The following is a 72,089-nucleotide window of genomic DNA, read 5'->3' on the forward strand; positions in this document are numbered from 1 at the left end:
GATCATAGCAGTGGCTTTTTCAGCCTCGCCAACAGGTTTATCTGTGGCTTCTTCAATAGCAGGACGCAAGTTCTTTGCAGTGAGGTGGAGCTTCACATCTTAAACCCACTTGAGGTAGTTCCTTCCAGAAACTTCCAAAGCGGTGAAGTCGAGTTTGTTCAAATTCGACATGTTCCTATCACAAAATGGATGAACAAGATGTGGTTAGTGTAATGGAGAAAAATCAATCCATTCACATAGGAGTAGAACATACAGGTTCTAATAGACATGTATTGGTTTAATTTTGCATGAAAAACTTCGGGTTTTCATGGGTGATATATTTAAGTGAAAACTTCGGGTTTTCTAACAAGGCATGTGTATAAGAAACTTCGGGTTTCAAAGTAATTATGAACTTCAGGTTCATATATTCCTGCAGGTAAACACAAATATATATGCAAACAAATATGCAAAGAATATATGCAGAAATATTGTATAATGATAAGTGAATTAATTTATTTTTGGTCTTCGGGGCCAAATTAAAGTGTGGGTGAAAATATAAAAACCCATATTATTTTAAAAAAAAATTAAATAATAAAATCTCGGGGCCTAAAAATATAGGCCAAGAACCCTCGGGTGGGATTACAGGCCCACGGGTTGAGAAGAGGGGAATGGGCTGCTGTGTGCAGCCCTAAAATTTTTTTTTTTCGTTTTTTTTTTTTTTTTTTTTTTTTTTTTTTTTTTTTTTATTCAATTATATTATATGCATGTATAATTTTAATGAATCACATATTTACGTTGATGCATATGCAAATAATAGTTTCAATGCATGTACATATGTAGGATTCAATTCATGACAAATATCAAATTCACATAATTGTAGCAATTTTGATTATGAAGCATACACAATTTATGTAGAATCTAAAATACGTTAAACGTAAAGTTGGGTCATGCATCATGGTGAATGTTCATGCTATCAGGGCTTGCAAAATATCGAGTTAAAAGCCGTTGTTTAGAAAGAACCTGATTGCGTGATGATATAGATGAACTGGTTTGATGCAGAAAAATTATTTCTTCAATTTCGGCTTTCATCTTCAAGCTTGTATCACGTTCAACATAAGAAGAAAAATAAATTGAATCAATAACAATATATGAATTCAATAAAATCAAGATTTAATCAATTAAAAATAATTGAAACGTAATACTCCCCTGATTGTAGACGAATAAATTCTCTTTAAATTCTTCTAAGCACAGCGTGAAGAGCGTGCTGATAACGTGTTGTGGTCTATTTTATCTGACAGAGGGACTAGGGCCGGCGGCAGAGAGAGAGAGAGGAGAGAGATGTGTGTTTGTAGAATTGTAGGGGAATGTGTGTGTTGTTATCCCTCCTACATTGTGCCTTTATTTATAGTAGTAAAGAGAGAGAAGATATTCCTTCTTCTCCAAGTAATACAAGTTGTAATAGGAAAGGATAACTAGAATCAAATCTTATCTAGGATTTACACAATCATACTTAAACTAGGAATGTTTACAACAGTCATAGACAAATTTAGTCTTTATAGCTTGTAATGTTGTTTGTACACATATTATGAATGAAAAATTGTAATTTATCGTTTAAATTTTCAAATTTATTTTCATCTAATATTTTTTGGAGCATTTATATGGAAAAAGGATCATCGCCGGATCCTTTTCTTGAGAATCCTAGGGATCCCGTGATCATAACTATTCATCGTATATTGTGCGGTCATAAATTATTTCAAAATTTAAAATTTAAAATTAAATATAAATAGTACTTAACGAAAACTGATTGCACAATTTATATTGGGACCACCCAGTATTAAAATCCTGGATCCGTCACTGTGTGTAGCCCTCATTAACGACGCCGTTCTACGCTTTTTTTTTTTATTCCAGGACCAAAACAACATAGTTTTGGGCTGAGTATTTAAAAATAAAATGCAAAAGAAGTAGCAAAGCATAAAACACAGAAGCAGTGAAGTAGCACAACAGATTTCTCGCGACAGTTCAGAGGACTAGAAGGGCGAAATCTTCACTCTCAGTGGCGACTTCAGGCGATCAAAGGGGCGGCCGCCCCTCCTTGTCCCCATGTAGCTTCGCCCATGTCCCCTACATCCGTCATAGATAATGACAATGAGACATGGTCATGGTCTACATATTAAGACAGGTTGAAGGAGTCAATTTTTAAAGTTGAGGTTACAGCCTAAAACCAATTAACTATAAAGGAGTCAGCCCAAATCCTTATGAGCTCTTACAAAGTTTTTTAACTTTGTGATGCGGGACTACACATCCTCACCCTTTCAAGGAGTTTGAATCCTTGTTTCCTTTTTATCTGCGTCAAAAACACAACAATAGCAGCCGGTCTTTTGGGCATTCCTAACTTGTAGAAAGCGTGGAAGCAACAGAAATGTGTGCTTGAAAGTGTAACACCCTAGAAAAGTTCCGGGTTTTGGGGTTCTAATCTACTTACAATGGCAACCAAACAAACAACGACTAAATCATTGGACATTTATTAACATAACCGAAAGTCATACATAATTGAGTGTATCGGTCTAATGAAAAAACGTAAAACTTAATCCAAACCAAACAACTAAACTGAAAACTAGTAAACTTCAACCAACACAAGTTGAGGCCCACTGTGACTTGTCCAATGCCTCCCCCTTGCCTACTTCCCTTGGAGTTGATTCCGAACTGGTATCGCCCTTTAAAAAATTCCAAATAAATACATAGCGTTTTAAAAATTGAACATCCGTTAGGTTACTGGCGACTCTCACTAGCATTAGGTAATGGCATTTACAAATATACTTAAAAGGGTGCGTTGGAGTTTTCACTAACACGTCATCCTCGAAGCACTGGAGAAACAAACACGAAAATTAGTTTTTAATTTTTGGATTTAATTCATCGAGCAACAAAATGACACACTGGAACTAATTGCCCGGGAAAGATTTTGCCGTGGGAGAGAGGCAAACATTCACTGGTGCAACAGAAGGCGGCTCTGTGTACATACATTCTCGATGGTAAAGACAAATTGGATTCCCAGCTCAGATTTTATACAAATTATGGGTAGCCTCAACAACAATTGTCAATTGGTAATATGGTAAATAATGGATTGTCACTTATTAGTTATTACACAGAGTTGATCCTCACGATCCCCGGCCTCCTCGTTGCCTCTTTTCTTCTAGCGCAGTTGCTTCGTTTAACATGTCAGCAGCGTCCTTGTGCATGTCTAGCTTGGCTAGAGCAACTGATTGCATGTAGAAGGCCGTGGGCCAGTCTGGATAAACACATTGCGCTTGCATTGCATCTCGTAGGGCAGCATCTGGTTGCTCATTTAACAGGTAGCATAAACTGCGTCGCGCAAAAACGGTTGGCGACACCATAGTTCCAACATCTATGAACTGCGCCCAAAAAACACAAAAGGAAAGACTTCAGTGAGCATCACTACTCAAGGCCATAGTTCAAGATTATAACTCACTGAGCCCATCCTAAATTTGAAACAAAACAAAAATGCCTCAAACAGCTATGGTAATCAGCGAGTACGAAAGACTGCAGCAGCAGTAATTTGATTCAAAACGGTTATATCAGAAAAGCAAACATGATAAGACTAACAGTTGGGGCCAGAAACTTTTCCACTCTTATGACATAATTTACAGGTGTAAAGGTTCCGAGGAAAAATTTTTGTCAACTTATTGGCGTAATTCCAGCCCACAAGATTAAAAATAAAAATACACACGCATGTGCAAACAACAAAGTTATACCTGGGAGTAACAGTCAATGGCAGCTTTAAAATCTTTGTCCCGGAATGCATAATCCCCTCGCTTCCTTGCCTCCAACATGTCTCTCATCTGTTGAGTCCACTCTTGGAAAGATAACTGAAGCCATCCAAATTCAAAAAAGATCTCTTAGCATAAATTGATTGAACAAGGATATGCATGATGCCCTAGTACCACTTAACTACCTCATTGGTTCCTTCATCATCTCTGTAGTGCGTCATAACCAAGATCTGATGGATTGCTGTGAGGTCCATCCGAGAGCAGGCGTCACCCATAGCAGATAGGGGACGTTGTGGGGTTGAAGGGGCTTCCTCATGCTTTGGAATCCCAAGCATCACATAAGATGGAACCTGCAATCCAAAACCTTGGTAATTAGATTCTTCTTGTGAAGTAGTCCTCCTTTATCATCTTACAAGCACGACTGAGTACAGATCATATATGATCCCTTATTAGATCATCAGATCAACAAAGTTTTGGCCATGTAAGGATATGAGGATGCACCACAGGGGAATGCCTGAAGTTAAAAAGGCATCGGCTATGGCAAGGATGCCGCTACAATCCATATATGCCCTGTGCACGCATCATTTTCCAGTCCATGGGTCTCCACTACTTCAAAAATAGTGTAAAGTGATTCCTTTTGGACTCAGCCACACTAAGCCATCAATAAACAGCTTGTGCCAGGGACATACTAAGTCACAAGTACAAAACCACGAACAAAGCACTAAGAAAAGAATAACAGCTTTGTTCATGGACTCGACAATTTAATAATCCAATACGGGAAAGCCTCTTACATCAGGTTTGGTCTGCAGTGGAGAAAGTGTTGCAACAAGGTCCTTCGTATTAGGCCGCTCTCTAGGTTCATATTGGAGACATTGAGAAGCAAGATTAACAACTACTGTTGCTTCCTCTGTAGAAAATTTCCCCTCCAAATGTGAATCCATTAACAGAATGATATTTTTCCCTCGTATCATATCAAGAGCCTGTTTGCATGAATTTAAATCATTTAAATACTAGAGTATGTTCTAAAAAAGGCCAGCATTAAACATGTCATCCTACACCTTAAGTAGAACTGACGTATAAATTACGAAACAAATATACATACTTATCAATGTTTTCCATCAATATAAACACTGTGAAGTATGATTATCTTACATGATGGTTAACTCTAGATAATAACAGAAACTGGTAAACAAGTCAAACGGCACGACGGAGGACACACCCAGCATATTGAAGTACTGTTAAACTTCATAATTTGGACATCATGTTGATAGTGAAGAAAACACTTCTCATGTAATGAAACAAAAAATAAATTGAAATTTATAATTATGCAAATTTAGGAAAACCATCGAACCAGTTTTGCAATGAGATAAAATGAAGGTAGTGTTGCGTTATGACTAACATCAAGTATCAAGATGGGCAAATGATATGGAGAAGGAATCACGTTATATAAAGAGGGACTTTGTTTGCTGATTATTTGTTTCCTATAAGATATGGAAGTTACAAAGACAACTGATGCTCAAATCCAACATGCAGGAGAGACACAAAGATATTTCTGCATATCATATCCCAACAATCAAGTTTAATATAAAAGCGACAACTACAAGTTGACACACTCCAAGATGACTATAGTACTAAAGGCTCTAGTTTGCATAAGCAATAAAGGTGTAGGACAGACTAACTGTAAAATGTGCATCCGACATATTATATAGCACCCCACTTACATGACTTGGAGGGATGTGCTTCCCACTTAGCAGATCTAGAAGGACAGTGCCAAAGCTATAAACAACACTTTCTGGAGTGACTCTTCCTACATTGTAAATAAACAACCAGTAAAGTCAGCACATCTCAAGCAGGAAAAGTCCTTCAGATATAGTAACAAGAAAAATAATCAAACAGATGGGTAGTATTTAGACTAGAGAAGTTATTACCATTTCTTAAATATTCAGGCGGCGTGTAAGCGAGATTTGTGCTGTAACTCTTCCCATCCCTACTATTTCTCATCAAGCCAAAACATGAAAGGCGAGGATCACCATCCTACAAGTCCATCCAAATACTACATTATCACCCTAAATAGTAATGGACACGGACATGATTGAAAATACATATATTTTTAACTAAGATGATCAGATCTGAAAAAGGAATACCTCATCAAAGAGAACCCTATAAGCATTCAAATCGTGGTATAACGGACGGCCCTCAGTACTACAATAATCTAAAGCTTCAGCAATATAAAGAGCCACTCTTAAACGCATGGCCCACTCAATGGTTTGATTCTCCCCTGTATGAAAAGCAGAGACCAAAAATTAATCTTCGACAAATTCAGCCACTAGTTCTCAATTTGGAGGAACAAAACTCAAACGTTGAATTGATTGCTTATGCAAACCTTAAGAAACTAGCAGTACGAAGACAAGCACAGTACAGCCACTTTAGATAGAAAACTATACTAAAAAGTAAAAACCACACCTTGCCACGACTTCTCCAAATGAAGGGCAATGTTAAACATCATAGCATTAGCAATACTACCAGGTAAGATTAATGGCCTAACTGTTTCATGTCATAGAAAACTAATGTGAATGACATCTTGCATTTCATTGATTGTTTAAAAACTATATATTTAGAGGTACTTCACAAAAGGGTCATTCAGAAATCTTAGAAGCTAAGCTAAAAAGTAGCATTCTTGATGCAACAGCTAAAGCCAAAAGACGAAAAAGCAAAAAAAAATGATAGATTTTGGTTGACATACAGTGGAACAAATGCTTAGCTAAAGTATCAGTAGGCATGTACTCGGCAACTAGCAGCCTCTCATCCCCATCACAGCAATACCCAATCAAATTCGCAAGCCGCCGATGCCGCAGCTTCCCAACACCCCAAGCTTCCTCCTGCAGAACCAAAACCCACAAATAATTTCACAGGTTGAATTCAAAAAACGATTGAAAACCCCCCAAAAATACCAAAAACTCAAAAACCCAATGAAGCAAAAGCACAAAAAATAAAAAATAAAAAATAAAAAAAAGCTCACCGCAAACTGCTTGGGATCAGGCCACGCCATCTTGGTGAACTTCTTGACGGCGATCCAACGGCGGTTCTGCAGCCGACCCTTGTAAACAAGATTTGGGGCCTTCTCGCCGCTCTCAGAGACTATGTAGTCAGAGCTGAAGTTGTTGGTGGCGGCTTTGAGGTCGGCGAAGGAGAATTCGGAGAAGGGTGGGGCTCCGCCGGTTTCCGGGTCGGATCCTGAGGTGGGATTCGGGTGGTGGGTCGGGTTCCTGCTGTTGTGAGCTAGTTGCTGGGTTTGAATTTTCTCTGGTGGTTGTTTCTCTGAAACTTTGGATTCACAGCAACCCATGACTTGGTTTTCTGTGGGGGTTTGAATTTCAGTGAGATTTTGAGCTTCTCGGAGTTGGAAAGATGGAAGCCTTTTAGAGGAAAACCATGAGCTGGCTCCTTGCTGCCTCTGCTTTGGAGTGCCTAGTGGGTTGAGAGGGGAGAGAGAGAGAAAGAGTTTCCTGGCGGTTTAATGTTAGAGGTTATGGTAATTAAAACATTTTCTAGTTGCTACAGTTTAATTAGTTACTACTCTTCCATTATTTTCACTAATCACTTTTGGTTTTTTTTTTTTTTCATTTTTTTGAAATTAGGATAATTGGTGGTAAATCATAGTTATTCATCCCTTTTGAGTCTAAAAAGGCTATGAAGAGTTCCGTTTTACCCGTGATCACAGTTAAGTAGACTCACCAGCTCAAAGCATCAAATCTATGAACTCCCACTTTTTTTTTTGTTTATTGGTAATTTGATTTTTTAAATTTTCCCTAAAAAGATATAGCTTTATTGGATTTCCTTGTGCGAAGAAAATGATATGGACGCAACACGCACCCTTCTACGTCAATGTAAACATTCTAACAACATTAATCTTGTTTTTATGAAGTTTTGATGAGATATTATGCAAGTTTTTAGTAATAGTTTTACGTTTTCCCATCCGTAATTGTCACTAATCTCCTTTGGTAATATGTTTTTTTCAAATCTCCAAAAACAGAAAGTTTTTTTTTTTTTTGTCAAAAAAAACAGAAAGTTTTATTAGATTTTCTCTTTCAACAAAACATAGGAGGGCAACACCTTTCCGCATCAATATTTATGATTCGGGAAAGGGATTCACCTAATCATCTTCATCAAACAATCTGGGTTTTTGAAAATTGATCCAACGGGTAATCTTATTATAACTTTTAGAGTTAGCCCGTGTTTTTAGCCGTTTGATCAATTTCAAGAGCCCGAATTGTTTGATGAGGAGGATTAGGTGGAATGGATCCGGAGATGATCCCTTTCCTATGATTCGAATACTGATCCTTTATGAAATAAGTTTCAAATTTCTAATTATCACTTTCAGTAGTATATTTTTTTTTTTTGAATTTTCAAAAAGAAATGCAATTTGAGCATCTTTTTACTTTCATTTTTTCCGTATTAATACTAAAATTTTGATTAAACAAGGTTTGATTATGAAGTTTTATTGGGATCTATTGCAATTTTCTTATAATCTTACTTATCAATTTTACAATAACCTATATCATTCAAAATGAGAAACCGTATTAGGATTGCAAGATTACATTAATCTTTGTAATTTGTGTTAATATTTTATGTAATTTATTTATAATTTTCCTTAAACCCCATAAGATTTGCCCCTCTTAAATTAGATTTATAATTTGATGCCATCATTTAAACTATCCCCAACTGGGGTAGTTTATAATCATATATTACTACAAAGGAAAAACAGAAGAAAACATGTTTAAACAAATACCAAATTTCCTGGAATAGTTGACCACAAAATAAATAATAGAGACAGTTAAGGGCAAATTGCAGAATCAAGCAAAAACTCCTCTTATTTTGTTTTCTCAAATTATAAAAGTGTTTAGAACAAACAGAGAATCTCATGGCCTGTTAATTTTGCAACATAATTGACCTACAAATTGATTTATATAAGAAAAGGCAACTGATTTTTTGCAGTACTTCAGTTGTCCTCTATTGCTTTTTCTTCTTTTGCTTTTCCTTATAGTACTTCATCATTATTGATAGATGTATACCACAACTTGTTCGGTTGTTAACAGGGATTTCATTTATAAAAATAAAATAAAATAAAAAATGACTAATTGTGGAATCCACAACACATCAATTTCAATGATTCAAACCGTCTATTTTTTGAGTCTCCATTCATAGGTCATTTTTACAAAAATGTCAATTCAATTCGAAACCATTTACTCATTTAATTATCAAAATGAAATTTCAATATTTCATAGAATATTGTATTCGTCAATTTTTTTGAACTCAATTATATAACTCAAACATTTTCGATTTAGCTAATAATTTACAAGAATGATCTATGAAGTGCAACTTAAAAAATAAATAATTTGAATATTTAACGTTCGATATGAATGAACTCCACAATTAATCTTCATTTTTTTAAATATTGGTACCCCTTTGAATAAAGGGCATATATATATTTGACCAAACAAGGGGAATATATATAGATGTGTATTAAGTGTAATATCCAATTGAAATCATATATTCTTTCACATAAAGCTCCAATATTGCTTTGTGGAGACAAATCATGATATGCCACTTTATGTGTTTAACAGTTTGATTCAATGTAGGCATCATTCGGCTATAATTGTTTTGTTTAGTAGTGGCATTCTATATTTGTATATTCTGTTAGTCAGAGCAGTGTGATCGCGTTTTGTATTGATGTTCGAATCTCTTTCTCTAAGAGTATTTTTAACAAAGATATGTAAATTTAAGATGTAAAAGTGACATTTACATTGCAATTTTCATCGAGTCAGTTAACTACAATGAGAAAAATGTCAATTTTGATTATTTTTCACATTATTTTTCACATTACCAATTAATTTTATATAGGATAGAACCTCCAATTAGAAGTAATGGCAATGAGCCAATTAGTTTTATTAGAAGTAATTGATTCCTATGGACCAAAAGCCTTCTCCCAATAACTAACAAAATCTATAGTTTGAAAAAAAAAAAAAAAAAAAAAAAAAAAAAAAACTTTAACGAAAAATCACATTTTTACACTAAAAAGTCAATCATGATATTATTCATTTTACCCTTTATTTTGTCTTTATCGTTAAAACTCAAAATTTTCAAACCATTTTTATTAGTTTTCCTAGAAAAAAAATGATCTTCCTTGAAGCTAGCTTATTGTTCTTTTGAGGGGTTTCCTCGGGGTTTCCTCGGCTCATGTTGTAGTTGTTTGCAGTTCCCTTTGAACTGCTAGTTTTTTCATTCTTCTGTTCTCTCTCTCTCTCTCAATAAAATTTGAATTTACCAAAAAAAAAGAAAAAATTGAAATCATTGGGTGAAACTCAATACTACCAGCAAAGTTTTGTACCAAAAATCATCTCTATCTTCAGATCCTACACAGTTGCCAAAGGAGAAAAGAACAAACAAGTAAAAAGAGATTTTCAACACACCTGGTGAAATTGAGAGAGGACTGGTTGGGAGTGGTAGTTGTTGGTTCCTCCATTGCTTTTGCTTCCACTAGCAAAAAGAGAATAAGTTTAGGCAATCGAAGAGCTATTAAAAATTGCTAATTAATCATGTTAATCACAAGCTTTTATTGTCATTTTCTAGTTGTACGAGGGAGTGTTGGGAAAACCCATTTTATTTATATGGTAATTTGGGATGCATGTGGTCTAATTTTTTAACGTCGGACGATTGTCGTGCTTATGTTTGACTTAAGAAATTTTATTACAAAATAAACTCAAAAGGTCAATGTTAACGGAGTTCTTAACAGTAGTTTTGTAGTTTGTACCGCTTTTGGCAATTATTGTCTCTCCTAGTGAGTGATGTGGCATCGCCTATCAACGATGACTTGATGTGGTTTTGCTTCGCTTGGTGACGATGACTTTTGTGTGCCTCGTATAATTCTTTTGCAGCTATCACTTTTTGTATTGGTGGCGGTCTTGTGTTTGTTGTTTGTGATAGCCGTGTAGGGGATTACTGATTACGTTTATTTAAGCAAATTATTTCCAAATCAATGTATTGGTCACTGGAGAAAACACATGTATGTGGCACCGTTGTAATGATTCTCTTTGGTTAATAAAAATCTCTATCGTTTCTTGTCTTAGAAAAAAAAGACAATGTTAAAGTCAATTATGACGCATATAGATTGATTCTGAGTTCTGACACGTGGTCATAATAGACTTATTACAAAACAAATGCAAAATGACAATGATAGATCATGCGCGTGTAGACTTATTTACCATTAATGCATGTCGTCAAGAACAATCTACATGCACATGAAAATTCCTCATGCATCAACAACCAAAATTAATTAACGGAAAAATGTCAAGGGCAAACCCAAGATGGCTGCCTGTGTTGTGAGGATCATAGAATAGTCCATACGACTTTTGGGACAATGTCAAGTCGTATTGGATGGAAACGGATCATAAGCCTTGTTAATGCAGTCCCATTCAAAGATTAGCAAGAACCTGTTTAATTAAGTGAGATTTTGCATTACATCTTGGGATTTTCCATCAATCTTAATCTTTAATTAATGTAATCACTTCCAAATAATCTCAGTTTTCTGCGAAATTACGCTAGTGTGGCTGCTGGGGAAGCATACGTCAAGAAAAATGGCCCAATCACATCCAAAAATGTCCAAAACCAAAACCCACTTTTGCTTTACAAAGTTGCATTTCACACTTGGTAATCACTGATTACACATAGCATCAACATCCAATCGCGCTCGACGAACACCGGCCGAATGCAAAAAAATAATTAACCCGGTTCGTTTTCTTATTAAATGTTGCTGTCACTTTGAATTTTGCCAAAGGTTGTATGTACAATAATTGATATAAACGAAATGCTGTAAAAGAAAGAGGAGAAATGAAAATGCATTATTTATACAAATTTATCTAAATTATTTTCTGGGCACATACAGGACTTGCGTCGCTCAAAGCAGCCCATACGGAGATTACTACTGTTACATCCTACATTGCTCGGGGAAGTGGATCATGTAAGCCTTATATGTATATTCTCATTTCTACCTAAGCCTTTTGGGAGCTCTTGTGTGAGTTCCTAGAAACAAAACCGTGACATGGTAGGGACCTAAAGCAGACAATATCGTAGTACGACGGAGTCGAGCCCGGAATATGGTGAGGGTCCGGGCCAAGATGTGACAACTACTACGCCGAAGCTCATCGCCATCACAAAACCAAAAAGGAAATCTGCGCACTTGAATTATTTTGGCCCCCAGTTGTGCAAAATTCGCACTTTTGATTTGCGGAAGCAGCTCCAGCCCTTGTTTCCATGTCGCTCCTACGCTGCAAATTGCAAACTTTATGTCAAGAAATGAGCCCAACCTCCGCGGAAAGTAGACTTGGCTGATTCATAGGCAGAGGGAATCACTCATAACGCGATTGATGGCACAAGCAACCATCACTTCAGCGAATACTTCGGCCAGAACCGGCGTTAGAATCATTTCTGCTGTTGGGCAGTGGACCAAGCTGATTTATAATCGGCGATAACTTACCTCGGGCTTGCCCTTCGTCTTAGCTTGTGTAAGTTGTGAATCAACTGTGCTGGCTGTCTCATTAAATTAAAACTGTATAGTCAACCCAGATAAATATCTTGCACCGTCGATGTAAAGCCACAGGCCCACAAGTATGGCTTACTGAGCTATTACAGGCGAAGAGTGGAGGAAAAGCTTTCTCCAAGGAATGCAATTTTCTCAAAGATCTTGAGCTTCCAAATCCTTCACCTAGATGGCTGAAAAGGGATGGTCATAACTCCATTTAACCGCAGAGCCCTACGAAGCTCTCTCATCCGCTCTAGCAAGCCTTTCTTCTTCATTACGTTGCAAAAGCTCCTCATACACTTTTGTAGAGCAATCAGTGAACCTTTCCATCGCCTCAAAAATGCGTTGCAGACTAGCCTGTAAAGTAATATTTCTAGTGTCACTCTGATATACAATCTGTCCAGCAACCGAGAGACCGTCACCGTCCCCTGACGCTAGCATAATTTTCTTGTCTAATGCCTGAATTTCCTTCTGTATTTTTTGGTCTTTTCTATCCAAGTTCTTAACTTGTTTCTCTAGATCCTTCTGTGCCACCATCCTCTGGCGCATTTCAAGCTTATCTTGTTCCCAAGTTTGAAGCACACTCATGGTGAAAATACGCATCGACTCAACCACCTCCCTTTCTGATACATTCTCCAAAGCCTGTGACCACTGGTTACATATTACGAAAATTGGGGGTGCACCTATCCTACCAGGTGAAAAGGGAACTATTCCGTCCGCTGTTTCTTCTGGTTCATACAGAAGACATTTTAAAAGCCACTTGTTCAAAGCTCGCACATATCCCTTCTGCGCACTAATCCAAGTAGAGAATCTGAAAGTCCAATTAATAAGCTCATGTTCAAGCTGCAATGTGGCAGCAAGATGAGCATCATTAAGCATTTTTCCAGATCTGATAGGACCTAAACCTCTGGCTTCTCTAATCACTTGGCACTGGCTACTATGACATTCGAGCATACATTTCCACATCCTGGTTAACCTGAAGTGTGAGAAAATAAAAGAATTAGACATGTGACATGAATATTATCCATAAAGTATACAATTTCCAACAAAGCAATCTTTGCGTAAATAGCCAATCTTTCCTATTGCCAAAATGAGATTCATGGATTACTGGAGGCTTATTAAGAACCTTATATAGGCAGGTATTGTTCAAGACACCAGGAGATAGTATGAGACTTAAAGAGCTATTTCATAATTTTGAGGTCACAAGGGTTTTCGGAAGCCATACATGCGGTTCTCGCTCAGGGCAAAAGGGGTAGAGGAAGACCTAGGAAGGCTAACGGAAGACTTAGCACAAAACCAAGCACAGTGGCATTCTAGGATTCATACAGCTGACCCCACTCAGTGGGATTAGGCTTTGTTGTTGTTCTTCTTCTTCTTCTTCTTCTTCTTGTAACATGCAGTTCTCAATGTGGATAAAACCATCAAATTACAAAAATCATAAAGAAACTCTGATTAAGATTTTTCACTCTTCTAATGTTTGCTTCTGCATCTCTTTCTAGCTTGAATTCTTCTATTCTCAAACCAAGCCTAATTCTTAAAATTCCATTCTTCGTCTTGAATAAGTCTTAGCACAAAAATAAAATACAAGTACCAATGGACCTGACCAATTCCCTTAATCTATTACAGTTCTAACCCTTTTCCCCACCCCCTCACCACTTGTGCCACACGGAGCTAATTATTCAATGGATAAATTAATTTGTCAAATATCAAGGACTAGCAATTAGAAGGTCCAGAAAATATATTCAGATATGACAAAACCTATAACATCATGATATAGGTAAGATTAACTATGACTTCACCCCTCATTAAGGAACGTGAAACATACAAAGTGCCACAGAAATTGGAAGATGGACATACCCCTGAATCAATTCATTTAGTTGCGGCCATAATTCTTCATCCCTGATCTTATTTATAGTCACAGATAACTTGTCTACCACTTGAATTGCAATTTTGATTTTTGTGGACAGACTCCTTATTAAAGTTCGAGTTTTATCAACTTTATGAGCTTCTGCGCCCCTTTCATCTAAATGCTTCAACTTACGAACCTTCCTGTCATGGATCACCCGCATCTTTTCCTCAGTCTGAAAAATTATAAGCATGAAAACTCGTTATAGGGTCACAACTTACATGGACAGAAATTTGAAGAAATGTTGAGTTTGCCTTGTGGTTTAAATCATAAGCAAGGGAAGAGTATATCAGCAAAAGACCTATTCAAACTCAATTAGGGGTTAATGCTTGAATACAAAAGAGAACTTTGCCATAATTTATTCAGATATTGTTAGACGGAGAGTAGCCTAGTTTTGGTGGGCAAATCATGATCTATGTTTGAGAGAACACCAAAATACCAACAAAGAGGCCCTTCAGTCCTTCAGAGGGCCAATATGCTCTGGTCGGACCTAAAAGAAAATTGTTCCTCATATAGAGATGTAAAAATTAAGAAACTCAATTTGAAATTCACATTTAAGCAAACAAAAGACGAGACTTAATTATGAATAAGGAAAACAAAAGAAATTGTAAACCGACAATGCTTTCGAACAACAAAGGGTCATGAGTCAATTGTCTGGTGAAGCATAATTAGAAAAGTTTGAATTGTTCAAGAAACCCTGATGGCTCATACTCATTAAGTTCAAAAGTATATAAGATGACCATATAAACATGTAACCAGTAATGGGAAAGGAGGAAACAACATACCTTTACTTCATTGTAGAGTTTCTTCTCCCAAAGATATAGCTTGTGTAAGGTGGAAGAGAGATTTTTGGACCTCAACATCAATTCTTCATCGAACCCCAATTGCGCAGGAGCAGCCACTCCAGCTGAGGTCGATGGCTCGGCGCTAGTAGAAGGTTGCGAAGAGACCAAAGACATCATCTTGGAAGAAACTGATCACAAAGACCCACACAACAAAAGTCAAATATCTGCTGATACAGTTCAAATTCAACATAAATTAAAAATAAAGCCCCGATCTGTAAACTTTCCACTTTAGGGAACTAAAACTACTACACATCAAAAGCATAATAGTTAAAACTTCCCGGATAGATCAAAATTCAAGCAAGCAAATTTTTAAAAATCAATCTATTAAAAGGTGTATAATCCCATACCCACCATGTTTTCGATTATGCGGAAGCTTTCCCACCTCGAGCATCTTGGCAATTTCGTTCCCCGACTCCGAAGCTCTCTGAAACTGGACCTCAATCTCTCGAGCAACTTCAAAAGCATCTCGAGACCCCGGTCGAGCTTTAGCTGCATCTCCGCCATTGCCACGGTCCTCGCGCCTCTCCTCCTCATCCACAATCTTCTTCTCCACAACATTTACTTCATACTCTACCCCAACGCCATCGGTCCCAACGCTCGGCCGAGCTTGATAAAGGGAGGAGGGCTGCGTTTCAGCTGCCTCATCGTCCAGAATAGCCTTGGAATGCCTCCCGCCATCCACCACATGCTTGTGGTCCCTCTGCACCTCCTTCACTACCTCCTGCTGGTACTCCTCGTCTTCCAATTCCGGAATTCCCTCTTCGTCTCTCACCTCCTTTAAGTCCCGACTCGGAGTGTAAACAGAGTAGGACTTTTCGTAAGCCTCGAATGGGTTTAAGAAATCCCAAGCTGAAGCTCTCGGCGGTGAAGGCGGCGGCGGAGGAGCCGGCTTGGACGAACTCGAAGCTGAGGCCTGTGGCGACGGTGCTCCGTAACGGACCGGCGGAGAAGAATTACCGTAATTGGTATACCCACCACCCCCGCCACCATAATTATACCCACCACCCCCGCCGTTGTAATTGTTAAACCCACCGCCGTAATCGGAATAAGGATTAGAGACAGCATCTGGATAAAAATTTGAGTTTTGGTATCCATAATACGGATTAGAAGAAGAAGATTCACCCAATTGATACACTTTTTCGGGGCTCACGGGTTTCTGCCGATGCACCACAGAAGGCGTCGCTTTGTTCTTCATGTAATTCATGCGCATAAACCCATCTGGGTACGAATTGAAACCCTCCTGGACGCCGCCCTCCATATAATCAATATGACCGCCGTGGTGAGTATCGTGCAGCGGCGACGAGTGGTCGGAGTGGTGGAGCGAGCCGGAATCGTCGTCGGAATCGGAGTGAAACTGGAGATGGGACCCAGAATTTGAATTCGAGTGAGAGTGGCGCGGCGACGAAGATTTAGTCTGGCCTTTTCGGGCCGGCGGGAGGTTGAGGTGGGGGGAGGGCGGCGATCCGGATGAATTGCCCACTTCCTGTTCGATGAATAGATGGAGAGAGCGGCCGATTCCTCTGAGGGAGTGTATATAAGCGATGTGGGCCTCGGCGAAGGCGTAGCGCTGGTGAATCGCCTCGTCGAGGAAGCCGCAGCGCTCCCGGCATAAGGCGACGGCCGGAAGATCGTCGAGCTTGGAGCTCGTGCAGCCCATCGGCCGGAAAAAGAAGGCAACTTTATCAGTCCCCGGGGGAAAATAGGTACTGGGTCAAGGCGAGATCAGCTGAAACATGACGGTGGGATAGGGATTGGATTGGATTCCGGTAGCTGTTGCGTTAGTGTCTGTTTCACGGGAAAATTTCGAGCTTAGGGTTTGTGGGGCCGAAGATAAGAGAAAAGGAAAAGGAGAAAGGAGAGGGGGAGAAGGGAATCTTTGCCAGCGCGGAGTTTGTCGTCGGCTTGCACCAGAGAGACACAGAAAGCAGAGAGGGAGAGAGAGAGTGAATGAACAGTGTATTTGTGTTCATGAGAGAGGAGAGAGAGAATGTATTGGTGGCATTGAGCGTCGGTGTATTAATAATTTATAAAAATATTTATCTTATTTAATTGGGTGCACATTTTAGGGCAATATCTTTAATTTTAAATATAGTTTAAAATTGTGCAACAACCAGATTTTCTTTTGGTGAAGGCGTAACAACCAAATTAGTTGGGAGACTTTCTAGAATTGGAAATTCAAATTATTAAATTCCTGAAATTTGACCCAAAAAAAAATTTTAATTGAAATTTGAATATTAGGGTTTGGGAAAGATCTTAAAAATATTCTATTTTTTGGGGCATAAGACTTAAAAGACTTGGACCAAAAGCCAGGTCGACTGAGCGGACAAAACGAGATTTGCAGGGGTTGGGGGGTGTTGGTTTCAAAGTTTGACGCCTGTTGCCGCCACCTTATTTTCTCGCGGTGGAAATACCCTTGTAATTTTCTTGGTTGTTTTCATGGTGGTTTCCTTTCTTTTCAATTTAGGTCATGATGGATGAAGGTCTTCACTTTTGTGGACTTAGTGTTTTTTGGTGCGTGTGGTTATGGGAATAATAATTCATTAAGAAAACAATTATAATCAAAACCTTAATAATTTTGTTTAATGTAGTTTTTATGTTCGTTGGACTCAAATTTCAGTTACAAATATAGGCTTTAACTGGCTGTGTCCCAAGAATTCACTACCCGTTTTTACCAATTATTTGATTGTGTAATTATGTGAATTTAAATTGTAATTGAATTACCATTGTTTGCCTAATCATAAGAGAATCATACCAAATTGGCCATCCATTCCCCATTGAACATGGTAAATTGGGTTGTTAGTTTCTGTTACAATGAGATCTGCGCCATGAGAAGTGGATGGCTGCATGTGAGCTAAAGTTGTCAATACTCATTTTATGAAACGGGTATTTTACATATAAGTTCATGTGTCAATCATGTGATATAAGAATTCGTGAGTAGAAGTTGTTCGGTGAAAAGGTTGAACTAGTCTTCACATTCTGCAACGAAAATAATTTGTACTTAAACATTTTTGCACAATACACACTAGACGTTTCATATCAATTAGAGGCAGTGCTCTGAAAATCGGCCTAGGCGCTGATCAGTGGGATTATGTGGCGATTTTGGGCAAAACGGTCAATAAATCAAAGATGAACTAGGTGGTTCTAAGAAAATCCATAAGCTCTCGCGGTGGCGGCCTGAAATTGCTTGGGGAGAAGGGAAAAGTGGGCAAGGCACAACAGCCGCTGGGGGAGGAGGAGGAAGAAAGAGAAAGTAAAACTTTGAAAATCATAAAACCTGACATAGTATTAGTTATCCATTTAAATGAAACGGGGTGTTCCACCTTTTCTTTTCTTCTTTCTTTTATTTTTTTTTCCCATGTGTTTGACTTTTTTGTTACGTTTTTTTTTTCATTTTTTTTTTAGTTTACTCTTTGCCCCTGCTTTTTATTGTTTTGAAAGTGTATATATATACAGATTACAATATACTTCAATGAAATAATTTCAAAAATAAATAGCAATAAAATGAGACTTTTTATACTAAAATTATCTTAACATAAACAACAAATATAAATTTTATTTTATCTTTAAATAGTATAAATATGATACATATAAATTTACTTATATTTAAATAATATTGTATATGTATATACTTAAATCCGCTGTCGGATTAAAACATAGCGTTGTTTAGAATCTTGATTGGATGATTGAATGAGTGTGTGAAACGAGTGAACCAAATACCTCAAGTACAATCAAATGTGCAACCAAAAATCAAAGAGCATTGCCTCGAAGAGGTAAAAGCGATGGGAAAGAAAAAGTGAAAAAATAAAATAAAATAAAACAAACATATGAGCTGGGTTGGTACTTGGCATCTCAAAGATAGCACATATAGCATAATATGTACACATTTAGGACTATGAAAGGTAGCTAAAGGTGAAAAGAAGATTGGGACCATATAACAAGAATTCCAATTTCATTCAAGGGTCTTTGAAAGACTCTGTTTGTACCAATTAATGTGTCAAAGGAAGCAAATAATCAAAACTCAGCACTCCAAAAGAGAATCCATTTTGCAATTTGCCTTGCCATGTCTAGCACCAATCTTCTGTATAACTAAACCAGAAGACTAATTTTGTTTAATTTTTAGGCTAAAATAAGAAGAAGAAAAAGATCTATTTTTCTCGATTTATGTGTTAATCGTGTTCATATTGTTTCAATTTTAGTAGATATCCCAAAAGGAACATGCCTAATTGCCTCATAAACACCCTAATTTTTTCCCTTGTAGGGGGAAGTCACAGGAACTAGTAGTTTCCTAAGATTTCATAAATGTCAAGGGAGCATATGTGATGCTTCTATTTTGAAAGTCATGTCCCTCTCATCACCAAAACAAGTGTAGTTTTTGTTGTTAATCACTATTATTTTTTAAAAAGACTCATAAGCTTAAATTTTCTTTTTATGTTTTTTATTCCTTTTAATTTTTTGCTGCAAAACCATCATTAAATATCTGTTTTTCCACCTAAATAATTTTTAAGTACTTTGAAGAATCTTCTTTTTCTCCTTTTTAATTCAGAAACCCTGACAAAAGTTCCCACCACAACGTTATAATTTCTTTACTATATGTGCTTGCATATGCATGCTAGGTATATATGCCTTAACAAGGAAATTTTTGGTTCTACCTAATTGGAATTGGGAGGTGAAAAGTTAAGGTCATCTAGTTGAGAATATTATAAAAATTAGTATTAATAATTAATTCCATAATTAATCATTCTGATCCTGCATAAAAAAGAAGCTGTGTCATAGACTCATGGTGACTACTATAAAAGGCAGGACTGTGGGAGCCAAAACCCTAATATTTTATGACAAATAAAATATTGAGGATATTTCTTGTGCGAAACACTCTTTTTTATTTCGATCAGTTTGAAAGTTCTGGCAATATTTTTATCGAGACCTACTTATGCACCCTTTCTTTCTTTTTGTACGTATCTTTGTCATCTTAATGAATATCATACTTTTTTCAAAAAAAAAAAAATATATATATATATATATATATATTGTGCATACATGATGTATGTATATTTAAAAAAAAAAAAAAAGGAATCAACTGATGGTTTCGTCATGGCAATCCATTTTTTTGAGGGCTGGGATAACTCATAGAAGCATTTTAGCCTCTCACTGGCCACCATCGTGTGATCCACACATGCTAGGAATTGAACCCAAGACGTACCATGTGAAATATAGGTTTAAAATTCATTTTAAATTACTAAACCACTTTGTGATGGTTATCATGTATATATAATATCAGAGAAAAGATGGGCATTTTGGCTAAATCGATGTCTAACTTGAAGACTTTGAACTAATAAGCAAACGGATTTTGGTCTCTCATAATTCTATAGTTTGAAGGATTATTTAGAAAAATAAATGCCAAAGACTTCAAAAGTCACAATCAAGCATTGACCAGCTCCCTTATTCGTTCAATAAAGTAGTGTTCAAACAGACGTGTTTAATTAGGTCCATATATACACTTGACATCCGTCTTGGCTTCTTCTTCTCCCATTACCAGAAGCAACCTCATTTTCTCCAAATGGCTTTCACTAGAAAGCACCTAGACCTCTTTCCCCATCCATCATTTTCTTTGTCATCCCCCACCTATTTTATCTGCTTCAATCTTTAATGAGAATCCAAAAACTAACAAATTGTCCTAGGAAAAAGTTATTGTGTTAATTACGTTATCATATTATCAATTTACCTAACCAGTAACGTAATATATCATATAATTTGACATCTATGTGATTTAAAGCAGTAATTTTAGTCTATGACATAATATATCAGATAATTTGACGAGCGATCAAATTCCATGAAAAAAAACACACCAATATTTTTTCTTTATTTTCAAAATATAGCAAATTAACTAAACAAATATCTTAATTATCTTTTCTTCTCAAATGCCAAAAGCTCTTTGATTTGGAATATTCAAATTCCAACCCACGAGTGCATGCGGGGGAGAGTTGGTCGTAGAAACTACAGAATACTAAAAACTATAAAGTATACAAGGGCATGTCATTTGCCTGAAATGCCCATGCTACCATGCACAATAATCCCAATTTAGTAAAGTTACATTGTGATTATGTATAATTTGAGTGTCATACACCATTATTCATCTTGAAATGTGATTCCATGTCAGATTAAGATGAAGAAAAGAAAAAGGCGATTCGATTTTGTATTAATTATAGAATTAATTTTTTTAATTCTAATGAGGCACCATGTGGCTTTTTTTTGGAGTATAGTGACCTGTCTCTCCCTTTTTATAAATCATTTTTAAAATATAATCTTGATCTACAAATTAAAAAATATGTATATTATGTCATCTTGAATCTTGATCTGGTATTTTTTTCCTGTAGTTTAATGAGAGATATATACTTCCTACCAGTGTGCAATGAACAGGTTGAAGTGGCCAACAAGCTGCGATAATGGAAGGTTGCTCAAAACCTAGTGGATGATTGCTCAAAATCTAAATGCATGATTGGATGATCGAGTGTGACCCTTTACTAATAATACAGTCAACCTTTTCAGATTTACAGTTTTTTATTTACTAAAAAAATACAAGGGTTTACAGTTTATTTTAATTATTGATGAATATATATTTAGGAGAGTGATATTTGTCACACTCATCCATTCACAGGTTAATTACACTAACACCCCCTGAAGTTTATCGAGTTTGCATAAAATCTCCTCAAGTATGAGACATTACACTAACACCCCCTCACGTTTTAATTCACTTTCACATAACCCATTCAGTCAATATTCTGCTAATAAATTGACAACTTTACCCTTGTAACTAATTAATTAATAATAAAGAAATATATTAGAACAAGAAAATATTAAAAGTAAATTAATTAATTAAACATAAAAAAAATAAATTTAAAACTTCTAAACTAGGACTGCTGCGTCTACCAATCGAGCAAGCCTTTTGCCTTAGATCGCAGCCATGTCTTCCAAGCAAGGTGGAATAGCAAAGCCCTTGGAGGCACCCGAGGCCGAGAAGAAGGAGTACGACGAGTCCGATTTGGCCAATCTTTAGAAGGAAAAAAATGAGGAAAAGGCACTGAAGGAGCTGGGGAGGGTTTAGGGATGAAGGTGGCGATGGTGGGACGACGGGAGGAAAAACTGTGGGTCGTGGAGCTAGGAGGGTTTAGGGTTTTCTATCCTTTTTCTCTTAATTTTTTAATTTTTTAATTTTTTTTAATGTTGAATTTGTTGTAGGCATAATTTACTAAACAATTATGGAGGCTATATGGAGAGAGAGGTTGCGGCATATAGAGAGAGATGAGAGAGATGTGTAATTGTGGGTGTGTTATTCCACCCCATTGTGCCTTTATTTATAGTAGTAGGAAAGGTTAATTCCTTACTCTTTAGGATTACAACATTTAATAGGTAATCTAGTCTTAATAGGAATATAAGATACATTCCCATATCTACTAGGATTTACACAATCATATTCCTATTCTAATAAGATGGCAACACTCCCCCTTGAGTGTGTAAATACTCAAGTAAATGGCGCATCAGGTCTTCAGTAATGAAGCAAGTACAGTTGATGAAATTGTTGGCACAATGAGCGAATGCGAGTCTCAAATCAACGGAAGAATGCATAAAAAAATAAAACTCACAAAACCTTGCTATGGTAAAACCCAAGATGGGGAAAAACCCATAGTCTAAGGAGAAACGTGAGAAGTTGCATTAAGTCAAAACTATACGTCTTTTAGACGCAAGTAGAAGAGCTCACAAGCGTATGATCAGCCCAGGATGGGTGCCTCGTTAAAACCTAGTTAGGTAGCAAAAACTCAGTAGGAAAAATGCCCCTAATCGTAGGGAAAAAAATTACATTAAGATCAAGTGAGTATACTTCTGGATACTCCTCTTAAGTTTGACATAACTTCCAAATGAGAACTACAAGCATTTGCATATGAATAGTTAGGCATACCAATTCCACGGACAAGCTTCTGGAAGGTTGACTTCGGCAGTGACGTCGTGTAGAGGTCAACAAGGTTGTCTGGGATCAGCTTGCATGACTTCAATCTCCTGATGCTTTACTGAGTTGACTTTGTTGATGTATCATGGCTTGGTCAGGTGGATACATGCGGCAAAATCTTCATGGATCGTTGTCGGGACTCAACGATAGATGAAAACACATCAAGTACTTCGAATATGCTCAACAAGAACTCCTAACCATGTCTCACTTGTGGCGTAGTGAAGTGAGGTGAGTCTTGGAACGATTCGAAGATTTCACAACTAAGGTCATATCATGAACTTCTAAGATATTGCGATATCCCTAATAGTAAAAACATAACCATTTAGGGATTTTGTCTTGTGCGGGTTTGATAAGTAATTAGCGTCATCATAAAAAACAAGGCAAACATCATTCCGAGGATCAGGGGGGTTGGATCTGCTTGAGATGCATCGGGATTTGCCTATGTAGTACCTTCATGGTACGTCTTTAATACCAATTCAGTGGTTGCTTGTAGGCGTGGTGCTGCATTTTTACCAAGATAAGCAGCAAAGGAGATGTCCTGTCTAAATACAATGAGCTAAGTACAATGAAGCGCAAAGTTGAACTTAGATATGGAATTTCGGATTCCATAACCTCTTCAAGGGTCTTATTTGCATATAACATATGGACGATCAAAGGTATACTCAAAGGTGACACATTCAGGGTGTAGTTCAACTGGTAGACCAAAATACCGTCAGAACAATGCTTTAACTTTATGTCAAGGCATAATTGAGTTTCCCAAGATCCTTCATCTCAAATTCCATCTTCAGGTGAGAGTCAGTTTTCTCAAGCTCTTCCAGAGTCTTAGTGAGATTTATGTTTAACGACATAAACTGTAACTCTAGCAATTCGGAATAAAACTTCATAGTTTAACATGCAAGGGCATAACTCATCCCTGACTGATCAAATAATCACGTAGACGGGTATACCACATCCGTCGGATTTTTCAATCCATAAGTGAACACCTCAAAATGAGGTAAGAGGGTGTTCCGTGGCTTAGAACAATTTGAACTGGTTCATGTAATTCTTCAGGAACTTACATGTAAATCTCTGTATCTATATCCCCATGGAGAAAACACTAACCACATTTCATAATGCTGCTATCAATCACAGAACATTTGAGAGAAACCTTGCGCCATAACGCTTCCTTTCCCACTTGTAACACAACATGGTTACATTAGGCAGTGTAAGAACGACAGGTCCAAAACACACTTTGGTAAGGAATTTGACCTGGATTGTAACTTTAATTGTCTAATCAGTTCTACGTTGTCACTTAATCAACGGAACACAGTTTGATATCATTGCTTTTCATTTATGTCGATAGCTACTATATAAGTGAAAACATCATCGATGGTAATCTCATTTCAATTCCATTTTCTCATCCAAACTAGTATATTGGACCAAGAACTTCAAGTCTTGAGAGTAATCCAGATTAATCTCATGAGATGGAAATGATTTGAGACAGTGATCAAGTTTAGATTCATTGTTGTGCCGTGTCTTCCTCTTCCAAGGAAGTGAATCTTACGAACCGAGTGATCTGTCGTGCTCCAAGCCAAGACAAATTGATTGGCTATCCGTCGGTGTATTGGATCGTCCAACAGGGGTGTCCAAACCGTCCAACAAGGGTGGCACACCCTCCAGGGATGTTGACTCGACGTCCGTTAAGTACGTCTATCCTTGCAGGCATGTTTGCAACTGGTATATGATCTCGTCACTTTAGCTAGATCAGAGGAATGTGTCTGGAGCAACATTCTGAAATCTAGAAGTCATCACACTTGCGTATCACACTTGTGTGGTATGGGGATCGAGATGAGACATAGTGGGCAATGTCTACGCAAATTCGCGCCATTTTCCAGGAACGTTGATGTTCTTATCTCCCCTTAATAGCGGGAAGACTGTCTCATTAAAGTGACAACCCGCAAATGAGCGGTAAAGAGATCGCATGCAAGGGCTAGAAGATAGCTAGTGTGAAGGAGAATCATGATCAACAAAAGATACACATCATTCTTTAAGGACCCATGGTGGTATGTTGCGGTGGCGCAACTTAGCACATAGAATGCACACCTAAATGCGTAAACATGAAAATCCTCAGGTTCGTACCCAGTAACCAACTATAACGTCATATAGGTTGGGTGGCAATGGGCCTCAAGGAGGACCAACATAACTGCGTACAAAGATTGCATAGACTTAGGCAGAAACCGAAAACTTGGTACGTTTACCAAAATTCGAATGATTATTTAAATTACGCTTTATGATCACTAGGCGAGGCTATTTGGGGTGAATAATGGGAATTCAATGTTCAATTATAAACTCAAAATGACATGCAATACTTTATCGAATCTATCGATATAAACTCTCCGGCATTATCCAGTCTCCTAGACCTTAAGGGCGCGTTTGGTACGCGGGACGGGACGGAACAGGGTGGAACGAGGCGTTCCGTCCCGCGTTTGGTACGCCTAAAATGAGTGGGACGAGGCGTTCCACGGGACAAGTTTTTCATGATTTTTGGTTCCACCTCCCACCCCTGGAACGGGTTGTTCCACGTCCGTGGGACAGAAAACTTTAACATTTTAGGACAAAAATGCCCCTTGTCTTTTTCAAAATTTACAGCATCAAAATCAAATAACAAACCCTAAAAACTATTTCTCTTCTTCTCAGCCGCTGTGAACACCTTTGCAACCTCCCTCCTCATCTTCTTCCGTGTAGCCTCTTCACCTCTGCATCTCCCCTTCGTAACCTTCCTCCTCGTCTTCTTCCGTGTAGCATCTTCACCTCTGCATCTCCCCTTCGCAACCTTCATCCTCGTCCTCTTCCGTGTAGCAGCTCTACATCTCCCATTCGCAACTCTTCCGTGTAGCAGCTTTCCCTATCTCTCTCTCCTAGGGCTTCCGATTCTTGATTTGAATTGAAAATATGTCGTTGAGGCCGAACGCGAGGGCGGAGGTCCGCCGGAACAGGTACAAGGTGGCTGTGGGCGGAGGAGGGGGGGCGTCGGAGGGAGGACAACATGGTGGAGATCAGGAAGAACCGTCGAGAAGAGAGCCTCCAGAAGAAGCGCCGCGAGGGGCTTCAACCTCAGCAGTTGTCCTCCAGTCTTCACTCCTCCGGTCTGGATAAGAAGGTGAAACCTAATGTTTGATTTTTGGCTGATTTGGGGGTTTGATTGAATTGATTTGTAGGGTTTGTTAAATTGGGATTTTACTGATTAAGATGAATGTACGCTCTTGGTCACTTTGTGTTTCATTGGATTTGGATTGATTAATTGGTTACTGTGTTTATCAAATACATTCAATTTTAATTCAGGCGTTTAGCTGAAATGGAAGCTAATTTTAGTGCATACGATCGAAATTTATTGCCCGAGCAACTGTCGGTTTTAGGTTTGATTCTTTGGAGAGTTCATCAGACTTAAGAGTTGTGGGTAGGCGATTGTGATCGGTGCGGAAATAGTTTTACTCCTTTAAGCGGTTGTTAGATGCATGCTGATTACTGTAGATGTTGACCGTCATTTATTCATTTCCTTTGTCTTCTTTAACTTGCAGGCTGTTTGGGCACTGGGAAATGTTGCTGGTGATTCCCCTAGATGCCGTGATCTTGTACTTGGTAATGGGGCTTTGCTTCCATTGCTTTCGCAGCTTAATGAGAATGCAAAGCTCTCTATGCTGAGAAACGCAACTTGGACACTGTCAAATTTTTGCAGGGGCAAACCACAGCCTCCATTTGATCAGGTTAGGGTTTTTTAGTTATGTTTAACTTGAAAGATTCTGAACTTAGTCATTTAGGTGTTATATGGCTTTGGTAGTACCGTCTGTTGTAATATGTTGGCAACATAGGTCCTATTGTAGGGAAGTCAATTCAGGTTGTGTCCATACCAAGAATGGCTGTTTGAGTTTTTTATTTTCTATTTTTGTTTCAGGTTAAGCCTGCCCTTCCAGCTCTTGCTCGTTTGATTCATTCAAACGATGAAGAAGTTTTGACTGATGCTTGTTGGGCTCTTTCTTATCTTTCTGATGGTACAAATGACAAGATCCAAGCTGTTATTGAATCTGGAGTGTGCCCCCGGCTTGTTGAGCTTTTAATGTGGGTGCTTACAGTTCCCTGTTCGTATTTCTTCCCTTATTGTTATGTTCAGAAAATTCTGACCTTCCTAAGCATTGTTCCAGGCATCCATCCCCTTCTGTTCTCATTCCTGCTCTCCGCACAGTTGGAAATATTGTTACTGGAGATGATATGCAAACTCAGGTTGTTTGCTCTTTGGCTTTTTAGTTGTCTTGTTTCCCACATAGATGTTTATAGATGATATGTGGCTCAGCATGTTATTCTCTCTTTGGTTGCCCCTATAGAGAATGGTGAACATCTTTGCTCTCTAGACAGATGAAATGGAGCTAAAGGGGGAACAATTGTAGTTGGGCATAACAGAATTTTAAGTTTACTTGAATAACAGACAGATTTTCCCTTTGCCGTTGTAACATTTCTGTTTCTGCATTTGGATTTAATGAGCTGTTGTTTCTTCCTAGGTTATCATCCAACATCAAGCTCTTCCTTGCCTGCTGAACCTAATCAATACAAATCAAACCCACATTTAAGAATAATGACGACAAGCATGTTAATGAATAATGAATTTAAGTAAAAATCAGCTATACAAAGTATTACCTGGGCATAAAGCTTATTTTGCGATACATAAAACAATTCCAATCCAAATTCAACAAGGGCAGTTACATCTTCCAAGGATACTTCACTTTTCGCCTTGACGAAACTGCATAACAAATTATATATCCAACTTGGCAACTTCAATATGATTTTACAGTAACACTAACACATTCATTGCTTACAAAGCTCGAGTATATTATTGAAATGATGAACAAAAGTAATTCGGATTTTCAAATTTAACAAAAAACCAATTTAAATAAGCAGAATTTAAAACAAACCCAACAGCAAAACAAGAAAATAGTTCAGAAAAACCATAAATTTAACGAAAATATACAGAAAGAGAGTAAATTGAGTGAACTCACAGGTCGATAACAGAAACCCATTTGAGAGTAGCATAGACGGATTCAGGGTCGTCGGGTTTGTACGAGTTCTTGACGGAGGAGACGACCCAGGAGAAGGACTCCTTCTCTTTCTTCGACTCCTCGGCCATCGGTGGAGGCAGCCATGCATTGTAGAGATGCATACTTTTGCAAGATTTGCTCTGCGATTGGTGATCCGAATGAGAAAGGGAAATGAATTTGGGAGAGCAAAAGCTGCTAGAGCGTGTAGGGATTTATAGTGAGAGCATTTGAAGACTTTGGGTTTTCAGCCTTTCTTTCTGAACAAGAAAGTTGGGTGAGGGAGACGGATTGGGATTTTCTTTCTGCCCTGTGGGAAGACTGGCTACCGGGGAGGGATGTTTTTGTTCACTGGATGCGGGAGAACTCGCTTACCAGGTGCAGTGATGGTGGAGATGGCGGGTTATGGTGGGTGAGAGAATAGAAGGGGTGGCGATGAGTGTTGGGTTTGGAGGGTGAGAGAAGAGAGTGGAACGAAGAAGAAGCAGCAGTGGCGATGTTCTGTGCGTAAGAAGGGTTTTGGGTATTTTAGTCATTTTAATCTTTTGGTTCCGTTCCGTCCATGTGTTACCAAACGCAAGATGGAACAACCGTCCTGTTCCGTCCCGCGCGTACCAAACATAACACAGAACATCCGTTCCGTCCCGTCCCGTCCCGTCCCGTCCCATCCCGTCCCGTCCCGTCCGCGTACCAAACGCTACCTAAGGGATAAGTAGGGTGGTGAACCCTTAATCGACAATGAGGTTTAGCAGCAATGTGTGTGGACAAACATGTAACCAGTTTGTTGATTCATCAACCAAAATCATAAGTATTTATATGGTCCGCATTTTGGTTGAATTAGTCCATATATATTCCTTTGAATCCACTGTGAAAAGAGAGTTGTGTCATATCTTTGCGAGGAATGATATAGAAAATCAACTTCCCTAATGAGCATGCTTGGCAAAGTGTGTTTGTAAGCACAAGGTCCTTACTTCGGGTAAGGAGATGCGTTGTAGCATCATTGTTTGACCTAAGTGTCCCAAAAGGTCATGCCAAAGCAAGTAAACTGCTCAATCACCTAGCTCCAGGCCGGCCACATATGGCGTGTGCCCCAATTAGGGGACAGCCCATTAGCCCCAAATTAAAGCTTCAGGCTCATTTTTGGAGGTGGTGCAAAGATATTTCACTCTATTTTCTTCAATAGTTTCATTTATGATCATTGTCATCTCGAATATCCTTAAAAACTCAAAGTCAGGGAGAATTTAAGGTCTCTTAAATGATGATTCAGTACCATTCATACAACAAGGAGGGTGCCAATGCTCTTAATCAGGTTGGATAGACCTGAAGTCGTTGTTAGAGATGTGATCTAGGTGTAAAGTTAGTGTGCGTAGTACGCATTCATCCAGACAACTAACTTTCCCATATTCCTACCTAATCACGTGGTTAATTGAATTAGGTCGCATGTATTAAGAAACATGATTCAATTAACTCATATTCGAGGACAATATCAATAAGATTATCCATAAGTAAAACATACACCAAACTTGAATCCAAGAACATAGAAAAATGTTCACAAAGTAAATGGTTTACTAAGAGGATTCGGCCAACAAGGCTATCCATGTCAAAATTCTGCTCTTCCAACGGTGTTCGGTTGAGTAAAATTAGTCTCACATATTGACTACTAGAATGGTACTCCTCAATGATATTGGTAGGGGTAGGGGTATGCACAGGTGCATAACCAATGATCTATTCCATCTATAGGGAAGTAAATTCTGCAAGGGTTGAGGTTTGGAAATATTATCCCTTATTCTTGAAGTTTTAGGTCTTAGGTGCCAATGATCACGTTTCGGGCATGATGCCACACCTTGGCAGGCCCTGATTCTACCATATGTTTGTGGTATTAATCAGATTCGAGAATGTGGTAAACTTTCGTTTTCTACACTGCTGCGTCATGGACGAGTTAGAAACATGGAAGGACAAGAAAAGTATTCTATAGTCAAAATTCGATCGGATTTATTAACTTCATAATTGTACTCATTCATGGACATAATCATGGTTTGCTTCAGGCAATGTTTTTCATGATTAGACGGTCTATAGAAGCGAGCCAAAAAGCCATGGAATCCTCGTTCGGGAGGTATTTCCATTCGTAATGCTTCGGGCATAAGTTTTCGAATGAAGATCATGGCGGAGGCTTATTCAGCTATTCCATGCCCTTGTTAGCTTCATTGGTTTCTCAGCTTTTTGATAATCAAATGGAGATTCACGTCTTGTACCTACATGAAGTGGTTTCTCTTAGAAACTTCCAAATCAGGAAATCAAACTTGTGACGGTTTGACGATCCACTGAATTGGAGGGAACAAGATTGTGATTGGTGCTATGAGAATGAATCATCCATGAGCATCAAAGTTAGAACATTTGAGTTCTAAGACATGATTTTCATGAAAAACGTCGGGTTTTCATGGGTGTATTGTTTTATGAAATCTTCGGGTTTCAAAGGCGCTAAATTTGAAACTACAGGTTCAATTTAGGTTATGAACATTTAGTTCATAAAGGAGAGGTTCCTGTAAGAACACAAAATGTAATATGCTGATTTAAGTGTAGTGGATTTGACGTTCTTCGGGAACTCAAGTGTGAGAGATTCATTATTATGAAAGTATGTAATGGTTCAAAGTATAAAAATAAATTATTGAATCGTTAATGTCCAAAAGTGATCTTCAGGTCAATAATTTTGGATTCATTATTAGATTAATGGACTGCAGGTCACTTTTAATTAATTCAATAAATTGTGTCATACATGGTCAATTGTAAAAGTTAAATAATATTAAAATAATATTATTGGATCGAAAATAGAGCCCAAAAATAATTGGGCTTAGTGCGGTGAACAAAAAGCTCGAGTGGCTGCTAGAGCAGCCCGTGGGGTGGCTGTAGGCCACGGGTCCAGAGACGGGATATGCTCAAGGGCCTACGGGGTAGCACGGGCAAGTCCAGTGAAAGCTGGCCTGTGGGTTTGGGTTACGGGAGAAAGGCCCAGCCTTGGAGGCTAGTGTATGTCGTGGGAAACACCCAGCCGAATGGGCTGGATTGAATGAAGGCTGGGGGCCTGGGTTGGTTGCGTGGCTACGGGCCATAGTGCAAGGACGAAAGGTTGCAGACCCATCCATTAGGACCTCAGGCCGAGGCCTATTATTAGTATGCACAGTGATGGTGAGGTGGGTATGCTGCACTAAGCTGAATTTTCCCTTTATTTTTTTTTTCAAATCCTTTAGGGTTTAGGAAACCCAAATTTGCTTCTAATTTATCTTATATAATTTGACTCACAAATTCCACATAACAATTCAATTGTGCGATGCATGAAACAAATATATAGTTCATATATATATATATATATATATATATATATATATATATATATATCGGAAGGAAAATATAAACATAGGGGGGTTCATGCATTATGGGGAATGTTTTCATGCTTCAAGGTCGTTTCAAATATCTTACTTTATTTTAAGCGTACCTGATTAGCAGAAAACAATAAAAACCTTTGAATTTGTAGAAGATCCTTCGCAGAAAGCCGGAATTGCATCTTTAATGCATTGTATCACATTCAACATAGAAAAATTAAATTGAATCAATAGCATGTATATCAATCCAATAAAGTGATAAATTAATCATAAAAAGAATGATTAAAACGTAATATTCCCTTGATTGAAGAATAAACTCTTTTTAGCGTAGTGTTAAGAGCGTGCTGATAACGTGTTGTAGGCATAATTTACTAAATAATTATGGAGGCCATATGGAGAGAGAGGGTGCGTCATATAGAGAGAGATGAGAGAGATGTGTAATTGTGGGTGTGTGTTATTCCACCTCATTGTGCCTTTATTTATAGTTGTAGGAAATGTTAATTCCTTACCCTTTAGGATTACAACATTTAATAGGTAATCTAGTCCTAATAGGAATATAAGATACATTCTCATATCTACTAGGATTTACACAATCACATTCCTATTCTAATAGGACTGCAACATAATTTATTTATTTTTAATATTTTTTTCTAATATGCTTTTTATTATTTAATTAATTAGCTATAAGGGTAAAGTTGTCAATTTATTAGCACAATTTTGACTAAAGGGGTTATGTGAAAGTTAATTAAAACGTAAAGGGGTGTTAGTGTAATATCTCATACGTAAGGGCGTTTTTTGAAAACTTGATAAACCTCAGGGGGTGTTAATGTAATTAACTCGTGCATTCACACATGAGAGTGCATAAGAAAAGCACTACTTCATTCCACTTGGACCTCGTTTGGCAGCTCGGACTGTAAAGACTATTTCAGTCAAATATGACAATTTGTACATCAAATAGTACTGACTAAATTAGTCGGGTGTTTTGTGAAGTATCAGACTAATGACCGGATTGTTTAAATAAAAAGACCCATTTTTTGTTCTTGCATAAATTGTAGATTTACCAAACGCCTCTCTCACTCTTATTCACTGTCTTCGTCTCTCTCAATCTTCACATCTTCTCTTCACCATTTCTTACACTCCCAAAAATTAATTTCAATCAAGCCCAAACAAATTAACACCCCGTCCTCCATTCCAAAGCCCGAGTTCTTCCTCACCCATAAACCAAGGATAAAAATGTTTTGGGTATTTTCCAAACACCTTTATAACCCAAAAATTACATCTTCGAACAGCCAAGCCAAGGAAGGAGAAAGAAGAGAAATTTTCCCTTTAAAATTTCAGATTCCGTATTTGACGTGAAACCCATTAAACCCAGGGAAGGCGAAAGGGGAGAAAAATGCTTCGGATCGAAGATCGTCACTTGGGCTGTCTCGCACAGATCGACACTTGAACGCGCTTGAGGATCAGCCTGCTAAAAGGGAAGCCGCCGAGACAGGGGACTCGCTAGTTTAATGTTGAAAGATGAGAGAGGGAGGCAGATTTTTTATGTGAAATTAAAATGGTTCCTACAGCTTTTTGATGAAAAAAAAAAAGGAAAAGAAGACTGGAGAAAGTTTCGGAAATTTTTCTTATGTGAATTTGAGAGAAAAAAGAGAGCAAAGAGAGACTGATTTTGATGTGAACGATGCGAGAAAAATCTGGGATTGGCGATGGCAACGGCAGCGAGCTTGCAGAACGATGAGAGAGAGCGAGAGCGATGGAGTGAGACATATAGACCCAACTAATAATACAAAGGTTTTTGAAAGGATAAATAAACAGGCATACACCAGATAAATACGTGGGCCCAATATAAGTATGGGTACTATTTAATACATAATTGCACTAAACACCTGGAATCGTATTAATTATTCTATCTGATCTCTTATACGAGCTGCCAAACAAGACCTTGATGTGATTGTATCCCTTTGCCTCTCCAGGTTTTGTACATCATTTGATGTGATTGTATCCTTTGCAAATTAGACATTACTAAAGAGTTTTGAAAAATGAAGACTTTTAAACAATTTTGCTAGTTGTTTGCCTCTGACTCGGCTCTCGTTGTATTTTTTTCTTTTGCCCTGTTAATAAAATTTCAATTCATTGAAAAAAAGAAAAAAAAAAGAAGAAAAAAAAGAACTCTTTTCTCAATCCTAGCATAAGGTGTTTTTTTTTAACTTAAGAGTGATTTGAGGTTGTTCATTTTTTTTTAAAACAACATTTTAAAAGATTTTGAGTGTTGCGTTTGATAATGGAAAACAAACCTTTTTCCTTTCAAAATCATAGGTCATTTGCAGTAACTCCCACCTTAATTCTTATATAAAAGGTGAACTTCGAGCACAGGGTTAATTAAGATGCATGTTTAATAAGTTGGATCACCGACCATTAATTCACATAAAATAAGAGTTGCTTATTTGGTTATTATTGAATTATTATTCGTATGAAAATTATGTCTTTGTTGCAATACTATTATATTAGAAATGTGATTGTGTAAATGCTATCATATCTTGAGCCTAAAATAATCCCAAAAATCCTAGAGGTGGCAAGTGGATTTTTGCTCTACAATGACTAGATTGACCTCATTAAATGGGCAAACCGCTCAAATACTCCCACGTGCAACTCAACACCCCAGAAGTAGCTAAATACGAATGCTCACTGCTCATGGGAAGGAAAAGTTAAGGGCATCAAAGATAGGGATTAATTACCAAATTCCATCTTTAATACATTTCTAATTGAAGATTGATTGCATCAAGTAATCATTATTTCAATCAATTAGGGGTACTTCCACCCAAGGTTCTGAAAACGCTAGGCGCTAGTCGGGCGGTGGGCTAGCGCCTAGCGCCTAGGCGGCTAGGCGGGGTCTAGACAGGCGCCTAGGTGGCCTAGGCGGATTTAGGTAAATTTATTGTATATCTTGTAAATAAGTGCATATTGACACCTACAAAAAATTATACTTGTATGAAATTCATGGATAAGATAATAAAAGAATGATAAAATGCAAAAAGAGTATCCAACAATGTCTCTCCAATAAATAAGATTTTTTTTTTAATGAATTAGATGGTATAAGATGAAAGTTCATATGATGATAAGTATGTATTACTTAATAAATATTTTTTAAAGATTATTTATTATATAGTGAATGAACTTAAAAAAAAAAGAGGGTAAACGTGGTTTGTAGTCTGTAAAAAGGAAGGTGGGGGGACAGTTACTGCACCAAAAAGGGGTGTGGGGCACACCAAACAATATTGAATGTATTATCTGACAATTGAATAGAAGTTGATTAATTTAAAAAATATAAATCAACGTGGGGGAGGTGGGAAGAGAGAGAAACTCATTTATATCCTCTTCTTCCCTTCGACTTCTTCTTCTTCCTTTCGTCTTCTAGAAACACAGAAGACAGAACCAGAACAAGAACCCGGCTCTCTGCAACGAGCCAACGACAAAACGTCTAAAACGCCCAAACCGCCTAGGTCATCAAGTCGCCCGCCTAGGCCGCCCAAGCACCGCCTAAGCTGCCTCCGCGCCCGCCTAATCCTCTTGCTGATTTTTCTCCCGATTATGGGCTAATCAGAGCGGTTGGCCACCTTGTAGCGCCTAGGCGCCACCTAGGCGGCCGCCTAGGCCGATTTTTAGAACACTGCTTCCACCATTATCCCAAGATATATTTCCTATTTAATATATTGGGAATATTCTTTCCTCACACTTTGGTCAATAGGATGCTACCACGTGTAAGGAAAAATCCTAACACTGTGGCCGACCCTCTCCTCCTATAATAAATACCTCAATCTCTACCAAATTTCAGTGAGCTTTTGCTACCCCTAAAAACTCTAAGCACTCACTATTTTCAGAGAAACTAATTTAGGCATTAGAGATCCATCGGCCTAACTCCCTATCTTGTGAACACGTGAGGCTTAGGTCTTTGATCAAAGCTGTTGATTATTTTTTAGGTATATTTTCGTCAAGATCGAAGACGGCAGAAATTCGCTACCACAATATCCTTTTGGGATTCTACCATATCTCTTAGATAGATATTATCCTATTAGAGTTGTAATCCTACTGAACTAAGGAATTTACCTTCCCTACTACTATAAATAAAAGCACAATGAGATGATATAACAGATACCTCATCATGACACATCTCTCTTCTCTCTTTTTGCAAGTTCAGTTAAATTGGCCTACAACACATTATCTGCACGCTCTTGCCTGAAACTAAGGAATTGAAGGTTCGTGGAAGAGGTTCTTCAACAAATTCAAAGGCCTAATTGTTTTCTACCAATCAGGTTATCCTAAAATACATGTTAGATATTTTTAACAACCATGAAACATGAAAACATAGTCCCACTACTACAAAACCATTTATTAGTGTCGCGATGAAAACTAACAAGAAACGTACATTACTGTCAGATATTTAGCAAAATCCTACAGAAAATGGATGCAGTGGCGGATATAATAAACTACAAAATTGCTAGTGTCAGAAAATGAATTTTTTGTCGGTTAAGGCTCTAAAACCGACATAACTTGTGTCGGATATATCCGACAATAAATACTAAACTACTGTCGGATATTATCAATTAATGTCGTTCGTGACCGTCAGGAAATTAAAAATGCCGTCGGATTTACATCATGTTCCTGTCGATTCTAACCGACAGAAACATTAAAAAAAACAAAATCTATTTATTTTTCGTCGGTCACAACCAATAGAACAAAATTAATAATTAAAAAAATACGAAACTTTCTATTTGTTTTTTTTTAATTTTATTGAATGAATATTTTTTTTTTAATGAGTGAATAAAATAAACAAAGCTCATAACAAACATAATATGCATTCAAATATAAATTAACCTACAATACTGTCATCTGAATCCGCCATAATACATAACTATACAAAAAACATTTGTCCAAAGTAAAGTGTCAGACTGGGGGTCGAATGCTGTGATGCCTGAGGGCTGAGTGGTGGCCGCTGCATTTGTGGAATAAGCAACATCAATATTTGCTATTGCTACATCATGATTTGCTGGTTCATCGCCTGCTGCTACGAGGTCTTTAATTGCTCAAGCTGAACTGTTACCGCCGCCAACTGTCTGGAGGCTTCTTCCTCCCTTCTACTCAATTCGTTGTTCTCAGTTAGCACCTTGGCCAATGCACCCTTGGATGATTTCCTGTAAGAACTAACACCTGAAGATCTTGCATAGTTGTCTTTAAACAAAATAATAAAAGATTATTAAGAGTTGAAGTATAGAAAGATAAATAAGGTTCATAAAAACCTAGATTCATCAATCCAAATAGAAAGATAAACAAGGTTCATAAAAACACTGATTCTGTGTTTAAATAATATGTGTTCTAAAAAAATACAATGTTATTGTTTAAATAATGTGTTAGAACACAGATTCATCAATCCAAATAGAAAGATAAATAAGAATGAAATACAAATAGTCATAATCTAAATAGAGTTATAAAACATTTACCCCTCTCTATTGTGACGATTCATCAATCCAAGAGTTATCTTTCCGAGTATGGATAGCTCGAAAAAAAGAGATGGGATCCGGTTCCTTCCCATGCTTGTTCTTCTTTAAATATGTTAAAAGAGAACAACAAATACATATTAATTGCATATATTACAAATTAGCAACACATACATATTCCTCGCGCACCCAAGCAAAAGTTTTTGAACCAGTTGTATGGTTCATAGTTTTTAACTCTTGATTATATTTGTTTTTCTCCGCCACCTCCTGAAAAGTAAAAAAAAAAACATTATAAGACAAACATCTTTCAATACCAAATATCAAATCATTAATTTTTTGGTATAATACTCCGCTTTTAAACCATTTCGGTATTCCTGGAATTCATGAAAAACAAACATTTGTCATGTATTTCAAAAACAACATAGAAAAAACTCACAATATAATTACTTTAAAACGCACCGTTTTCAGTTTGTTCCTGGAATTCATGGCCTTCATTTTGTTCCTCCATAGAAATAGCTGGAAGTGAAAATGGGAAGAAGAGGAGTACAAATGACTGGTAGTGAAAATGGGAAGGAGAAGAACGGCTGGAACTGGAAGTGAAAATGGGAAGAAGAGGAGTACAAATGACTGGTAGTGAAAATGGGAAGGAGAAGAACGGCTGGAAGTGAAAATGGGAAGGAGAAGAGGAACGACTGAAGTAAAAATGGGAAGTTGAATTATTTTAGTTTGGGTAATAAATGTTGTCGATTATAACCGACAGGAAGTTAATTAAAACTGCCAGGAAATTAAAATCCGACAGAGCTTTTATGATTCTTTCTGTTTTGTGTTGGTTATATCCGATAGGAAGTCAACTAAAACCGCTAGGAAATTAAAATCCGACAGAGCTTTTATGTTTCTGTCAGTACAGTGCATTTATGTATGTCAGTACGGTGCATTTATGGATTTCAGATTAATGTTGGTTATAACAGACAAAAATAACCAAAAACCGCCACAAAATTTTCGTCAGTCAGATTTTCTGCGCCATTAATTTTTTTGAATCAAAGTCGCAGGAAATATGACACACCCCGGCCCGAGATGTCCACTAGGACTCCGAATCGAGCTGTGCTAGCCGACACCTGGAAGGTGACGAAGCCATAAAGTATGATGATGTGGAAAAAGGTGAATAATTTTAAACCTAAAAATGCCTAAATACAAGAGAGCACCGTGAGCGGAAATAAACCCATTTCACATGTGACATCAGAGCATAAGTAAAGTACAATATAGTGGATTGAAAATCTTACCATCGAAGGTAATCTCCAATACCAAGACTTGCTACGAATCCTCGTCGATACGAAAGTTCTGCTACTAGACCTAGAGGGATAAAAACAAGAGTGAGTGGCCAGAAAATAAAGCTTTAATAAAGACCTTCTAAAAGATATAGTCCCTCACCGTAACACCTGTTTAGCTTCCAGAAAATCATACTACGGATAAACATGAAATCAAAAGTATACTAACATTAAATCCAGAAGTATACCACATTACAACATCTCATTAGTAATATAAATAATCAAGTGCTTAATAACCCATACTAGCACGCCAGTCGGAGTCACCGATGGTGACCTGTATGACTACAACCATATTTCATCAATCAATGTTAGCTCATAAGTCGGAGTCACCTATAGTGACCTGTACGACTTACCCATATCTCATCACATATGCTAGCTCATAAGTTGGAGTCACCTCTTGTGACCTGTATGACTTATCCATATCTTATCACATAGCACATAAGTCGGAGTCACCTATAGTGACTTATACGACTTATCCATATCTCATCACATATGCTAGCTCATAAGTCGGAGTCACCTCTTGTGCCCTGTACGACTTATCCATATCTCATCACATATGCTAGCTAATAAGTCGAAGTCACCTCTTGTGACATGTACGACTTATCCGTATCTCATCACATATGCTAGTTCATAAGTCGGAGTCACCTATAGTACCTGTACAACTTATTCATATCATATCTCATCACATATGCTAGCTTATAAGTTGGAGTCACCTTTTGTGACCTGTACGACTTATCCATATCTCATCACATATGCTAGCTCATAAGTTGGAGTCACCTATAGTGACTTGTACGACTTATCCATATCTCATCACATATGCTAGCTCATAAGTCGAAGTCACCTCTTGATACCTGTACGACTTATCCATATCTTATCACATATGCTAGCTCATAAGTTGGAGTCACCTATTGTGGCCTGTACGACTTATCCATATTTCATCACATATGCTAGCTCATAAGTCGGAGTTACCTGTTGTGACCTGTACGACTTAATCTATAGCTTAATAAGTATACCTGCACACGAGTCGGAACCACCTAAAGTGGTCTGTAAACCAGGACTGTGCGAATAATCACAAATTTTCTATCCGTTTGTAGTTCACGTGAAGATTGTGCGAATAATCACGGATCAAGCCATTTGTAGTTCGCATTTGTACTTCCAAGCATTTATAGTAATTATATGCAATAATCAATTTATAACCGTTTGTGGAACTATCAATCATATATATATATATATGTATATATACGATAGAAAGGAAAAGACCCACTCACCTAAGGTTCGCACTACGACTCCCTAGCACGTATATTGAGACATCACGAACCATCGTCGCCTAGAACAATTATCAAATCACATTTTAGAGTTCTTACCGATAGAATACAAAATTTACATAAAAAGCATCCCTACGTAATTCAATTAGGAAGATTTGCATCACGGATTTCTGATCCGTTGCTTCCAAAGATACACCTTATACTTCTAGAACAACATTCTAAAGTTTCATTATGATCCAATGGTCGGATCTCCGTCAATTGCCAAAACCAAGTGGCGGTCAACATTTTATTATATGAACTTACAAATCCAATTCAGGAAGATCCATATATCGGATTCCTAATCCATAAGTTCCTATGGTCTTCAAATATTACGTACTATAACGTATTAAAGTTTGGTGACGATCCAACGGTCGGATCGTTGATTCATACAATGACCTATTAACATAACGTAGAGAATTTAGATTCCAACAATCAACCTACCTCATACAATTATCAAAACTGAACTCAAGGCATCTAATTAGCCTAAGAATAACATCGACGGCCCCTTGGCCACGCGCCGTCGAGGGTGGCGGTCGGCCGCCTAGACTCGCAGGAAAATCCAACTATTTAAAAAAATTACCAAAATTTACAAGAATGAAGATCTCAAAGAGAGGAACAACTTTCATACCTTCCATGAAGTCCAAAAGTGTATGGAAGATGGTTAATTTTGCCCACGAAGTCGGCGGGTGCCTAAAGCTTCCCGGTGTCGATTCGTCGTCTACGGTGGTCCAGTGGGGTCAAGGTTGGTTGGGTTTTTCTCCTGGGATGATGGGCTACAAAGCCCAAGTGGTGGCATTGGCCATCGCTTTGCCAATTCGTCGGAAAATTGAAAAGGGTGGCCGGAGCATTGTTGATTTTCGTTGACTTTCGTGGCCTCAAACCGCCACATACCATGGTTAATCAAGGTGGTTCTTGGATGGGTTTTGTAAAGGGAAATGAGAGCTTCAAGATGGCAGTGGTGGTGTCGAAAAATTCTACCGTAGTTGGCGGAATCAGCCTTGGAAGTTGGGTGGTCGCGATGGTGGCGTGCACGGGAAAACTGGGAGCTTTCTCCTTTTTTTTTTTTTTTCTTTTCTGATTTCTGATTGGGCTGCTACCCTTTTTCTACCTTTTATCTAATTGGTCCTCCTTAACCAATTAATTAACTTTAAATAACCAACTTCAAACGCTCGCAATTGGCTTTCGCCTATGTGTTTGTACCAACGAGTACTACTTAAATATGTCAAAAGAATAAGTCATACGTTCCTTTAGACGATGGTCAACAAAAATCAAAATCCTTGCCTCTAGGCATTTTCGTCAATTCCCTCGATTAAAATAAATAAAAAACGAAATTTTAGGGACGGGTTGTCACAAAATATCCCGCCCAAAATACCTATAATTACAATACGAAACACAAATTATTATAATTACTAATAAAAATTATCGTTATAAATTATAAAATTTTATAAGATGTTAACAAAAATAGTAAAACAAATTAAAAAAAACAATAAGAGGTTAACAAAACTATGTTTATCTACACTCTTGATTATTTATTAAATTCAAGTTTTGTATATCCTCATAGCAATTAGAGTGAAATATTTAATTAATTAACATAATATATACCTATATTACTAAATAGTACCAATTTATGGTATATTAAATATTGTCAATTTAACATAAATATTTACAAATAATATTTTTCTCAATTTCTTCATAACAATTTAAGTGAATAAAATAAACTAATGGAACACAAATATTCCTAATTTATCTTACTAATTAAATTAAAATCTCTAAATAAATAAATAAAATAATAAAATAGTCAATTTCTGTCAGTTTAATTGTCACAGCCCGTCCCGAATTATTATTATCGGTGATGTAAAATGACGGTTTTATCCTTGGACGTTAAATGATGTGGGTGAGTTATTATTAGGTTAAATTGTTTTAGATTGGTGACCCAATTAGAACTAAGACTTTTCTTAGTGTTGATTGGTGGCTTTTGGACTACACACATACCCATCTTTTTTCTCTCACCTTCCCGTGCTCTCTCTTTCCCTTCTTCGTACGGACCAACCCATAAACCCTCTCAAACCTTGTAGATCGAAGGTTTTAAGATCACCATTGTGTTTGTGAGGACCATACGAGTTTAAAGGTACCATTTTCAGGTAAGGAAACCCTCGAAAACCCGTGAAAATCCTAGCTCCGATTTGAGGTACTATTCATGTGGACGTAAAATCTTGTGGTTCAGGAAATTTTAAGGACACAGGGAGCTTTAGGAGGTCTTCACGAGGCTCGGAGTAGTTCGCTGGAAGAAATTGGACATCAGGATAGCTAGTTTCGAAGTTGGCCGGTTTTCTTGAATTTCTCCGGCAAGAATTCGTGGGTTACATGTCCTAAAATAGGTATAACGTCGTTCCTCTCATCTCCAGCTTTACAATGGTGCAAATTTCATAGAAAATGGTGAAGAAACGAGTGAGAAAATAAGATTTTTCGAAATCCCCAGTTTCCGGCGATGGCGACGGCGACGGTCGCTGGGGATTTAGGAAGAAGACGACGGAATATTCCGTCAATTCTGACGGAATATTCTGACGCCATCAGTTAGAATTAACAGTTACTGTTGGGTTTTAACTGAATATTCCATGGAATATTCCTAAGACAATTAGAGAATCCATCAGGATTCCCTGCGCGTGTTGCCGTGCACTCGCCGACGCGTGGTGGCGCGCGAGGGGTCAGAAAAATATTCTTAAAATTTGGGAATGATCCTGAGGTTGTGTAGGTCACTGTAGTATATTCAAATACCAAAATTGAGCATCGTATGAGAAATTATTAGCTAGTTTTGCCTATGTGCTTTAAATAACGTTTTTGTAGTTAATTCGCATATAGGTGAGACTTATCTTGAGGACGAGCGTGTTCAAGGGAAACTCGGGGGCTACGACCCTTCGAAATACCAGTGAGAGGGCTTTTGGTTTTCAGTATATATTTATATACTTGATATTTTCCCAAAAAATATGTTTAAATGAGAGTATGCCTTGAATGCCATGCATATAAATTTATATTTTGCATATGAATTGGTATATGATGCATTATATATAATTGTGGTGCTGTGGACGCTCAGGTAAGCTCAGGTGAGTTATGTTTGGTTATGTGAATTATCAATGGTGCGATATGTGATTGAATAATGTTGAGCTCATAAAACTGCACCTAGGGTGATTAAGATTTAGCCAGAGATATGGCACATGCCTGTTTATAATGTCACCTCCCGCACCATATGCTCATATTGGATCCAATTTAGGTGTACAGTCCTGTCGTATAGGCCATCTTAGGTGGTTCCGACTCGTAGGTGACTAGCAATTTATCGTCAAACTATTATGTGTGAGTAGTATTGAGCATGATTATATTACACCCATTATTGTCGTACAAACCTTTTCATTTGGTTCTGACTCTTGTGCAGTTTAATGCCGTATAGGTCATTGTAGTGACTCCAGTTAGATTGACTTTCGAGCTATGAATTCAGCCGTACAAATTACCATAGGAGTTCCGGTTAACATGTTATATTTATATGAAATTATCTCACCTGAATTGCTTACTCTGTTATATCTTGGCATGACATACATATGAATATGATATTGTGAAGCATGATTTCAATTAATATATTTACATGATATTGTGAAGCATGATTTCAATTAATATATTTACATATATATTTATGTATATGCTTATCTTCTGATTCTGGGAAAAATTATACATGTTTTACAGCGAGGGGTTAGAAATGTTGATAAATGAAATGGTTTTGTAAAACATTTATTTTTGCCCACACACGTTTCCTGTTTTGCGCCCCTCCAGGTTTTAGGTAAGCTTACTGTCGGTGGCCTTGAGGATTTCGGCGGTTCTGACATATCTAAATAATAGTAGGATATTCTTGGTACTGTATAACTAGTACTTGTCCTACTGGACTGCACCTAGACTTATTATGCTTTGATTAGGAGTATTTACCTTTGTAACTGACTCCTAACACTTCTTGTTTTCTAGTGCACTCTAGTAGTTTTGGTTTTTAAATATTCGTATATTTCTTATCTTAATTGCTTCCGCACTGTGCACATGGCTACGTCACATTCACGTGACGGACATCATGCCTTGATCTCAGTCGGGGTGTGTTAATAACCGCCACCATTAACTTCAAAACGTCATAATCTGTTAAAAATATTTAAAAAAAAAAGAATTCAAAAATACTGGCGGTTATAATACTTTTATGGCGGTTGCATCTGACACTAAATATCCGCTAGGAATTTATGTCGGGTATAACCAACATGACTTCATTGTTATCCGACACTAACTAAATGATGTGTCGGACATCTTTTATCTGACATAATGACTTATTAAACCTCCACCATCATCCGACACCTAAAGCTAATATTGTAGTAGTGTCCATGATGAACCCCCTGCATTAATAAATAAGATGTCTTATAATATGAATAGATTGATAATGCCACCGTTACAACTAAAAAAAAAAATTCATAAATAGGATGTGATATATAAGATAACTTGGCTTTTGATTGTCCAAATAAAGGGATATACATCATGATATAGCTGTTACCCAATCTTCTTGCATAGTTTGATGAAATTATTAACAAATATAACCGTATCATTTGGCGCAGTATATTTTCAAATGATCGTTAAAGTTCAATAAGAGGAAACATGAAATGGACTTGGGGTGCTTCAATCTTGTCAAGGATAACCCATTTGCCCAACCAAGTGAGGAAAACCTCTGTGTTCTTCACTATTTCGCAAACATAGGTTGGCCAACTTGCCTCAACTTTACGTCCGCATCAATCCAATCAAATGAGTGATAAAATGATCCAACATTAGAACAGTGATAAAATGATCCAACATTAGAACCTGTACAATGTACATATTTTCCAAATTCCATCCAATGTGAGGAATCGACACTGTTAGCTCACATAATATAATAGAATGTTAGGACCTATTTTTCTTAGTTTGCATGATTATATGTTTAATTTTCACCATTTTTTGGTCCATTGTCATACGCGTAATCGAGATAAGGAGGAAAAATGTAGAAAGGAAGATCCAGTATGTTCAAAAGTTGTTGAACATAAAGAGTTTTGACAATCAGAGCAATTTATTTGAGCTAGCAAGGCTCGTTACGACTTTTATGGTGGTTTATCTACTGCTTCTAGTTTATTCTTTTTCTTCTTCTTCAAGTTTCCAAAAGTTAAAAGTACTGCAACCAAATTGAGACAATGCGTAGGGTAGATGGGATTGGGAGTACAATATGCAAAACATCATCCATCTGCAACTATTGCATTTGCTTATTAATTAGAAATTGAGAAATAAAGTTAGCTATATATACCCTTAGTAACGGAAGAGGGACTAAGAAAAATGCATCTCACCTTTTCCTTCTTGAATATTACAATCTTTGTATGAATTTTGACAATTTTTGTATTATATTGTCAGATTGTTGACGTAAATTACTTATAAATAAATTGCTATTATTTATTTGATAACTAGCTGATTGAGAATAATCAGCTTGAAAACCAAAACTAGACAAAAAAAAAAAAAAATAATGAAAAGCTTGGCTTCAATACCAAAGTGCCTACGTGGGGACTATGATATGTAACAGTCTTGCTGTGATTCGGTGCAGCGCCTAATATTAATGTAATAATCTTGTTGCTAATGGACCACTAAGTACATACAATAGTTTTGTTATTTAAATGTGTTATAGCTAGCTAGCTAGCTAGGCCATGAAGCAGGATGATGAGGACAGAAGATTAACTATATTAATACATTTACCATTGAGTTGTTCTTACATCGACCAATTGTCCAGTCATATGTATGTGTAGAAAACATGCATACATGCATGTGAAAAATTGTCAAAGTTGTGTTATTGTCAAATGTTCGTTTCTAGACATTGATGCATGTAAAATTCACAATGAATCAACGATTTTAACTTATATAACATCATTTATAAGATAAGTGAGAGAGGGACTAGTAGAAATTCCCCCGAGGTTGTTCTTTCTCATACTTAATTCACCATGTCAATTGGTATGTTTTCTAATGTTCCTTTTGGGATTTAATTTCCTTGGCCCCCAATTACCCTAGTCAGTTAGTCCCCACCACGAATACAACAAAAAAGAGAGAGGTGTCAAAGACTCAAAGGCTATGATTGCAGATTTGTACGTGCCAACCAAGAATTAACAACGCCACAGCATTGTAGCATTACCATGTCGTTTTCACTTGCGCCATAATACCATGTCGTTTTCGCTTACTTACGCAATGCTTCAAAGCATTACGTATCTATGGTTTGCTTTTATTTCCAGTCCAGTCCAGTCATCCATCTTACGATTCTTAATGAGATCTGACCGTTTGTACCTTGTAAGCTTTGCCAATTGGAGATTGATTGTCTGCCCTCCCCTCTCCATACTCTTCTCATACTTTTTTATTTTGTACGGTCATGGTTAAACTACGTTAATATTTGCTTTTTGTCTTATTATTTTTATAAAAAAATTAATATAAAATGTTGACGTGGCTTAACCATGACCGCACAAAACAGGAAAGCATGAGAAATGTATATGAAGGGGAGGGTAGACAATCCATCTCCTTGCCAATTTCCATATCTGAACTTCACTTCACCCGACAAAATGTATCACAAAACTCGAAAATCACTTCACCCCGAAACAAAAGCCTTGTGACCAGCCATCACACCAAAACCCACAATCCCGTTTCTAACATCTAACCTTTTCACAACGGAAGTATATCTTTCCTGTCCCTGGATATAACTCGCTTAATATGTCTGTTTTTAAATTATAACATGCTAGATTATGTAACGAGAAAGAGATATATGTATAGTTGTATACAACTAGTAAAACCAATAAAGCTTCATGCAGGTGGTGATCTTTTTGACTTGAGTGTTTTCTTTCGGTTATGGGTTTTGCTTATTAGGTTTACTCACTCATCTTCCTTGCCTTATCACCATGATCATCCTATAATTAGGCTGGTTAAAAAAGGGTCTTAATTTCAATATCTATTGGCTAAATTGCAACGTCTCTTTCGCTTGAATGGTCATTATTATTATTATTATTATTATTATTATTATTATTTTGCTGGTGGCAGCATTCATTTCATACGGTCATTAATTTTTAATTTGGCTGTGTACACAGATAGATATGACACAAGTTGCATTTGCAAAAACATCCTCAAACTTACCTTGAATAACAATGCAACCAGTAAATTGGAGTCATGACTAAGCAGTCATCTTCTTGGTTATGTGTACAAATCTGGATGCACCACCATAATATTGGGCACTGACTTAGATTTGCGCCCTAAAGACACAAATATTTGTCTGTCAATGAAATAATTATAATGTATGCTAATTCATTAGGTACGAACCCATTTTCATATGCTCGATTAGCTATAGGATGGGCATCGTAGTCTCGATTAGCTAGGATGGGCGCCATAGGCCTCTCCGACTAATTAAGAGTTGATTAGGGATGATTTGGGTGATATCCATTAATCTCACGCCATAATCACGTTTCAGTTATAACTAAGTTTTTCTTTATGTGTAAATTAGTGAGTGTCTGTAACAGTGACGGATCCATAATTCCAATTTTGGATGGTCCTAGTATAAAAGATTGAAGGATTTTGTAAACGAAAATAACACAAAAAACAGAGAAAAATTAAATAGGGGATAGGTCCACTAATAGCTAGAGACGACATTCATGCAAATGATAGTTCATTTGCATGGGAAAAGAAGAAAGAAAGCGAAGGCAAGCACATAGAGAGAGAAAAGAAGGATAGCATCGGTGAAACTCTTGGAACATAGCTAGTGTGGTAGGGAAAGGGATCCTCTCCGGATCCTTTCCTCCTACTCCACCAAATCAGAAGATTCGTATCGTTGAAATTTGATCAAATAACTGAAATTATTATAACTTTTAAAGTGGGCCCGTGTTTGTAGATGTTGGATCAAATTTCAACGATACGGATTCCCTGATTTTGTGGATTAGGAGGAAGGGATGCGGAGCGGATCCTTTCCGTGTGGTAGCAATGCGGTTCTACATTTTGGAATCTAGATAGGGGAATTCCCGTAGAACCCTTTTATATATATATATATATATAGGGTTTTTATCACAAATGGTCTTTAAAATTAACCCATTATATCAAGATGGTTCTTGAAATTAAAAATCGATTAATGTAGTCTCTAAAAATGGATGTTGCAATTAATATGGTCATTTCGTCACAATTCCGTAAAAAATTCTGTTATATGCTGATATGGCACATAATTGGGTCCAACAAGTTTAATTAAATATTGTCATTTAAGTTAAAAACATTTGAATAATATATATTTTGTAATTTAAAACTTAAAAATTAAAAAGGGTAAAAAGGAAGATGACTACCACTCCAGGTCCCCAACCTCCAGATCGAAGCCATCGGCGTTGGCAACGTGGTCTTCGTTGACACCCACATACCACCAAGCTCCTCATCTGCCCATGAATAACATCCACGCCGCCCTCGTCCACTTCAAGCTCGAGTCCTCCATCAAAGTTTGCTTCCCCATTGCCCTCAACGCCTTGCAAATTTCCTATTCGTGTCTTTCCCTTGGACTACGGCCTATTCCGCGAAAACCCTGGAGTCGTCGACACCAGTAATGACATCCGTTACTTCAACCTCTTCCACGCCCAAATCGTCGGCGTTGACATCAACAAGGTAGTGTTGGAAACGGACTGGCCGTCCAAAGACGACTCAGTTGAAGTAGACTCGGGTGGACCGGAAGGGAAGAAGATGATGAACAGTCAACTTTTTTTTCTTAAATTATAAAAATTAAAAATAGTTTTTTTATTATTTAAATACTTTTAATCATATTACTTTATTAGATTTATGGGATCCAGTTATGTGCCGCGTTAGTACATAACAGAACTTTTGACGGAATTGTGATGGAATGACCACACTGATTTGCGACATCCATTTTTAGGAACTACATTGACCAATTTGCAATTTCAGGGACAATCTTGATGGAGTTGATCAATTTTAGGGATCATTTGTGATAAAAATCCATATATATTTACATTTCTTATATTTTACATAGCTTCATATATATGATAAAGTGGCATGTATTATTTGGTTCAATTATATGATTACTTGATCAACATGATTCAAATGTTTATGAGTATAGCTTTGATTCCCGAAGAATATTGATTATTTTGAAATGTCATGTTGATATCCGTTTATAATTATCATGAACGATAACTATTTCATGCATTATGGACTCAATGGGAAAGTATCAATAGAAATGAACAACTGTGGATCTATGATCATTGCCTGATCATTTGATGGAGTCAAAGCCGCAAATTAATCTAACCTCCAAGTCTCTTTTTCCTTCGTTGAAGTTTCTCCCCTTCGTCTAGTACACACCCATTCCTTTATCCAACCTTTCCATCGATTCTAATCCAAATCTTTCCCAACCTCTCTCCGTCGAAGATATCACACTCCACCCACCATTATTCATTTATATTTTAAATTATTTCTTGTTTTTTCAAAATTTTAGTATTAATTAAATAGGGGTTTAAGAGTCTTCTTATAAAAGGATAAATATGTTGTTAACATTTTCATTAAATGGTGGGTGGAAAAATAAGACACAAGGGTGAGAATATCCCCCCTTAGTGTAGATAATATCATTTGTAAACAAAAAAATAGGGGTGGACACGGTTTGGTTTGGTACGGTTTTGAGTGAAATTGAAACTGAAACTGAAACTTTTTACGGTTTGGTTTGGGGCGGTTTTGAAGCCAAAACCAAAATGAAACCAAACCGTTTGGTTTGGTTTGGCGCAGTTTCAAACTGTTTCGGTTCGGTTTTTAAGAAAGAATTGTACATTTTAAAATATATACCTATCTACGCATAAGACGGTCTTATTTTCTACATAATACATTAATTAATGAACGCATGTTAACAATCAATACATTGAGTGAGGATGTGTTGATAATCTATTTCCGTCTAAAATTAGGACAATATATGCACAAACAAACATGCAACAACTATATATGTAGCAAGCAAACATGCATCAAGAACTTGATGCAGGCAAACATGCAGCAAATGATGAATGATGATATTCTAGTGTGGTTGAGTAGATACTGAATGTATAGAACTCTAACAAACAACCAATTAAAACATGACATCTCATATGGACATCTAATTAAATGTTGATTAGTAGTTGTGGTGTGGTTTTCAAAAGCCAAAACCGAAACCAAACCGTTTCCCTACAATGCTGTGTGGTTTCAAAACCACAAAACCAAACCGTTCGGTGCGGTCCGATTTAGTTCGTAGTTTGGTTTTTGGTTCCAAGTGACTACCCCTACAAAAAAAATAACTTAAAGGGAAAAATAGTGAAACAGAATAATTAATCTAGTTAACGGATTGCTTAAGTGGATATTTTTAGGGCTTTTATCAGGGGGTTCTTCTTAGCCTTGTGGTTAAGTGCTCCAGCATGTACACCCATGGTTATGGCTTCGAAAGCTGGTACTGGACATATGATGGTGAGGGGATCAAAAGACCCTTTTATGTAATAATGAGGGAAATATAACTTATCTGCAACAATTATATATGAACTAATATATTTTTTTTTCCGCATCATGTGGCACAAGATCACTCATTGACGAGACAATCAAAGATAATTAATTAATTATATATATATATATATATATATATATATATATATATAACTCGATAAATCCAAGTTTTGTCATGTAACTAGGCATATCATCTACACAGAATCACTCATTGATGAGAGAATCGAAGATAAATAAGTTTATATATATAACTCGATATATGCAAGTTTTTCTCATGTAACTAGACATATTATCTTACTAAGAAGACGTTTGGCACAAACAAGGCTTTGTGACACTGTTGCTTACATCTCCTGCATGTTTTGGTTCCAACTTCTAAGCTTCTAGCCACAAGTCCTAACTGTATCTCTCTTTGAATTATTAGAGAATCATAAGCACAAAAGAATCCAATGTGTTTCAACCATGCACATTGGCATTATCTCATCACACATTTGCATGTGACAAACATGTAAGCAAAAGGATTGGTACGTACTTATTAATACTTACATATGCATTTTGTCCTTTATTTTTATACAAGCTTAGTTACAAAGTGACAAATCTCATGAGTACACCGTTGATAAGTGATGAAAATTTGTTGATGATTTAGACAATAATCACCTGGTATAATTAATTCTCTAACGATCATGATAACATAAGCATCATGAGCTCCAATTTTGATAATGTTATATAAATATAAATGGGAGCGGATATATCAGACAATCTTTTTTACACAATTTTTATTGATAATATTCTAAAAAGTACATGATTCGGATCGTTAAAATATATTACGGAGTTGATCTCACAAAAAGTTTTTAAAAAATTGTGTAAAAAAATGATGTCACGAATCTGTCTATATATATATAGAGTCATATATTTTATATATCGTCTTATTCGAAAAAGGTTCCGTCTCCAATTCAAGTACCCCAAAGCTCCACTAAAATTTTGTGGGACATGGATCCTCTCCAGAGCCCAGGGATTTACACATCAGGACCGTCGAAATTTGATCCAACGGCAAAAAACTATTGTACTTTTAAATTTTTTTACTAACCTCTTTTTTTTTAACCATTGGATCAAATTTCGGCAGCCCTGATGTGCGGATCCCTAGGCTCCGAAGCCTTAGCTCTGGAGAGGATCCGTGTGGAATTTTATGGCGTACTTGTACATACTTCGTGCCATGAACATGGAAAAGTTAGTACTAGCAAAGTAAATTAGGGTTCCAAAAATATTTTTGTTTACAATAACATCATGCATGCTAACTGAGCTTAACTAAAACATGAAACAGAAGTGCAACGGTCGGATATCTGACCACATGAACCCCGTCACAAGTATCTCTCAGCATTTGATCATATTTAAAAGTGTTCTCTTTTATCAAAATCACTTAGCATCGTTAACTTGTAAGAATGTTAATCTGGACTACTAATAGTTTCAAACTATTTCTTATGCTTAAACATGACCATGCCACAAGAAAACTGAGAAAGTAGAAAAGGGAAAGAGAGAAAGAGATGGAATTTCATTCAATTATTTTTGATCTTTTTCAAAATAGGTAAATAAGAACAAAGTTAATTGGTATAACCCTAACATATTCTGTTTAACATCAGCTTAGATTGAACAAGATTACAAGGCTTATAAAATTGTATACCAGAAGTCAGAACAACATTGCAAACTAGTTAACAAAGTTGACCAATTTGAACATTGTTTTGAAACTGACAAATTCTATCTTGGTTGACATTTGTGAGAATCACCCTTTTCCACAGAACACTTCAATGTTTCAGTGGGCTCTCTGAGGCACTGTAGGTTGTTTTATTTACTTCTCTCTCCCTCTCTAACTGCACCGGTCAAGTATAGACCATATACATATATGTGTATGTATAGGTGCAGTTTTATAGAGATAGTGCACTGCCTTCCATCTGGGTTGTAATTTGTAAGCACATGACAAAGTATTATCCTCATGTCTTCTTGTTTCAAGTTAAAATCAAGTGAAAGCTTATTTGAGGAAAAGTGACTCAGCAGACACAGAGAGAGAGAGAGAGAGAGAGAGAGAGAGAGAGAGAGAGAGAGAGAGAGAGAGAGAGAGAGAGAGAGAGAGAGAGAGAGTCAACAATCACTTTCACCTTTCTCTCTGCAAACCTCTGAACTTTGAAATCCCTCACATTGAAGTTGGGGAGGGAGGCAAACTGCCATGAATTCTTGTTAAAACAAGAATGTTAGGCCAATTGCCACTTTTAAGGTCTTCTCTTTTCTTTAATCACCATTAATATACACTTTTTTAACCCAAGCTAAAAGGAGAAACTCTTCCAAGAAGTAAGAACCAAGAAGATTGTGTACGTCACATACTCACATTTGAATTTTTCTTCAATAGCATACGTATTATTGAATGATATTAAAAATGAATTGTTGAGATTAAAAATAGAAGATCTAGCAGAATAGTTGTGGAAATCAAATCTAAAGGCTAAAACACTTGTTTCATTGAGTGCTACATAGCGTTGAAATCAGACCTGTCACATTTATAAAAATATATATCTATAAGTCAAATATATGTTTGTATAATTCTACATGAAGAAACTATTCCTCGTTACTAAATTCCCATTTGACATGTGTGCCACAATTCTATTCTGGTGTTTTAATGAGTTATTGATGCATTTGTTTAGATTGTGATTTACAGGAAATGAGGATTCAACAGTGTTGAGATCACATATAATACTGTGACAATTTGGTATAATGTTCTGAGCTAGGGATAAGTGATTAAATTAAGGAAAAATTAGTATCCTGCCTTTAGTATCTAATGTTCGTTGATTAAAACCTTATTAGTTTTAAAATTTTGATCAAAGTCCCTATCATTAATATATTAATGAATTACATGTAAGTTACATATTTTTTATAATAAAAATTAGTAATTGATTTAGAGTTTTAATACTCACACCCTTATTAAACTCCTAATTAATTTTCAATTCAAACATTTTCAAATATAAAAAATAAAATTAGAATAAGTTTGTACCCATTAAATTTTTATAAAAAAAATTGATATGTACCCATTCTTAATAAACCAATTTGTTATATGAAAAATGTACCATTTTTAAAATATAAAATGTACCCATTTTTTATATATATAAAATTCATTCAATCTTTTCTCTAATCCATTTTTAAACTCATATAGGTACATTCTATTTCGTTGATTTGAGAATGTATCTATGTCAAGTTTAATAGAAGAAATTTAATAATGTTATTAAGCCTAATATCTTCTTCTTCTTTTTTTTGAAAAATGTACCCATGTTTTGGTACAATAATTTTTTGGTTAGTTTTTTATGAATGTACCCATGTACACACACACACAGAATATTGGAGAGTATAATTTATCTTTAATATTTTTAATCCCATAGATTATGGGTTTTATTTTAAATCTCATTAGTATAAACTAGCAGAAAGCACACACTTGTGAACAATTTCTCTTAATAAGCATATTTTTTTTTGAAAATTTGATATTAGCCCTTGAAACTATATTTTCCTCTACTAAAACCCATCTCTTTTTGTTTTTTTTTTGAATAAAGCCCATTGAGTAGCCTCCAACTAAACAAATTCTTTAATTAAGTTTGACTTTTTAAATTGTGTATTTTTTGAATGCCTAAACTACCCCTATTAATACTTGGATGGGGTTTTTGGATCAATTACTTGTTTTATCCATTTAATTAATTTTAGATATTTTACAAAATAATTCATGCCATTCATTGTATATTCAATGTATTAACTTTCAAATTGTTATAGTGTGCCAATTGAAAAATAATAATACTAATTTCATAATTTTGTGCGGTAAATATATAAGTTAATTTACCTACCAACACAAGAATAAACCTACAACAACTTCGGCTAATACTCCAATCCCTAATACACAAAACAAAAGCGATATGTTCCGCGCAATTTTTACCTACAAAATAGTCTAATTGTTACTTCCATAATGGTCTAATTTACCTACATGATATTAGATTAAAAGTTTATTTAATTGCCTACAAGCACAAACCCACAACATTCGAACATTATCTAATATCACTAATTTTTTTTTTTTGGGAATAGGTAAATTAGTATAATATTAATAAGTAGGTAAATTAATTTAAACGTAGGTAAATTAGTAAATTAATTTAAATGTAGGTAAACTAGTATAATATTTTATAACTAGGTAAATTAATTTGTATGTAGGTAATTACATGATTCAAACAATATTATTTTTTCCGTACAAGGTATGTCTTTTCTTTTATAATTTGGTAAATTAATTTATATATGTTGCTAATATTTATGATACAAGAAAGGTAAAATATCCATATGGATTTCATTGCTCATCATAATTAGGATGAGTAATAACATTTATTGACCAAATTAGGATTTTTGTGGCATAAGTTGTAAATGTATTGTAATAGTTGGTCATATATTTGTCTACATGGTAGGCTATTTGAAATTTAGGTTTTATTTGAATGTTTAAATTTAGGTGGATTTTTATTTAAAAAAATAGGAGTTTCAAGGGCCTATATCTAAGGAACCCTATTTTTTGTAATATTACATAATTACTGACACACCCCGACCCGAATCAGGGCATGCTGGCCGTCACGTGAGGGTGACGTAGCCATGTGCACAGTGCAGAAGCAATAATGATAATAGAGAATACAAATAAATGAAAACCAACTCACAAGAGTACTAGTTAAGACAAGTAGTAGAATATGTGCGAATACACAATCAGAGCGTGAGTAGCCTAAGTTTAGTCTAGAAAAACAAGTACTAAATAGATGACACCCAAAGATGCCCTACATGTGTGATAGTCTGTCAGAACCTCCAATCAATCCTCGTGAGCCACCAACGAACAAGCTTATCTAAAACTGGAGGGGTGCAAAACAGAAAGTGTGAGTGGGCAAAAACAAAGCTTTTCAAAACCATTTCATTTATCAAATGCTCTAACCTCTCGCCGTAAAACATGTATAACTTTCTCAGAAATGGAATATAAATATATATATATATATATATATATATATATATATATATATATATCAATTCATGCTTCGCATACTATCACAGCCCGTCCCAAAATATTCAATTTTTACGATGTGAAATGACTATTTTGCCCTCGAACATTTTGTGTGATTATGTGATTTAAGTTTGGAAGTGAACTAATACCTTAAGTCCTTAACATTTGGAACCAATTAGGACTTAAAGTTTTTATGATTTTGTGGTTGTTTGGAAGTTAAACAATTTTGAACCACACACTCCAACTCTCTCTCTCCTTCCTGTGCACACTCTCTCTCCTCCCTCTCGATTTTCTTTTGTTTCCGTCAACTTTGTACGGACAAACTCCAAGCCTTCCATGTCAGGTACAGATCGACGTTAAAAAGGTAATGTTCTTGTTCCCTACAAGCTCCTGAGTCCATTCGTACTATTTTTAGAACTTGAAACCTTCGAAAACCCTAGTTTCTCTCGAACTCCGATTTACTTACTGTTCATGCACTAATTATTATGAGGTTTTTAGGAGTTTTTAAGGGCATAGGAAGCTTTAGATTGTCTTCACGAAGCTCGGAGAAGAAAAATGAAGTGATTTGGACGTCGGAAAGTTGAGTTTCCAGTGAGTTCCGTGGGTTTTAGGGCTTTTGAAAGGTATGGTTGTGTTCTATTCGTATTAAGTTTTAAATTGGTTTAAGTTTTGTACAAATTGGTTGAGAAATGGATGAGAAATGAAGGTTTTAAAGTTTTCCAGTTTCTGGTGACGGCGACGGTCACCGGAGTTCGAAGGTAGGGGATGACGGAATATTCCTAACGGCGTTGGTTAGTTTAACGGATTCCGTTACTATTTAACGGAATATTCCTAACGGGGTTAAGGGATTCCGTTAGGGTCCCTGCGTGTGTTGCTGTGCCCTTGTTGGCGCGTGGCGGCGCTTGAGATGTCCAAAATTATTTTAAAAATATGGGGATGTTCGTGAAGTTGTGTAGATCACGATGGTATATTTATATACCTCATTTGAGCAATGTATGAGAAGTTATTAGCTAGTATTGGTTATGTGCTTTAAATTGACATTTTTATAGTTGTTTCGCATATAGGGGAGGCTTATCTCGAGGACGAGCGCAGTCAAGGGCGACTCGAGGGCTACGACCCTTTGACATACCAGTGAGTGGGCTTTTGGTTTTCAGTATATACTTATATACTAGATATTTTCCTAGAAAATATGTTTAAATGAAAGTATGCCTTGAAATGCCATGCATATAAATTATGTTGAGTATATGAATTAGTATATGATGCATAATAAATAATTGTGGTGCTGTGGACGCTCAGGTAAGCCCAGGTGAGTTTATGAATTGTAAATGTGAATAACGGTTGTGATTAATTAAGAAGCATAGAGCTTATAAACCTGCATCCCGGTGTTAGTGATTAGCCAAAGATATGTCACAAGCCTGTATATAATGTCACCTCCCTCACCATATGCTCACATTGGATCCAATTTAGGTGCACAGTCTTGTCGTACAGACCATCATAGGTGGTCTTACTCGTAGGTGACTAGCGATTCATCGCCCAGCTATCATGAGAGTGCAATATTGAGCATAATTATATCACACCCAGTCTTGTCGTACAGACCCTTTTAGTGGTTCCAACTTGTGTGCAATGTAGTGCTGTATAGGTCATTGTAGTGGCTCCGGCTAGATTGACTAATGAGCTATGAATTCAGCCGTACAAACTTCTTCAAGGGTTCCGACTAATACGTTATTTTCCATGAATTTATTCTCACCTGAGTTACTTATTCTGTTTTATGTTTTGGTATGGCATACTTATGAATATGGTTATGTGGAGCATGATTTGAATTGAGATATATATATATATATATATATATGCATATGTTTATATTCTATTTCTGGGAAAATTATACATGTTTTACGGCGAGGGGTTAGAGCATTTTAATGATGAAATGGTTTTGAAAAACATTTGTTTTTGCCCACTCATATTTTCTGTTTTGCGCCCCTCCAGGTTTTAGGTAGACTTGCTGTTGGTGGCTTTGAGGATCTCGTCGGTTCTAACAGAATAAAATAATTGTAGGACGTCTTATGGTACTGTATAATTAGTACTTGTCCTACTGGACTGCACCTAGACTTTCTATGCTCTGATTAGGAGTATTTACTCTTGTATCTCACTCCTAGCACATCATGTTTTTAAGTACACATTAGTAGCTTTCGGTTTTTATTTATTCGTATATTTCTTATCTTTATTGCTTCCGCACTGTGCACATGGCTACGTCACCTTCACGTGACGGCCAGCACGCCTCGATCTTGGTCGGGGTGTGTCACATACCCATATTCATAAGTATGTCATACCAAAATATAAAACAGAATAAGTAACTCAGGTGAAAATAAATTCATGGAAAATAACATAATAGCCGAAACCCCTGCAGAGGTCTGTACGGCTGAATTCATAGTTTATTAGTCAATCTAGCCGAAGTCACCGCAAGTGACCTCTACGGCACTACACTGCACACCAGTCCGAACCACTGTAATGGTCTGTATGACAGGACTGGGTGTAATATAATTATGCTCATTACTACATTCTCATTATAGTTGTGCGATAAATCGCTAGTCATCTACGAGTTGGAACCACCTATAATAGTATGTACGACAAGACTGTACACCTAAATTGGATCCAATGTGAGCATATGGTGAGAGATGTGACATTATATATAGGCATGTGCCATATCTCTGGCTAAATCACTAACACCGGAGTATAGGTTTATGAGCTCAATGTTTCTCAATTAATCACAACCGTTATCCACATTCACAATTCATAAACTCACCGGGGGCTTACCTGAGCATCCACAACACCACATTTATACATATATATATATATATATATATATATATATATATATATATATATATATATATATATGCAAACATCATATGCATATTCTAAATGTAAAACATTTGCCATGGCAATTTAAATCATAACTCATTTAAATGCATTTTCTGGGAAAGATACCAAGCATATACATATATACTTAAACGTTATTTAAAGCATATAGACAAAACTAGTTAATAACTTCTCATACATTTCTAAAATGGGGTGTTTAAATATACCAACGTGATCTACACAACCTCACGAACATCCCCATATTTTTAGAAATTTTTTTCGATGTCCCACGCGCCGGTAAGTGCACGGTAACACGCGCGGCCACGTGCAGGGAATCCTAACGGAATCCTTAACTGCCGTTATGAATATTCCGTCAAAATAAAGGAATATTCCGTCCAAATTACCTGACGTCGTTACCCTCCGTTAAGAATATTCCGTCAACTTTGACAGAATATTCTTCTCTCTTCTCCGGTGAACCTCGTCGGTCGTTACCGTCGTCGGAAAATTGGAAAATGTTTAAACCTTCATTTCTCTTCCATTTTTTAATCAAATTCCATGAAACTTGAACCAAATTGAAACTTAGGACGAATAGAACACAATCTTACCAATTTCAAGCTCTAAAAATCATGGGGATCTCGTCGGAGAAAGCACGATAATTCCGGCCAAATTTCAAACTTGCCAAACTCGACTTCCCGACGTCCAAAACACCTCGTTTTTCTTCTCCGAGCTTCGTGAAGATGTTCTAAAGCTTCCTAGAGGCTTAAAGTCTTCTGAAAACTTCACATTTACATGTGCATGAACAATACCTAGAATTTGGGTTCTCGGGAAAACGAGGGTTTCATGTCTAAAGTAAGGTATGGTTGTGATCCTTAGCTTGCCAAGAACTCAAAGACACTAACTTTAGCCTCGATCCATGCCTAAATTGAATGGTTCAAGAATTGTCCGTACGCTTGTACGAACGTTGCAGAAAATCGAGAGAGAGAGTACATAGGGAAATTGATAGGTGTGTGTGTGGTCCTAGTTGGTTACTAACCCACAAGACAAAGTAACAAGCGTAAGTCTCCAAAAACTTAGGAAATATTAGAATTGTCCAACTTAAGTACATAATACACACAACACGGTTTAAAGTGCAAGGGTAATTTAGTAACTTCCATGTTTGAGACCAATTAATATTACAAAATTTCGGAACAGGCTATGACAATCTCCCCACCTTAAAAATTTCGTCCTCAAAATTCATACACAACAATACATCCACTAATAACCATAAAACAATAATGGATACATCTCTCTCATCCGATCTTCTGTCTCCCAGGTAGCCTTTTCCACTGAATGGTTTCTCCATACAACTTTCACCAGGTGCACTGTCTTATTCCTCATCTCCTTATCTTTCTAATCCAAAATAGTCACTGGCTCCTCATCGTAAGTCAAATCCGAATTAATTTCCAATGGTTGAGGAGGAATTACATGTGAAGGATCTGAGACATAATGTCGAAGCATAGAAACATGGAATACATCATGTACCTTAGATAATTCTGAAGGCAACTCAAGCCTGTAAGCAACTTCACCGACTTGTTCGGTGATCCGATACGGCCCGATGTACCTAGGGCTTAGCTTACCCTTTTTCCCAAACCGTACCACCACTCTTCACAGTGATAACTTCAAAAATATCCAATCGTCAACTTTATACACTCTATCAGTAGCATGCTTGTCTGCCAGACTCTTCTGACGATCCTGGACCGCTTTTAGGTTAGACTTAATTACCTGAATATTCTGAGTAGTTTCATCCACAATCTCCGAGCCCACCAAAACTCATTCACCAACTTCTGACCAACATAATGGCGTTCGACAAGACTTGCCATAGAGTGCCTTAAAATGTGCCATACCAATACTCGAATGGTAACTGTTGTTGTGGGCGAACTCCATCAAATTCAAACAATCATGCCAACCATCGCCAAACTGTAGCACTGAAGATCTCAGCATATCTTCTAACGTCTAAATGGTCCTCTCAAATTGCCCATCTGTCTGAGGATGATATGCCGTACTATAAAGTAATCTCGTACCAAGAGCTTATTGGAATGCTACGCAGAACTTAGAAGTGAATCTAGGATCTCGATCCGAGATAATATCAACTGAACACTATGGTACTTCACAATCTTTGATATGAATAACTTAGCTAATCAGCTTAATGTGTATTTTTCCTTCACTGGAATAAAGTGTGCTGACTTAGTAAGCCGATCAACTATCACCCAAATGCCGTCATAACCATTCTGTGTACAAGGAAGTTTGTACACAAAATCCATAGTAATATTTTCCCATTTCCACTGTGGAACGGGAAGTGGCTGCATCAATCCAAAAGGTTTCTTTCTTTCTGCTTTAACTTGCTAACAAATAACACACCTATTCATATACTCAGCAATTTCTCTTTTCATACCCGACCAATAATAAAATGGTCGAATGGTATGATACATCTTGGTACCTCCTGGATGCATTGCATATGCCGAAATATGTGTTTCATCAAGGATTTCTTTCTATAACTCTGCATTATTTTTAACATACATTCTATTCTCTTGCATAAGCATGCCATCAGTTTCTCGAATTTTGAAATCTTTCTTCTTGCCTCGATTTCTTTCTTGAATTAACTCCTGGGTCTCTTCATCATCCATTTGGGCTTCAAGCACACGATCAATTAAAATTGGCCTAACTTGAAAATTTACAAGTAAGGCTTCCTCTCGATCTTCCGCTCCTAACTCCACTTGAGTGGACCTCAAATCCGCAAGAAGAGGAACAAGACAATCATAGATGGCATTAAGTCTAGTTGGAGTCTTCCTACTAAGTGCATCCGCCACTACATTTGGACGACCAGGGTGATACTCAATCATGCAATCATAATCGCTAAGCAACTTAATCCACCTCCACTGCCGAACATTTAGATCCCTTTGAGTAAAAAGATAGTGAAGACTCTTATGATCCGTGAAGATCTTACATTTCTCACCATAAAGATAATGCCTCCAAATCTTCAAAGCAAGGATGATAGCCGCTAACTCCAGATTATGAGTAGGGTAATTCTTCTCATGAGGTTCTAATTGTCTTGAATCATAGGCAATCACCATGCCATGTTGCATCAATACACAACCCAGACCATTCAAAGAAGCATCATTGTAGACTTCAAAATCACCATTATCGTCATGAAGCGTCAAAACTGGTGCATGAGTGAGACAATACTTTAACTGCTGAAAATTTTGCTCACAATTATCATCCCACTCAAACTTAACATCCTTCCTGGTTAACCTCGTCAATGGTAAAGCAATAACTGAAAAATCCTTAACAAACTGTCTATAATAGCCTACTAGACCAAGAAAACTCCATACCTCAGTAATGGTTCGAGGTTGCTCCCAATTCTCCACAGCTGCCACTTTTTGAGAATTCACTTGAATACCTTGAGCTGATATAACATGTCCCAAAAGTGCCACTTGATCTAACCAGAATTGGCATTTGCTAAACTTAGCATATAGCTGGTGTTCCCTTAAACTTTTCAACACCAATTTAAGATGTCTAACATGCTCTGCTCTAGACTTAGAGTATACCAGAATATCATCAATGAAGACAATGACAAACTTGTCCAAATATGGCTGGAATACTCGATTCATTAAATCCATGAAATCTGCTGGTGCATTAGTTAACGTGAATGGCATCACAAGAAACTCATAATGACCATATCGAGTCCTGAATGCTGTTTTCGGGACATCTTCACTTTTAATCTTCAACTGGTAGTAACCAGACCTCAAGTCAATCTTAGAGAACACACAGGCACCTCGGAGTTGATCGAACAAATCATCTATACGTGGTAACGGATAACGGTTCTTAATTGTTACCTTATTCAATTGCCTGTAATCGATGCTTAACCTCAAAGTTCCGTCTTTCTTCCTCACAAATAAAACTGGAGCTCCCCAAGGTGAAGTACTAGGTTGAATAAATCCCTTATCAACCAATTCCTGCAACTGAACTTTTAATTCCCTTAATTCAGCAGGAGTCATTCTATATGGAGTCAAAGATATAGGATCCGTACCTGGAAGTAAATCAATAGTGAACTTTACGTCTCTATCTGGCGGTAATCCAGGCAAATCATCAGGGAACACATCCGGAAAATGCCTGACCACACGTACATCCTCCACACTATTAGGAGCATTATCATTCAACACCACATGAGCCAAATATCCCTGGCAACCTTTCGATAACAACATTTTTGCTATCATGGTAAAAATAACACCATGCCTCACCCTGTTAGGCTCTCCTACAAATGTAACTTTAGATAATCCATGGTGATGGAAAGTAACCGTTTTCCCGTAGCAATCTATCTTGGCACGATTGTAGTGTAACCAATCAGTGCCCAAAATCACATCAAAATCAACAATGTCTAACGGAATAAAGTTAGCTGGCATAACAACATCCTCCACCATCACTGGGCATCTTGGATATACCCGATCAACATAACATCTCCCCCCTCTAGGCATAAAAAACTCTAAATCATATCCTAGAGGTGTAGGATGAGGTTGCGTCACTTGAGCAAATGTATGAGAAACAACAGAATGCGTAGCACCACAGTTAATTAATACTTTAGCAAAATGACCAAGAATATTTAACACACCTATGATTAAATCAGGATTATTCTGAGCATCCTTCAATGTCATATTGTGGATACGTCCCTGAGCCTGCTGTCGTCCACCACGACCTCTGTTAGCATGAATACCTCGTCCTTGTCTTGGCTGACCCGATTGTCTCGAAGATTCTGCACTGCTAGCAGTAATCTCTACCTGCTAGGGCTGTCCCCTCTGGTACCACTGGGATCTACCTGCTAAATGTGGCTGATATGGCATAGAATCTTCCGGATACTGTGGGTAGCCACCCTAATAATGAGGGTCATGCGAGTACTGATACTGCCCTGAAGTATAAGGAACGGCGTCACCCTGGCTGTTGGGGCCTCTGCTGATTCTGAGGGCAATGTGCAGCCCTATGCCCCACAAGTAAAGTATCCACTGCTGCCTTTCCTACACTCTCCAAAATGCCTATTATTACATCTACGACATAAAGGAGCACCTGAACCACCAAAATCCCTCTGCCTCTGAAATCTAGGGTCTCTAGGAAATCTAACACTTCTCTTCTGCACATTAGAGCTCAAACCTCTACTGGAAGAACTGGAACTGACGCCACTTCTCTTAAAGCTCTGGGTCTTGCGAGGTCCCTGAGATGATTGACCTTTACCTTTATCATCTCACCTTTGGTTCTCATTCTTTTCTTCTTCATCTTCACTTTCACTGGGCATGTTCTCTAAGTCCTCAATCCGCAGTAAAACCTCATAAAACTCCTAGTAAGTAGCACAGGGGGTCGATGTCGCTATAGAACGCCATTTCTTCTTAGTACCCAACTTGAAACGACGGAGCATCTTAACAGGATTAGCAGCAACCTCCGGATGATAGGGAGACAAGTCAGTGAATCTCCTATAATACTCATTCGCCATCATCTTCCCTTGCTTTAATTGAGTAAATTCTTGCTTTTTACGATCAATATACTTAGGGGGAATAAACCTTTTCTGAAACAACTGTTTAAACACTTCACAGTCCGCAATTTCCTCTGGGGTCAGCTGATAGGACTCTTGTCTCCACTAAGATGCAGGTTCCGGACCCAAAAACTAGGTAGTCGTCTCAACCAACCTATCAGGAGGAAGATTCCTCTGACTCTGCATTACACGGAAAGTCTTCTCAATATGATTGATCCATTTCTCCGCTCATTCATGCCCTTCATTCCTCATAAAATGATTCAGCTTCAGATTATACACGGTCTCAAGAGGTGTCATTTGAGGAGGACAGAGCGAAGACTGAATGTCATTAGCTATAACTTCCCCTAATTGAGCAATATCAGGGAAACTAGGCTCAGCTGGGTAACGTGGCTCTCTACGAGGCGGCATAGTTCTGATAGAAGACATCACAATGATTAGAATATCTAAAAACTATACAGGAATGCAAAACCTAGGCTCTGATACCAAAATGACACACCCCGACCCGAATCAGGGCATGCTGGCCGTCACGTAAGGGTGATGTAGCCACGTGCACAGTGCAGAAACAATAATGATAATAGAGAATACGAATAGATGAAAACCAACTCACAAGAGTACTAGTTAAGACAAGTACTAGAACATGTGGGAATATACAATTAGAGCGTGAGTAGCCTAAGTTAAGTCCAGAAAAACAAGTACTAAATAGACGAAACCCAAAGATGCCCTACATGTGTAATAGTCTGTCAGAACCTCCAATCAATCCTTGTGAGCCACCAACGAAAAACCTTATCTAAAACTTGGAAGGGTGCAAAACAGAAAGTGTGAGTGGGCGAAAACAAAGCTTTTCAAAACCATTTCATTTATCAAATGCTTTAACCCCTCGCCGTAAAACATGTATAACTTTCCCAGATATGGAATATATATATATATATATATATATATCAATTCATTCTTCACATACCATATTCATAAGTATGCCATACCAAAATATAAAACAGAATAAGTAACTCAGGTGAAAATAAATCATGGAAAATAACATAATAGCCGGAACCTCTGCAGAGGTCTGTACGGCTGAATTCATAGTTCATTAGTCAATCTAGCCGGAGTCACTGCAAGTGACTTATACGGCACTACACTGCACATGAGTCGGAACCATTGTAATTGTCTGTACGACAGGACTGGGTGTAATATAATTATGCTCATTACTACATTCTCATTATAGTTGTGCGATAAATCGCTAGTCACCTACGAGTCGAAACCACCTATAATGGTCTGTACGACAAGACTGTGCACCTAAATTGGATCCAATGTGAGCATATAGTGCGGGATGTGACATTATATACAAGCATGTGCCATATCTCTGGCTAAATCACTAACACCGGGGTTTATGAGCTTAATGTTTCTCAATTAATCACAACCGTTATCCACATTCACAATTCATAAACTCACCTGGGGCTTACTTAAGCGTCCACAGCACCACAATTATATATATATATATATATATATATATATATACAAACATCATATGCATATTCTAAATGTAAAACATTTGGCATGGCAATTTAAATCATAACTCATTTAAATGCATTTTCTAGGAAAGATACCAAGCATATACATATATACTTAAACCAAAAGCCCACTCACTGGTATGTCGAAGGGTCATAGCCCGTGAGTCGCCCTTGACTGCGCTCGTCCTCGGGATAGGTCTCACCTATATGCGAAATAATTGAATAAACGTTATTTAAAGCACATAGACAAAATTAGTTAATAACTTCTCATACATTGCTCAAATGGGGTGTTTAAATATACCAACGTGATCTACACAACCTCACAAACATCCCAATATTTTTAGAAATAATTTCTGATGTCCCAAGCGCTGTCAAGTGCACGGCAACAAGCTCGGCCACGCGCAGGGAATCCTAATGGAATCCCTAACTGCCGTTAGGAATATTCCGTCAAAATAAAGCAATATTCCATCCAAATTACCTGACGCCGTTACCCTCCGTTAAGAATATTCCGTCAACTTTGACGGAATATTCTTCTTTCTTCTCCGGTGAACCTCGCCGGTCGTCGCCGTTGCCGGAAAACTGGAAAATGTTTAATCCTTCATTTCTCTTCCATTTTTAATCAAATTCCATGAAACTTGAACCAAATTGAAGCTTAGGGCGAATAGAACACAATCTTACCAATTTCAAGCTCCAAAAATCACGGGATCTTGCCAGAGAAAGCACGATAATTCCGGCCAAATTTCAAACTTGCCAAACTCGACTTCCCGACGTCCAAAACACCTCGTTTTTCTTCTCTGAGCTTCATGAAGACGTTCTAAAGCTTCCTAGAGGCTTAAAATCTTCTGAAAATTTCATATTTACGTGTGCATGAACAATACCTCGAATTTGGGTTCTCGGGTTCTCGGGAAAACAAGGGTTTCACATCTAAAGAAAGTTATGGTTGTGATCCTTAGCTTGCCAAGAACTCAAAGACACTAACTTTAGCCTCGATCCGTGCCTAAATGGAATGGTTCGAGAATTGTCCGTACGCTTGTACGGACATTGCAGAAAATCGAGAGAGGGAGAAGAGAGAGAGTACACAGGGAAAGGGATAGATGTGTGTGTGGTCCTAGTTGGTTACTAACCCACAAAACAAAGTAACAAGCCTAAGTCTCCAAAAACTTAGGAAATATTAGAATTGTCCAACTTAAGTACATAATACACACAACACACTTTAACGTCCAAGGGTAATTTAGTAACTTCCACGTTCGAGACCAATTAATATTACAAAATTTCAGAACGGGCTGTGATAATTACCATTTTGTCCTCCTTATATAAATATTGTGTATCAAAAGTGAGGATAAAATTGGAAAAATAAGTATATGATTGTCATTTTCTCAAAAAAAGGGTAAAATAGGAATATGATTGTCATTTTGTCATAAGGTACAAAATTACTATTTTGCCCTCCCTTTGTCAATAGTGTGTGTCAAAAGTGCAAAATAGAAAAAAAAAAAAAAGGGAAAAAAGTTGACAATGAGGGTTCTCTTAATAGTATAGATAACTACAAATTTCATTTTTAAGTTAAAATTTTAATAATCTACATAGAAATATATTATTACATTAATGTTAGAGACTTTGATCAAAAACTAAAAATCACAAAGGTTTCAATAAAAAAACATTGGTAGTTAGGGATCTTATCCAAAGTTTCCCTTAAATTAATCATCTTTTAAACACAAAGTCTGAAGTCAAATAAAGCATCAAGTGAAAAGATACCCAGTCCAACCAATCTTTAAAATGAAAACTAATGAAAAGAGCTTGAAAACTTTGAGTTTTAATGATAAGGACAAAATAAAGGGTAAAATGAATAGTACCATGATTGACTTTTTAGTGTAAAAATGTGATTTTTCGCTAAAGTGAACAGTATCGTGAACTTTTCGTTAAAACTCTCATCTTTAAAGCCTAAAGTATTGGAAACTATCTGCAGAGGGTTTCTGTTCGGATTGAGGATCTCCTTTGATTTCTTCCACTCAGCACAGATATAGAGTCAACTGATGCTAAATATATAAGCACACAAATTAAACCCTCTTTTTATCAATTGTAGCAAAGTATGTAAGTAGGGATCGTTATAGACCGGGAATTATGAGGGATTGCTAAATCACTTGCAAACTGACTCAAATACGTAAAAACAAGTTTAAAACACTAAACTAGACACAAAGAATGCAAAACTAAACTTTAAAACACCAAAACAAACCAAAAGACTCAAAACAGCAACCAAACACTCAAAACTGCCTTAAAAACACTTTCTGGGTAGTTTTGACACCTAACACTAAATTAGACGAAATTGGGTTATAACTTGACTCAAGACCCTTAAAAACACAAAATAAATTAATTTCTACTTAATCTAACACTTTAAAATAAATGGGGATTGAGTTTTGACGAAAATTGAAAACAAGAACAAACTTTGTAAATTGAACAGATTCTAAAACGAATTTGATAAAAGTGAATGGATGGAAAGCTAGCTAAGGGGTTCTTCTCCACACATGTCACACTTGCATACAAAACGATTTCCAATTGCTTCTCAATAAACCATGAATTCCCAACACCCCAGATTAACCGTGAATTGCAATAATTAACCCTCAGATTTTCCTTAAGCTATTGAATTGGATGAATTGCATACGACAACCCAAAGCATTCCCCACAAGTTCCCTACATGAATTGCATAATAGAGATACAAGCAAGAATCATTAAGTTCTATGAAAATCATAAGCATTGGCGAAGCACTCGTTACTATGAATTGCATGAAACTTATGCCAAGAATTTACTTAACACGATTGTGATCAACAACCTTTACTACTTGTGAATATAAGTTCATAACGATTAGGTGAAACTCCCTTATATCCTAGCATCAAACTTATGCATGAAAATTAAGCGTGCACTCTCAACCAACATACACAAATCAGTTTTAATTCATGTAGATAAGTAAATTGAATTCACAACTTATGAAACGCAATTAGAAGTAATCAAATCATATAGCAAGCATAAACATGGTTTCAAATTCCCCCTAGCCAAGGGGGGGTTTGGTTCCTCATACTCGCAAAGCAAAGATACATAAATTTAGACATTAAAATCCAAAGAAAGAAAACACCTAGATACTCCAATTTGGACAGCAGGTGCATCCACGAATTCTCCTTCCTCCTTGCTACGGCACAGAGACTTTGGACATGTTTTTGGGTGGTATTTGTATGGGAGAATGGGTAGGGAATGGTATGGAAGGGTTTAAGATTGATGGGGGGTGCGGCAAGGGGTGAATTTTGGCAGAAATTTGGGAGAATGGTGGTGGAAGGCTGCGGCAAAGAGAGGGAATGATTTCTGGCGAAAATTCTGAATATGGAGGGGTGGTTGTTGTGTTTTTGATGTAGTGTAATGTGTAGTGTTCTTCCCTTCACTCCCTATTTATAGAAGCTCCAAAGCAAAGAATCACTCAAGTGGCTTCAATAAACAATACAAACAAAGACCAAAATGATGCAAAAACAGCTAGTTTACATGCTCTTTTATCATTGTGTCTTGCCTTTAACAAAAGGCAATCATTCCGTTTTTGCTAATTCAACTCCTTTGTAGCTGTCCATGTGCCTTCATTCTTCAATTTCTGATGCATTTGCCTTGTATTCCATCCCTTTTCCACATGTACTAGCTGTTAGACAACTTTCACACACATGTTTTGCATCATTTCATCTTGCAAACATCAACTTTTGACCACTTTACACCTCTACACACATGCTATGCATCATTTCAGCTTGCAATTATGTTTGTAGTTGCTGAAAATGTGAATACATCTTGTAAAGCAATCCAACAAATGGCATCTTTCACTTCTTTTCCTTTCAAATTGTTCCTTAGGTGTATGTATCTGCACACTTCCACACTTCAACTTCATTATTCAGATTTTTGCATGTGTTGAAACCCTTTTTAAAACACCAAAAATGTCCATCCCACTTGCTCCATATGCATGCAATCCATTTTGGCCCAAAATTGCTCCAAATTGCACCAAAATGCACTTTCTTTCCAACTTTGTTATTAGGACCTACAAACACACGAAAATAGCTTAAAACACTCTTATAAGCAATAACTAACTAAGTAAATGCAAGAAAACATGTTAACTAAGTCGCATAATATGCTCCTATCATCAACAACCACGAATCATACTGTTCTTACAGGAATATGGGAAAGTTAATTTCGTTAGAAACTGTAGAATTCAAATCCCCAAATTCCATGTAAATGCTAAAGCGTATATGTGATGTGAAGGGAGCGGATGATAACTTTTTAATTTTCATGCCATTGGTACCTACGGGTATTTATCAAATATAATAAAAAATTAACCCTTAAGTATATCCAAATCTCACTTAAGTAGACACAAATGCTCTTAAATTTAATATTCAATTAACTTAAAAATAAAAACCCTGTTAGATGAAGAATTAGAGAAAACCCTAGACTTAAGAGATGGTAGAGATCTGTGCATAGGAGAGTGAAGGCATAAGTTGCTAGTAGGAAACGGTGGAGGCTTGTGCAGCTTAAACGACGGTGAGTGTAAATGGTTCATGTTTTTGCATTGTTCCCCATCTATGTTTTCTCTTTGTTTCTGTAGTTTTTCTTCAATCAAATATTTATGAAAGAAAGTACTTACAATCTTTGTATTGTAATGTTACTTATCTCAACTTTTTTTTGTACGAAGCAATCTCTTTAGAATCTCTAAGTCTTCGATTATAATTGTTTCATATTGACATATATGCATTTCGTCATATACTGATAATCTTCTATATATGAAAGCAGTTTGTGTATCATAGCATTGTTTTTTATTGGTCCTTGTGAGTGCAATTAAAAATTTCTGTAATTACTGTTTGTGCAAAGGTTCATGTTCCCTGCTAATACTGTACATAATAAACCTCCTCTTTGAATCTTCAACTATCATCGGCTTGGTTCTTAGTTAAAAAAAATTATAAAATTCGTACTGTATAAATTGTATCCCTGCCGAGCCGCGAATGAGTCAAGAAGTTTTAAGTCTAACAATTAATTATGGGTAAATTACATTTTCATACCTCAGGTTTGGAGTCTATTTCAATCTCATACAACATCTTCAAAAAAATTCCCTTTCATACCTTAAGTACTATTTTATTTCAAAATAATACACCCGTTACATTTTCCATCCATTGATCTGTTAAATGCTAACGTGGCTGCCACATATATGCCACGTGGCTGCCAAATGTCTGCCACGTGGCAAAAAAAAATTAATTTTTAAATTTTTTTTAAAAACCTAAATCTTCTAAATATAAATAATAATTAAAAAAAAAGCTGAAATAAAGCACCCAGTCAACCCCCCAAACCAAAACCCAGAAACACATAACCCCCCAAAATCAGAAACCCAGAAAGAATCCCCACCCGCCCGCGACCCTCCTTGTGCACCCCCCAACCCGTGGCCCTCCCTCCCTTCGCACCAACCTTCACACCCACCCTCTTCCCTTCTCTACACACCCCCATTCCTTAAATCCGACGACGGCGAGACGGGATCTGGAGGGTTTTTTTTTTTTCGAGTTTGCAGGGAAGAAGAAGAAGATGGGGGAGATGGGTTTGGGGGTTGCAGGGAGAAGAGAGGAGAGATGAGGATGAGGGGGATAAGATTTTTTTTGGGGGGGGGGGAAGCGAGGTGAGGTCGTGCGGGAGGGGGGGGAGCGAGGTGAGGTCGCCACGGGTGTTAGGGGGGGGAAGGAGGCTGAGGTCGCGCGGGGGGTGGGGGGAGCGAGGTGAGGTCGCCGGGGGGGGGGAGGTAAGGAGGCTGAGGGGATTTTTTTTTTCCCCTTCTTCCTCCCTCCTCCTCTTCTTCTTGCTACTGCAGCAGGTTTTTGGATTTTGGGTTAAGGATAGGGATTTGGGTCGCTGGGGGGGGGGGAGGAACTGGGTTTTGGGATTTTTTAATTTTTTTTCCTTCTTCCTCCCTCCTCTTCTTCTTCTTGCTGCTGCTGCAGGTTTTTGGATTCTGGGTTAGGAGGGATTTAGGTCGCTGGGGGGGGGGGGAGGGGTTAGGGATAGTGGGTTTATTTTTTTTTTATAAAGAAAATGCAGATTTAAAAAAAAAATTATTTGCCACATGGCAAACATTTGGCAGCCACGTGGCATACATGTGGCAGCCACATCAGCATTTAACGGATCAATTGATGAAAAATGTAACGGATGTATTATTTTGAAATAAAATTGTACTTAAGGTATGAAAGTGAAATGTTTTGAAGATGTTGTATGAGGTTGTAATAAACCTCAAAACCTGAGGGGTTACTGTGTAATTTACCCATTAATTATTCATATCAATTGAGAGCAGTTGTGTTTATTTAAGTGAGATTTTGAATATATATGAAAATTGTTGTGACATATATTCTAATATATATTGTGATTATGTAAATCCTAAGTAGATATAGATTAGGAATCCTTTGGGATCTTGAAGATCTTTCCTAATAGACTTTGTATTATTTGGAGAGCAAGTTTATCTCCTCCTTATTACTATAAATAAAGGCATAAGGACTGGGGAATCAACACACAATTCCTCAAGTCTATTCTCTACTTTCTTTCTCTCCATGCCGCACCCCTCAGTTAAATATAGGCCACAACATGTTATCAGCACGCTCTTCACGCTGTGCTAAAGAGAATTTATTCGTCTTCAATCAAAGGAGTATTACATTTCAATTATTTTTAATTGATTAAAATTTTGATTTTATTGAATTCATATGCTTTTATTGATTCAATTTATTTTTATTGTGTTAAACGTGATACAAGCTTTGAAAATGGAAAGACGAAACTGAAGAAAGAATTTTCTGCATCAAACCAGTTCATCAATATTATCACGCAATCAAGTTCTTCCAAAACAATGGTTTTTTATCTCGATATTTTATAGCCCTAATAGCATGAACATT

The 72,089-nt window shown here is 37.1% G+C and overlaps 2 protein-coding genes, 1 long non-coding RNA gene and 2 pseudogenes across 3 annotated transcripts; 2 read left to right on the forward strand and 3 right to left on the reverse strand.

The window, feature by feature from the left end:
- Positions 1 to 3,006: 3,006 nt before the first annotated feature.
- LOC126585547 (serine/threonine-protein kinase BSK1) lies at positions 3,007 to 7,273 on the reverse strand. Its single transcript, XM_050249981.1, has 9 exons — positions 6,784 to 7,273; positions 6,508 to 6,643; positions 5,909 to 6,042; positions 5,693 to 5,798; positions 5,486 to 5,571; positions 4,556 to 4,744; positions 3,950 to 4,114; positions 3,750 to 3,863; positions 3,007 to 3,389 (listed from the first exon to the last, which is right to left on the reverse strand). Exons 1-9 carry the CDS (start codon positions 7,108 to 7,110, stop codon positions 3,135 to 3,137), a joined length of 1,512 nt encoding a protein of 503 aa, XP_050105938.1. The 5' UTR covers positions 7,111 to 7,273; the 3' UTR covers positions 3,007 to 3,134.
- A 4,375-nt stretch (positions 7,274 to 11,648) lies between these two features.
- Positions 11,649 to 17,095, reverse strand: LOC126585546 (protein ALTERED PHOSPHATE STARVATION RESPONSE 1-like). The gene is made up of 4 exons (XM_050249980.1): positions 15,445 to 17,095; positions 15,034 to 15,221; positions 14,200 to 14,423; positions 11,649 to 13,318 (listed from the first exon to the last, which is right to left on the reverse strand). The coding sequence occupies exons 1-4, from the start codon at positions 16,748 to 16,750 to the stop codon at positions 12,574 to 12,576; spliced, it is 2,463 nt and encodes an 820-aa protein (XP_050105937.1). The 5' UTR covers positions 16,751 to 17,095; the 3' UTR covers positions 11,649 to 12,573.
- Positions 17,096 to 22,011: 4,916 nt separating this feature from the next.
- LOC126584337 (uncharacterized) lies at positions 22,012 to 24,387 on the forward strand (annotated as a pseudogene).
- A 1,127-nt stretch (positions 24,388 to 25,514) lies between these two features.
- On the forward strand, positions 25,515 to 27,711 carry LOC126584127 (importin subunit alpha-like; annotated as a pseudogene).
- An 8,677-nt stretch (positions 27,712 to 36,388) lies between these two features.
- On the reverse strand, positions 36,389 to 40,796 carry LOC126587477 (uncharacterized). The gene is made up of 5 exons (XR_007611081.1): positions 40,282 to 40,796; positions 38,305 to 38,374; positions 38,088 to 38,139; positions 37,028 to 37,291; positions 36,389 to 36,745 (listed from the first exon to the last, which is right to left on the reverse strand). It is a non-coding gene; the product is annotated as an uncharacterized LOC126587477 (long non-coding RNA).
- Between the last annotated feature and the right edge of the window lie 31,293 nt (positions 40,797 to 72,089).

Source organism: Malus sylvestris, chromosome 10 (assembly GCF_916048215.2).
Source record: "Malus sylvestris chromosome 10, drMalSylv7.2, whole genome shotgun sequence".
NCBI classification, from domain to species: domain Eukaryota; kingdom Viridiplantae; phylum Streptophyta; class Magnoliopsida; order Rosales; family Rosaceae; genus Malus; species Malus sylvestris.

Excerpts from the sequence above, each read along its gene's own strand:
- LOC126585547 (XM_050249981.1), bottom strand. The coding sequence starts at position 7,110 with ATGGGTTGCTGTGAATCCAAAGTTTCAGAGAAACAACCACCAGAGAAA. Across the intron at positions 6,043-6,507 it reads AGCTAAGCATTTGTTCCACT|GGGAGAATCAAACCATTGAG; the intron begins GTATGTCAACCA and ends CTTTTCATACAG. Across the intron at positions 5,799-5,908 it reads ATAGGGTTCTCTTTGATGAG|GATGGTGATCCTCGCCTTTC; the intron begins GTATTCCTTTTT and ends ATGGACTTGTAG.
- LOC126585546 (XM_050249980.1), bottom strand. The coding sequence starts at position 16,750 with ATGGGCTGCACGAGCTCCAAGCTCGACGATCTTCCGGCCGTCGCCTTA. Across the intron at positions 15,222-15,444 it reads TCCGCATAATCGAAAACATG|TTTCTTCCAAGATGATGTCT; the intron begins GTGGGTATGGGA and ends CTTTGTGATCAG. Across the intron at positions 14,424-15,033 it reads AACTCTACAATGAAGTAAAG|ACTGAGGAAAAGATGCGGGT; the intron begins GTATGTTGTTTC and ends ATAATTTTTCAG.